Genomic DNA, 72,089 nt, shown 5'->3' with positions numbered 1-72,089 from the left:
TTTCTGCTGAAGGGGGTAATATCTTCAATTGCAGATCCTTTAGCTCACATATTCAATTTATCCCTCTTTTATGGTATTGTCCCTGAAAGTATGAAAATAGCAAAAGTCATCCCTTTGTTTAAAAAAGGTGACAAATTAGATGTTAATAATTATAGACCAATTTCTTTGTTATGTATATTGTCCAAAATTCTTGAAAAAATTGTTTATAAAAGAACTATGACTTTTTTGAAATTTAATAATATACTCTCAAATTCTCAGTTTGGTGTTAGGGAAAAACATAGCACCACACATGCATTATTGAGTTTTGTAGAAAAAGTAGCACATGCTATCGACAAATCTACACATTTCATAGGTTTGTTCCTGGACTTCTCCAAGGCCTTCGATACCATTAATCGTGATATTTTACTCAATAAATTACACCATTACGGAGTCCGTGGGAAGGCCTTGGGGTGGTTCAGGAGCTACCTCTTGAACAGGAAGCAATATGTCTCTTTAAATGGTTGTAATTCACAAATGTCAAATGTTAAGTGTGGGGTACCACAGGGAAGTTTATTAGGTACGCTTCTATTTCTTATTTATATAAATGATTTCTATAGATCATCAGATACTCTTTTTTTCATTCTCTTTGCGGATGATTCAAATTTATTTTTTTTTTCGCATAATAATCCTCTTACCCTAGTAAAAACATTAAATTTTGAACTATAAAAAGTTGCTCAATGGATAAAAGCTAATATATTATCTCTTAATCTTCAAAAAACAAAATATATGCTTTTCAGCAACTCCATTGAGGCACTACCTGCTGATATCATGGATATTATCTTTGATGGCACACCACTGGAAAATGTTTCTTATGTCAAATTTCTTGGAATAACAGTTGATAATAAGCTTTCATGGAAATTTCATATTGATAGTATATGTAAGATTATTTCACGAAATATTGGTATAATCAACAAGATTAAATTTTGTCTTCCTTTGTCGTCCCTGCTTACATTATATTCATCCCTCATATTGCCTTATTCAAATTACGGTATTCTTGTATGGGGAAATACATATCAAACTTTTTTAGATAAATTACTTCTGCTACAAAAGAAGTCACTGCGTATTATATGTCACACTGCATATTTGCCTCATAATGATCCTTTATTTTTTTTTGAAAATAAAATATTAAAAATTACAGATTTGTATTTGTTTAATATAGGACAATTTATGTATAATTACAATAAAAATAATCTTCCATATATATTTGAATCAATGTTTTCAAAAAATCAATCCGTTCATAATTATCCCACAAGGCAATCCAATGAATTTCATTTGCCATTTTTTAGGACTTTGCTAGCTCAGCAAACCTTCATCTACGAGGGGCCAAAGTATTGGAACTCACTTCCCAACGACATAGTAACAGCACAAACTTTGAATTCTTTTAAGAACAAATTAAAATTCTTTCTATTGAAATCTTATGATATACAACCAAATTAGGTTCGGTTTTATTGTCTCAATCAAGTCATCTTTTTTACAAGTATAAAGATATCACACACAAATCATCTTTTAAGAAAATAATCTGTTTAACATAAGCTTTACACAGATTTTTCTTTTACTGCACCAGACAACAGTGAGTCCATTCTCTTTCTCTTTTTTATATCCGTTGCTATGCATTGATACCGGTATATGCACCCAATCAATCGCAATATCAAGCCAGGGAGCGTTTTATCGTTTTATCATTGCATTTACATCATGAAGTACAGTATACTTGTGTCCACGATGGCGTGTGTTGTATCATAGTGTCATTTCCCCTTTTTTTCTTCTTTTTCCTTTTTTTTTCTTTCTTTTTTCCTTCCTAAGTTAATTTCATGTCAGTTGACATTGGTTCCTTTGATTTTGTGTACGTATTTCCGAGGGTTCCACACCCTACAAGCTTTGCTTTTTAGTGGGACCCTCCATTTCCATTCTAATCTTTGTATTATGTATATATACCTTAGAAAGGAATTTCTGTTGTTACTCGTGACCTCTTGTACGTTTTCTTTGAAATTGTTACAAATATGTTCTGTAAAAGTATTGTATATGAATTTTTACTGTTTATTCAATGGAAATGGAAATAAAATTGAAATTGAAAAATACAGCATCTGAAACAGTTAAATACGTCGAGATCCTGACCAAAAAAAAAATATATATATATATATATATATAATAATAATAACATAAATACTCACGGGCTTGACTGCACTTGACGTTCTTGTACATGTATTTTTTGTGCTTAAGAATAAATGCTAAAATCACCATTTCCTTTTTGTTCTATAATCCCAAATGTTAGAAAGCAGAATAAGTCTTTCAGAAAAACAGTAGAAAGTCAAGATTGACAACGTTGAGCCGAAGATGTTACATGAAAGCTCTTACTCAGCTGTCTCCCTCTGTACAAAAGTAGTTGTAAGATCCCAACTGCTGAACTACAATTTTAACAAACTTGTTAGGAATGAAATAAGGAACTAATGGGATTCGAACCTATACAAATACGCTTCCACAGAAGGAGACAGCTAATAAACAGCTTTCACTCTACAATGCAATTTTACTTTGTTTTGACTTGAGAAGTAGAATAAATGCAAGCAAACAAAACCCAATCACATCGTGATTAATATCGGGAAGAACGAATTATGTTTTTAACGTCCACAACGTGTTTTCTCCTGTGGAAGACAACAAAATGATGATTCAAGTTTATTCTCTACACAGATAAGACCTCGAGTTTAAGGCAGATCTATGGTGCCCTAACCCCGCACAGACAGTTCACCCATAATCCTGGAAAGGTAATAACTAAAACTTTCGTTCTTTTAGGGAAAAATCAGTAAGTTGTGTGAACAGAAAGAGACTAGGATGGCTGTTATTTATTTGTGTCATCTGAAAGAAATAAAAGTTGGCTACATTAAAAAAGAAATAATGGCAATATCTTTCAGCAGTATATTCACAGTTGTCGCTTAGAAAAGTTCTAACAACCATTAGACACTTTTCACGCTGATATTTCCATTTTCCATGTTTCCCATTCGTGTACGTCATGTGCAAACAACAAACAGAGAGAAAGAGGGAGACTTTATTTCATTTCCTTTGTTATTGGGCTACAAAGGGAAAAGAACCCCCGACAGAGAGATTAATGGAAAGACTCGTATCTATCCAACACCTATACACGAATAGCACGCTACCATAGCAGGTATGAAAAGAAAACTGCTCTCAAATTTGGGCTAGAAGCCTACACCCTGTGTCATCCGGTGCTACCTCCGTATATTGAAAGCCTTCCTAAATAAACTTAGAAATGACTCTTTTCGAATAGCCTCTGTCAAGGTCTCTTTGTTATCTTTATTGTTCAAGTGGATAGCGAGGGTCATCATAACATTCTAGCAGGTCTCATCATTTGCACACTTCCAGTATAACTTGTTTCATGAGAAGGGGCTTCTACACTGATAGGTCGAGTCGAGGACACAATGGTCTACAGCTCCTCCTTCACGATGATTTTACTTTTTGTTTCTATCCTTCAAAAATATCTCGTGAAGGAAACCTCACCACCGATGAGTATAAGAGACAAGCAGGTGGCTCGCCAAGAGACATTGCGGCGTGAGTGTTTGCGGAACAACATCACTTCCTCCCCGCGTCTTGCGGAGGACTGTGGCCGCTTCAGGGTCCTCCCGAATCAGCGGACACTGTTTCTGCCCATCCCCAAGTGTGGCGGCACCAACTGGGGAAGACTCCTCCTCAGCATCTACGGCTTTGTACCTGAAGACGCCAAACTGGCCGCAAGGGAATCCAACACGCTGTTAAAGAAACATTTTAAGCGCCTGAGAAATGTGAAACAGAGTACAAGGAAATTCTATGCTGCCAACTTTACGAAGGTTATCTTCGTTCGTAATCCTTTCACTCATATCTTGGCTGCATTTCGAGATCGACTAGAGACCTATCCCAATAGAAATCTTGCCAGTCGTCGTCATCATAATAAGAAAATATACATGGAATATGGAAATCACTCTAAAGCAGAAATACCTGGCAAGTCGGTAAAAAGTGAAATGTATAACGTCACCTTTAAAGAATTCATCGACTACTACTTGGCCGAGAATCGTGACATTCACTGGCAGGACGTGTACAAGCTCTGCAACCCTTGCCTTGGTTTCGACTACATTGGCAAACTGGAGACGTATACTGAAGATGTCATTGAGGCACTAAAGCTCATGGGCGTGGATTCTAAATTCCACCCATATAAGTCACTTGACGTTTCGAATAGCAGCGATGATGCCATCTTGAAAAAATATTATGACACGCTTTCTGATGAGCAGTTTGAAAAAGTCAGACAGAGGCTTTCCACCGACATGGCGTATTTTGGCTACAAAGTGCCTGTGAACATAAGGCGGGATCACGCTTGAGACCCTACTCATTGGATCACGCTTGAGACCTTACTCATTGGATCACGCTATTCACAGGTTTATTCCAACATAATTTTAATGAGCACAGCACGTCCTTATTTGTGAAAGACTTGTTGTCGGATACCTCTTTTACCTTAATTTCCAAAATCCTTGAACACCACTTATAAAAATATATTCGCTATCAAGTGCCCAAGCAAGCGTTGGAAGTGTGTCATAATTGCATAATCATCTTCAAAGACGCACATGGTATGCCGTCATACCCAGCAGACATGTGCATTTGGTAGTTTCTAATAACCATTATCATATAAATTCAATACAGTGAAAAGAATTCAATTCAACCTTCGATCATCTCAATGCAAGAACTGGTATGTGGGGTACTTTGATACTACTGCAGAGGGAATGCACAATTGCAAATTCTAGTTCGTCGCTAGAAGACATAGAATATGTCCTAATTACAGTGTTTCTTTTTTTGTTGTTTTTTTTTGGGGGGGGGAGGGCGGCGGCAATACGTTTTAAGCAATAACAATTAGGCATTTATTTTATTTTCCCCGTAATTGGGTTATCTACGTATAACTTGAATATGTATGACATGCTATATCCTATTTGTATGGAGCAAGTTCTCTCTTTAGATGACTCTATAGGCGCGGTCACACTGGCAAAACATCGAGAAGTTTAAGATCGCGATTTTTAAGATCTCGAAGTTTTACCAGTGTGAGCGCAAACTTCCCGCGAAACTTCCCCCAAAACTTCTCGCGAAACTTCCCACATCAACTAGGGATTTTCCCCCACCCCCTCCAAACTTCTCGATCTTTTGCCAGTGTTACCGCGAGAAACAGAAACTTCGCGATCTTTGTCACGTGACCAGTCCACCACCTGCTTGCGGGTAGTGTCTCCGAAGCGCGAGGCCATTGTCATGTACAGTTGTATATTGTTACGTCACGATAACTAGCCATCGGACGGCGAGCTCTTTCTTTTGTCTTGCGCGCGCGCACAGATGACCCAAACTTCTCGATCCAAAGATCGAGACGTTTGGCTGCCAGTGTGACCGCACGACAAAAGATCGGGAAGACTTCACGATCTTAAACTTCTCGATCTTTTACCAGTCTGACCGCGCCTATTGCATTGCCTCTTGACCCAAGGAATATATCCCAGGTAAGAACTTTGTATTTTAAAATACAGTGTTTCATAAGTTAGGGATCATTTCAAAAATAAAATAAATTGTAACATACAAACAAGCAGTGTTACAAACAGTTATATTTACTTGAATAATAATAATTATGTTCAATGATATATTTCTACCAATAAGTCTTTTTTTATGGGATGCTTAAATATTGTTGTTGTTTATATATTCAGAGGTATATGTAAATGAGGGTATATTTGCGTAGAAACAGATTACCTGTATGAGAGTGAAAGATCTATTCAGTGTCTGTAGTAAAATAGGATGAGTTAGTAGTTTGCATCGAATGCTGTTTATTGGCTGATGAAACATAAAATTTGCTCGCATTTCCATCCATATCCATGATATCAGTGAGTACGTATGGCAAACGGTTAAGTTCACACGTAAAATGTGGAATAGTCTTTTCTGTTCTCTGTGAGAAGATTTCTGCTCAGAGCTTTTAAAAAACTGTGATCTCTTAACTGTGTGTGTATATGTATGTGTGTATGTGTATATGTATGTGGCAAGAAATAATAGATAGATTAGATTTGAGGGAAATATTAGTGATTGGACTTTAATTTTTATGTAGATTCAAGGAAACTCTCGTAGAATTAAAATGTGTAATTCCATTATTATTTTCATTATGAAATATATCATATATGAGATTTTCCTGCATCAAAAGGAGTGCTTCCTTCAACGAATCAAATTTTAATGATGATTACAGGTTATAAAGATCAGGAAAAGGAATTAGCGACTAAAACTTATAAAATAAGGTTACATTTATAGAAATGGTAAAAGTTAAATATCTAGGGGATATAAGTGTAGTATTGTATATCTATTGAATTTATTTATCATTCTGTTCGGCAGTCTGTATGATGTGTTTGGGTTTTTGTTGTTGGTTACATGCTTTTTCTACCTTCCTATTCGCCCATAGCTAATGCTTCCCTGGCAGTATCAACACTGTATAAAACTTTGTGATTTAATTATTTGAGTGAGTGAGTGGGTTGGGTAAGGGGATGAGAAGGGTGCCTTGCTCCTTTCTGTTTGATGTGTTTGTCTTTTCTTTATCCGTTTTTTATACAAAATTCTTTCTTTTCATTCGTAATATTGACAATGTGGAATTTATGTTGTGATAATGAAATTTGTATTATTTTGCAATTAACTACTTTGTATATCATTGTCCATATGAAAAAGAGATAAAATAAAAGATTAACAAAAACCAAAAAAAAAATGTGTGTGTGTGTGTGTGTGTGTGGTGTGTGTGCATGTGTGTCGTATGTATCCCATTCAGTATTGAGGGATTTTTATTTTCTTTCGCGAGTGTATGATGTCAATCATAAGATAATGGAAAGGTTTAAGAAACTTGTAGATCTTAGTGTTGTTGGAAAATAATGTAGGTTTTATTGCAATACTCAGGAATAATTACATGTCCATGTGAACCGGAGAGATGTATACAGTGTACATTTAGATTGTATTGTAAATCAGCCGTGATTTTAAGACAGAACTCCAATCCCTTTTTCTTACAGATGTTTGATAGATTTTGTTTAGGCTATCGCAGTCATATAAAGTATTTTTTAGGTAGTACTAGGTGTTACAAAAAAACATTTCACACTTTTGATCCTTTATAGTTCAAAAACTATATATTAGATGAGACTAACATTAAGCAGATATGATCAATAGCTGAATAGTGTTCAATTTTGTTGGAGGTAATTTGACAATGAAAGCATGATTAACTTCGTTAAATTCAACATTAATTTTTTCAGTTAGGTTTCAGATTTTGCTGTATTTTCAACCCTCTGTACAAAACTTTAACTTTGCACAGGGGTTATTGGTGTGTATAGGAGTGTGTTCTTGATACCCAGACAATGGTCCTAGACAATGGCCAGTATTGGAATGCTCTATTACATATATTCACGAGGAATTCCACTATCACAGCAAGTCTTTATTAATTCTGAAATATGATGAATGTAAGCACATGGAAAGATGTGCTTACTTTTTCATGTGCATGCATTTCACCGTGTGTCATAAATTCAGACTAGCGGTGCTCAGGGCAATCCACATGAATAATTGATAACGCATCAATGTGAATTGCAGCAGAGTTCTGAACAGGTGGTAACCATGCCCATTGTTCAGGATCATTGTAAGCACACACTCACATACACATCATTGGTTCCTGTGTAAAGTTCAAGTTTTGTACACAGTCATGTAGGGTTAAAATTTGATCGAAATCTGGAATCCTAACATTGAAATAAATCATAGATTTCCTGAAATTAATACAGGATTTCATATTCAAATCACCTCCAACTAAATTGTACATTATTCAGCTATTGCTCATACCAATGACAGTTTTATCAGATTTATAGTTTTTAAACTATTAAGGATCAAAAGTGGGAAATGTTTTTTGTATTAAACACCTAGTATAAGGGTCTGAACGGAAAGGATGGTGAGTATCATGACTTCGGATAAATGTCTACAATGAATGTGCCGCTGAAACTGGGAAAAATGTTTGAAATACATTGTAGCTATATTTGAGATCAAGACAAAGAGAAGTCATTGTTTTGAAGATGAGGCTGTGACATATATCACAATTAGCCATGTTCAAAGATGAGGCGTTTTTTCCTCGAAAGAGCTCAAGTTACTTAAATCTGTGTACACACATTGGAAGTTAAACAAGGTTAAATTAAATATGATTTATAATAGGTTCCATGGATCTGTCTACATTTTTCAATGTTGGATGCTGATTTTGAATACAAATCACAAGGATTCGCAGGTATTATGTGATGTTTGATACAAATACTTCATTAATTGCCTCCTGTTGTGCAGTCGATGTGGTCTTTGTATTTTTGTTCAACCAGTAGGAATTGCCGATTGAGAAAATATTGTTTCTCTGTTGATATTTGATGCATTGCCTTTATACAGACATTTAAATCTGATGTATTGATTTTGGGTATAGAGGTGCGTCAATTTCAACCAAACACACACACACACACACACACACACACACACACACCACTTAATTCTCTACCGGCTCCAATTCGGTGACATTCCTCACATTAATAGTATAACCAAAAATTGATTTCATCACTTCCAGAATCGAAAACCCTACTCACGCGAAATCTGTCAAAAACAGGAACAGCTATGGTTATTACTACTGGTATTTCTCGATCTAGTATAATGTATGGACTTTGGCACATAAAATCTGCACAAAATATTGTGTTTTATAATTTATTATGCACGCGATTCACCAGGCCGCCTGTATCGTTTAAAGGTACTATACTTCCATTACTCTAAATAGTGGTTGCGTGTGACCGCTCATAATTTGCTATCTTCAGAGCTTTTTCGTTGAATGTGTACAGTCAAGAGAGGTAAGTCCATTTCTTACGTTACAAAAAAAAAAATAAACTTATTGCTGTGAAAAGAAGAAAAAAGAATACATCTTTTTGGGGGAGGAATAAGGGCTGTTTTATAGCTCGTGTCTGTTTTGGCGATTGAATATTCTTGTTTTTTTTTTAATTATAATCCATCACTTTTGTCACTTTACAAATGTCACAAAGGTCATATTTGGGATATGGGAAACATTTGGTTCTGCTGCATATCTACAAGTACTGTCATTGTTTCATTATCTATTTTTGACCCCTCCTCACTTATTCCACATAAACAGTACATTTTAGCATTTCTTACCCCATCTGTTGAGTTTGTTAACTCGGCCAAGACACAACAAATCCCTCAAATGTTCAAACAGCATGTGTTCTTCCATGTTTGTAACAAAATTTTGTGTCAATCTTATCTATTAATTCAATAGATTCTGAAGTTTCACGACGGTCGAAAGTTGAAAATTGCGCCCAACAATCGTAAAAAAAAAAGACATTTAAACTAGACTTGATATTTGTCATCAAGTTGACAAATTAGGTGATCCGATGTATTCGAAAATCAGTGATTTGAGTCCTGATCCCATTAGGCATGACCATACAGGTTTCATCTGTGTTTAGGGACATTGGCCGTGTGATGTTTGGATTCTCATTTAGAAAATGGAGTCAGGTCTGCCATCTTTGGTACCAAATTCCGTATACACGTAAGAAGATACAGAATGAAGTATGTTTGACCATTGACCCTACTTTGCACAGCCAAGATGGCATCTGAGCAAAAAGCTTTATAGCGAAGTTTTTCGACATGATTTGGACGTTGTATGAAAAAAACGGAGGACTTATAACGATAGCGCAAAGTCTCAGCTACAACATATTTAAATCTGGGAGAAATTCACGAAAGGGTAATTGAGCTAGTGCTCGATAAAGACAATCATGTCAATTTTCACACCTAGAAAAATTCCTTCCCATAGAGATAACACGTCATAACGAAGATACAGAAAGAAGTACATATGACTTTTGACCCCACTTTGCACACCCAAGATGGCATCTGAGCAAAAAGTGGTTACTTTGTGAAATGATTCTTGTAACATGGTCTTTGCGTGTGCAAAATATGGGAAAGATAAGACATGTATTTACCAAGATACAGGATGAAACATTTTTGACCTTTGACCTTAATTTACATACCCAAGATGGTGTCCGATCAAATAGTTGATATTTTATGAAATAATGTACGTGACATGAACTAAACATGTGCAAAATATGGGGGTGATAGGGCCTGTTTTTCTTGAGTTATTGCAAAGAAAGTTTCAGAAAGAAAGGAATATCTTAATACATCGAAGATAAGCTTTAATTTCAACCAAGTTTTTTGACGTGATCCCGACATTGTATGAAAAAACGAAGGGCACATTACGATAGCCAATAGTCTCAGCTACAAATATTAAAATCTGGGAGAAATTCACTGAAGCATAAGTGAGCTAGTGCTCGATAAAGATAGTCATGTCAATTTTCATTTCCAGAAAATTGCACTCCCATAGAGATAACACGTAAACTGGTCAAATTTGACAAGATTACATTCAATCCATTTTTACGAGGTGATGCCGTCATCTAATCAAAATACTGTTACTACATTAATGAAAGAGCATTTAATAAGCTACAACATACTGAAATCTCGGTGAAAATTGGCTAAGGATAAGAGAGATACGCTCGAATGAACTTGAAATTTGATGACGTCATTTTGAAAATTTACTTTTTTTACTTTATTAAGAAATTTAGCATATTTTAATCATTTTTTCAGCATCGGCAACCCATGAAATGACATGTACAACTCATCAGCTTTCAGAATATGTAAAGAAAATGGGGGGTCACCGTCCATCCTGACGAGTAAAATCGGATTTAAAATTGGTGGGTTTTTTGGCATAGTTGCACTGTATATTGCCAATGACGCGCGCGCGGAATTTCAACTTTGACGGGCCCGTATGACGTCATATTGAGTCCGATTGACTTGAAACTTGGTAAAAATATTCCTTGACATTTCAAGCATCCGATAAGTGTGAAAAAACGGGAAATTTCTTTTGCATATGAGCTATGCGTGCGTATATGTGCGCGCGCGTACGCGTCCGTCCATTTTTTTTCAATTTTTCAAAAAATGCTCCAAATGGTCTGAAACGTGTGCAAAAAAAAAATTCAGCTCGATTTGAGCATACAAATATTTCAACGGGCGCGTACGCGCACGTTTTAAGAGAAAATATGAATTCTGAGAATATGAGTAGAATGCGCATAACTTGAAATATATGTGACGTCAATTTCATTGAAAAAATCTATTCCATTGATGAGATATGATTGAGAATGTGTTTTCATATAATGACGTCATAGTGACGTCACGGTCGACCAATCACTATGATTTTATTACACCCGTCGTCTTTGGGACATGATACATATATGGTATAAGTTTTAAATTGATAGGAAGAACACTTTTTCAGCTAATCGATACACAACTTTTGTCCAGAAATAAAGAAAGAAGAAGAACCAAGAACAAAGAATCCGTACAGATCCAGAAGGTGATCCGAGAGGATACTCGGATCACGTAAAAATGACAGATCTGTGTGATGAGGTCCAACGATGAAATGTAACACAACAGCGCTTACATTCACAGCTGCAGCAATTCAACGTGTTGCACAGACACCAATTTTGTTGCTCTTTTAATGTTTGAAAAGGTACTATTATGTTTATATGCTTTATTATTCATTCCTAACTGAAAAGAACATCTTCGTTTTCTCACATTACTAGAAATAAGTGTAGAAATACCCATGCCGAATTATTTTCCTCACAAATCTTTCACTAAAGAGTAATGGCATTTTGATGGGTATGGTTACTTCTTGATTTGCCAATATTTAATTTATTTATTATATTCTTTCATTCATTTATGTATTTATTTATCTATTTAGGTGATCCGTGTATCCTTCGGATCACCTTCTGTATCTGTACTGATTGTTTATTTCTGGACAAAAGTTGTGCAGAGGTTAGCTCAGAAAGTCCTCAGCCTATCAATTTCAAAATCATACCATCCATATGTATCATGTCGCAAAGACGACAGATCTTATAAAATCAGAGTGATCAATCGACCGTGACGTCACTATGACGTCATTATATGAAAACACATTTTCATTCATATCTCATTAATGGAATGAAATTTTTTCAATGAAATTTACGTCACATATATTTCAAGTCAGGCGCATTCTACTCATTGATCAAATTTCAGTTTACACTTAAATCGTGCGCGTACGCGCGCGTTAAAATTTTGACATGCTCCAATCGAGCTCAAATTTTTTTTACACACGTTTTAGAGCATTTGGAGCATTTTTTGAAAAATTGAAAAAATTGGACGGACGCGTACGCGTGCGCGTATATGCGCACGCACAGCTCATATGCAATAGAAATTTCCCGTTTTTTCACACGGATCAGATGTCTGAAATGTCAAGGAATATTTCTACCAAGTTTCAAGTCAATCTGACTCAATATGACGTCATACGGGCCCGTCAAATTTGAAATTCTGCGCGCGCGTCAATCGCTATATATAGTGCAACTATGCAAAAAAAAACGCCAATTTTCAATCCGATTTTACTCGTCAGGATGGACGGTGACCCCCCATTTTCTTGACATATTTTGAAAGCTGATGAGTTGTACATGTCATTTCATGGGTTGGCAATGCTGACAAACTGATTAAAAAAATTCTTAATAAAGTAAAAAAAGTAAATTTTCAAAATGACGTCATCAAATTTCAAGTTTACTCGAGCGTATCTCACTTATCCTTGGCCAATTTTCACCCAGATTCCAGAATGCTGTAGCTTATTTAATGCTTTATCAGTTTTAATAGGCAAATATTTCGCTGGATGAAGTCTTCACCTCGTAAAAATAGATTGAAGGTAACCTCGTCAAATTTGACCCATTTGCGAGTTATCTCTATAGGAGTGCAGTTTTTCTTGAAATGAAAATTAACATGACTGTCTTTATCGAGCACTATCTCACTTATCCTACTTTGAATTTCTCCCAGATCTTAATATGTTGTAGCTGAGACTTTGTGCTATCATATAAGTGCCCTTTCTTTTGTTTTTTCACACGATGTCGGTATCACATCAAAATACTTGGTTGAAATTAAGGCTCATCAACGATGTATTGAAATATTTCTTTCTTTGCGCAACTTTCTTTGCAAAAACTCAAGAAAAACATGCTCTATCACCACCATATTTTGCACGTGTTTAGTTCATATCACCTACATTATTTCATAAAGTAACGACTTCTTGATCAGACGCCATCTTGGGTATGTAAATAAGGGTCAAAGGTCATAACTGTTTCATCTTGTATCTTGGTGAATACCTGTCCTATCCTTCCCATACTTTGCACACTTATAGACGATGTCGCAAGAATCATTTCACAAATTAACCACTTTTTCCTCAGGTGCCATCTTGGGAGTGTAAAGGTGGGTCAAAGGTCATATGTATTTGTTGCTGTATCTTCGTTATCTAGTGTATACAGAATTTAGTACCAAGGATGGCATATATGACTCCCTTTTCTAAATGAGAGTCCAAATATCACACGGCCAATGTCTCTAAACACAGATGAAACCTGTATGATCATGCGTATTGCGATCAGGACTCGAATCATTGATAAAAAATAAAAAAAATCGGATCACCTTAATTTGTCAGTAATGACAAATTACAATCTCTAGTTATTTATTAAGTCTTCTTTAAAGTAGGGTAGTCCCATTCAGTGCCACAAAGGCCTGCTTTACAAGGGAGCCCTACGTTATATAGGTAGGCAATAAATTTCTGTACAGTTAGATTTTTGTGCTATTTTCCCTATTTTGGGAGTGCTTTTGAATGCCTTTAAATAAACCTCGCTTATTTTCCAGCTAAATCTAGTATCTCAATGAGCCCAGCAGGTCGTTTCATTCACAATAGTAACGAACAATGACAATCACACCGTCCGCCCCACATTCCACACATTGTGAACGCTTCTGATTCTATGGCAAGCCGAATTCTCGCTGGTTTCGGTATCTCTGAGGCCCGAATTCACGAAGGTGGTACAAATAAAATCATGGTTTAAACCATATACAAAAACCATGGAGCGCCAAGTGTTGCATGGAATATTTCGTTACGAAATCAGTCATTTTGTCGATTAATTTATTATTTGGTAACGAAATGACAACATGTTGTAACTAAATGAACATTTCGTCCACGAAATGATAATTCCGTTCACGAAAAAGTCATTTTGTCGACGAAATTACCATCTTCGCAACGAAATATTCCGTGCGACACTTGGCGTTCCATGGTTTTTGTCCATGGTTTAACCATGGTTTCATTTGTACCACCTTCGTGAATTCGGGCCTGAGAGTCCAAAATGATCGCATTATGAAAATTGTAAGGGTTGACAAAATGGTCCTAAAATCATACCGCACTCACCACAATTAAAGAACTCGATGTCATTGTATTGGGAAAAAAATGGCTTTTCCAATAGTATGCAAAATAATGACATATTTACATCAATATTGCTGAAATTAAAGATCTTAGGTGTTCCGTTCTTAGGGTCACCCTGTATAACTTGTATTTCATTTGATGGATTTGTGTTTTACAGTTTCTGTCACTGTTTGGTGTGCAAAAGTCAGGCCTTTACAATAATGTAGCTTTTGGTCATTTGAAAGAAAATCAGTCATAGATTTTACAATGTCATGCAATTTACATCAAAACAAAGCTTGGCCTTTTCTCTAAAACATTGCGCGCTACATGTCCAGCTCAACAGAAATCTTTAGAAGTTAGATTTGAAAAATAAAAAACATGATATTTTCTCAAAGTGTGACTGCGTCGGTGTCTCAGAATAATGTGGCACACAGGGGGGTTTCCACCATGGCACGTAAGGAGTGAAAAGATGTGAATAAATTGGAAATAACTCAGTGGTTTTTTAAGTGGTAGGTTATTAGTATGGTTACTTTTTTCCACATTTGTTTTAGTACATTATGTGGTAGGACAGTGTGGTATGTGGGCTTTGGAAGGCTGGTCCAATTGATTTACAGGTCCTACTTCTTTGTAATAAACTTCGCGTTGCACCATTCTACACATTCATCAGCTGCAGCTGAGATTGAACAATGCCTCAAGTTTATTCGTAGTGCATGACGCCCTCTGTTGTTTCCTTATGAGAAAATCGGGGACTTCTATAGGGCTCACACCCGTAAATACAAGGGAATGCCCCAGGCGCCTTCACAAATTCGTACGAAAGATACCAAAATAAATGAAGAAAAAAATTGATTAAAAATCAATGATGTAGTTTGGCAAAAAACTGAATAGCTGTAGGTATTGAGTATGAATTCCTCTACAAATTACATTTTGGTTGGAAGATGAAAGCTTTTCTGGTGGAATTTGAGGGGACTATATTTCATTGGGTATGTGTACGGAAAATGGGTGATTTTTTGAGTGATAAGAACTCGTAGTCTGGCTTTGCGGACCCCTGGACAGAATTTGAACTGAAATATCCACCCTGAGAATTTGATGGATGAAAGGGTATATGTAACTTATCCAGGTTAGTGAAGCTGAAACACCTCATTTCTCCCAGCTGTTTTACAGAATTTTTTGAAATTTGATTTTTAACACAAATCCCTGTGGGGAAATATTTATGGGTGTAAGCCCTATAAGCACCAACGGACAGGACCGAAGACGGCAAACATTCAATGTCAGCACAAAAGTTAATGTGTTTAGCGTTGTTTTTGTTCTTGGGTTTTATGAAATAGGCTTTCCCGCTTATTCTCGCGTTAATAAAGTAGACACGCCTTAAAGGGATGGTACAGTATTGGTGGAGATGAAAAGTGGGCTTTAACTTTTTTGCGAGATATCAAGAAAACACTTATGAAATAGTACAGAGCATACCATTTTAAGAGGAATTCAAAGTTTATTTGATGAAAATCGGATTTGAAATAGCTGAAACATCCAAAAACAAAGTAAAACAAAACGATCATATGGGTCCCACACTTAATTAGAATCGCTCTGTTTTGGATATCTCAGCCATCTCAAAATCAACTTCCATCAAATAAACAATGAAATCTTCATTGAATTACATGCTCTTTCATATTTCATAAGAGGTTTCTTACTATCTCACCGAAAAAAAAAAATGATACAAACCTGAAAAGTCTCTACCAAAACTATACGATCCCTTTAAAACAGCAGGAAAAATGGATCAAAGCTTGTTATGAACAAACCCTAGGTAATTAGTATGTGCTGTAGTATGACTTGACTATTTCAAAGAAAATATAAAATGTGTTGCAATGCACCAATGAATTATCTTCATATCCATGATATTTTTTTTTCTATCGGCTGAATATACGCTAAAATATCAATTAAATTTAATCCTAGGCGTTGAATGAATACATTCTTTTTTTAAACTATTTTATCCGTTTGTTTACGCATGAATCAATAAAAAAAGAATAGAGAATAGATGCACATCTTTTATGATTTTCACATTGGGATATGAGTATCCCTATACTAAATCAGTTCTCTTTCAGATTTGATATTCCACCGACCTGGCAATTACTCAATTATTAGATGAAAACACTACAATTTTGAAAAAAAAAATATGATAGAATCTTTCCAAAGCATTTGAGACGATAGATCATGACAATTTGGATTACAAGTTACAACGATAATGGTGTTGATCGTGGTTTAACACTTTCTGGATTATTGATCATTTTATTTTATCTTCTAGAAAGCAATACGTCTCATTTAAATCCTCCCAAGATCGGAAATCTTGTGGTGTCCGTGAGGGCTAAATTCTGCTTTATACATTGGCCCTCTTCTGTGTCATATATATATATATATGATTTTGAAATGCTGATTTATACGTTAAATATAGACATAGATAAAGTTTCTCAATGGTTTATATGTAATAGATTATCTATTTCCCAAATACATTTTAAGCGTTTCATACGTAGGCCTACTCTTTCATAAATTGATGATATGACTGATTGTAATGTATGATGTATTGACGGATTGTCTTTGACTTGAATTTCACTTTTTTATAGGAATTTACAATTGACTCGAATTCATCTTGGAATGATCATGTTCGTAACAGTCGCACATTCATTTCCAAAACAATGGGAATCTTATACCGATTGAAAAACCTTATAAACTCAAAATTCTCGTATCATTTTACTGTGATATATCTTGCTCTGATTTTTATCATAATTATATACACAACATACTGCAACGATGCATGGGAAAAGTTCGGTTAAAGTAAAATAAGTCATGTTTATTCTTCATAAAAGTATTCTGTGACTTATCATTAATTCCCCTTATTTAACCCCTCTGATCCTTTATGTTATCAATTGAAAATGATATACAATGATATACATATTTTTCAGAATGCAAAAATTCACATGATCCCCTTCCTAAAATTTGTGATTTTTTTTTTCACTGCAAACTGCGCAGTTCATTCATGACTTGTGATACACTGACAAATTTTGTTACATATTGTACATTGCATTGAAACGGAATGCAGAATTGAACTTAACTGAAATGAACTGAATTGAACTATATACGTAGTATCACTGAAAATGGAATGCAAATATAAACTGAACTGAACCGAACTAGCATCATTGTTCTATAGTTTACAGATGAATAAATTACTGCTCACCAGTTCGTTAATTATCATTTTACTAATTTTCTCCATCTTCTTCTCCTTTATGTGTGTGTGTGTGTGTGTGTGTGTCTGCATTTTATGGCCATTCGTCAATAACTTTATTCCATTCATTTTCCACTTTACTTTTGTCATCATCACGTTCATAATAATCATTTTCCTTCATTGGCAAAGTCTATTGGCCTTCGGAAACGTGACTGATATCATATATAGACAGACAGATAGAGACACACACACACATACAGACATTTTATGTATAATACTTATACACATATACAATATAATTCATATACACTGTAATATAATATATATATATACTGTATATATATATATATATATATATATATATATATATATATATGTATATATATATATATATGTATATATATACATATATATATATATATATACTGTATATACTGTATATATACATATATATATTCGTGTGTATGAATTATAGATGCATTTATTTAGGTATAAAATCAAACAGACACCACAAAAAAAAAGAGCATAGAAAATTACAAGCACAACGTCTTTCGGTTATCAGCTTCTTTATCACTGAATGTCACCATATTTTTAATAAAATAATGCACAGCCCTAAGTACTTACAATGACACATAAATACTCATTAGCCTTTTGTTTTCTCACTCTGCGCATATAAACTCTTTTTTTTTAATCAACAATAATAGGTTTCTATCCCACAAAAACTTGTGTTATTTCTTGACACTGTCCATAATCAAGTACAGTAGCCGTCTATAAATCAATCTCGCATTTGTCTTTCTTCTCAAAATGCAACTTGCTGCATTCCATCCAAAGAACACAATCTCACATATCAAAAAAAAAGAAGAAAATATCACGTGCGCACCTGTTGACAATCACTTTAGCTGCAATGCTATTTCAAAAGAACGAACATAGGTTTAACCTAATCGCTATGCATCTGAACGATAAATATATTCGACAACACTTTTACAAACTAACATTTAGAGCTTTATTTCAAACCATCAATAAATTATTTTGTCGGCAAGACAAACAAGTCGGCTTTCCACGTTGCTCCAACTGATATGGATGGAATATAAGACTATTCCCATTCATACGCGTAGTTAGTTCGGAAAACAAAATACATGCTCAAAATGTGTATGCGCCCCGTTTGTTGTACAGAGTAGAGCACACGCACTGATCGGCGTGTATTATCTCGAGCTCTGCACGTTAAAAGCGCGCAACACATTTTCTCGTCTTTAAGTGACTAGTACTTGTCAAAGAACAGTATAACCACCAACAGTTTACTGTGTAACGGTTGTATCACCTGACAAATAAACAGCTCAAAAGATATTGGCAAATCACGTCCATGCTTGTCAAAGGTACAATTGTGCACCATCCAAAAAGAACAGAAACTAATAAGACAAAGCAATGAGTTGCAGTAGCTGTATTGCTTTGCATGCAGATAGCTCATCAGACAACGAATAAAAAAAAATAATAGACATGAATAAAGAAAAATTATAAGTGCCGATGATACATAGCTCTACATGACTTATTACGTCATCATCTAAATGATCAATGCAACTTTCTCTTTTCCATTTGTTTCGATGGTCAGCATGACCGATTACAATTGTGATAAACTCCGTAAAACCATCAAAGTGTAACTGCCAGGGCACAATGTACCAAGAAATAAATTGAATGAAAAGCTTACATGCCTTCACATCCACAACAAGCCAATATTTGAAGGGTTTGTTTGCAAAAACCGATAAGTCCATTTTTGAAGATTTTGAAGGACGATCACTGTCATAAAGTACAAAATAATACCTTTTAAATGATATATTGGTCATTACATATAAAGGCATATTTTTGAAGTTATGGTCAAAAGAAGCAAAAATTTTCTTATTATTCTCTTTATGTTTCTTGACCTTTAATCGCAAATATCTCCATTTGGCAAATATGGACTTATCGGTTTTTGCAAACAAACTCTTCATTTGTTTCTCTTTCCTTTAAAGTATAGCTTTTAAAAAAATTGATGCGGTGGAAAGTTCCCATCGGCTTGGGTACTATTGCTCTTTTGAATCGCACGCAGTCGCACAGTGCAATGTTGTACTGCATGAATCTCCATTTCATCATCAATAAAATAGCTGGCATGGACGTACTCTGGTATAGCTTATGCAATAAACTATCTAATCCCTGATTACCTCATAAACGCAGTTCATATGATTAGTTAATTTGACCCGTGCATAATGATTTGTATGGCAAAGTATGTTTCTACAGAGTCTTTCAGAGTTCAGTGCATGAACGAGTTGTGACTAGTCATTCCTTATCATAGAGGGCGCCCTCTTCTGGAAACCAAAAAACCCAAATATTTACTACTATAGCAAGGAATTCAAATTCACATGGAACACCGGATAGTATGAACAGGATAACCAGAGAGGTTTTGGTGGGGTGTTGTTGTTGCTGTTGTTGGTGGTGGTGGTGCTGTTGTTGTTATTGGTGGTGGTGATGGTGCTGTTGTTATTGATGGTGGTGCTAGTGGTGTGTGTGTTTGTGTGTTTTTTCCTTTTCTTTTTTTTTTGGGGGGGGGGGTCAGACTTACTTACAACAGTAGTAGACAAAGAAATTTCAGACATACAGAAAACCTGTAAAGATGAAATACATGTACATGACTTGTAATGGCCTGGGGGATATTTTCCCTATAGTCAATAATAATCTATGACCTCAATGTAAAATAGAACACTTTCAAACAGTCAACGACACAGTGTCAATGTTTATCACTCGTTAACACGGATTTATAAGACTTGCTACAACCAGCTGTAGGGAACGTTGGCCGAAATAACTGGTGGTACAAACTTTGCAAATTTTGTGAGCACGTAGGTCAAATGGCACTGTCAGTAGTGTAACACTCATTGTGCTTTTATAGACACTGTTTATACTGTTTTCTATGCTTTGGGAGTGTAGGACACAGGTAAGTGGCGTAACGGAGACAGGAGAGAATTATGAGCGAGAGAGGACTCCTGCATGGTTTAATATCAAGGTACAAGACCACCAAGTTGGGGGGGGGGGAGGAGCCAAGGAGTGGGAGGAGCACATGAATGGGAGTGGCTTGTAGAGTGGGAGGGGTCCAGAAACATGAGTGACACTAAAATGGGAATGTCACATAGAAATGGCAGGGATTACATATTACATGGCAGGAAAATTTTGTTACTCTTGCACTAAACCTTGTGAGATGAATATTAATTTTACAGTTGTGACAGATACTTACAACATTCCACATTTCCAGACTGCTAGAAAATAACACATTACCATACAAAGTAGCCTGAAAATATTTGCCCCATAGTGCAAAACATGGATATGATGGCAGTTACCAGAAGATGTATTCACCTGTAGAAGACTAGTCCCAGGTATTCTCAGGCTGGGGAAACTGGTAAATGTGTCTTATAGAAATCAGCCCATCTTCAATGGGTTAATAGTTGCAATTTCCCAGAAAGAAATAATGGCAATGCTTATTCACAAATCTACAGGCAGTACACCCAATGCAAACAGACGTAATTAATGCCACTGCACCATACAAACAGTGTGAAATCAGGTTTTGAAAGGGTGTACACGTAGATCCAACACATCCAGAACATGGTGTAGCTGCTAGTGTACCAAGTGTAGGATGTACCACCAATTTGTGAGTCTCATGGCAGTGAGTATTACACCTCGAAATCGCATTGAAACACCGACGAAAGGCTGACATACAGTAGTTCCACAATCATTTCAAAGCAAAGAGTGTATTTGAGCAAATTAAAAGTCACAGAAAAAACTCACTCCCCAATTACTTCCCAAATGACTCACAATCAGCACTGAACAGAAATTGAGTTGAAACACATTCCGTCAATTACGCTATTAGACTTGTAACACATATCAACTATGAGCATCTACGCCCAGAGATTTTCTTGGTTTTTCCTGGACAAGTACTGGTCTAGGGGGGTTAATACCTGGAAGTCGTTTGATATTTCTACACAAAGTATGATGTATACTGCATGAACAACAGACTATGCAGCAACCTTCACATTATACACTTTAATGTGCTGTGAACAGTCATAAAATGCAAACTGTCAAAAATAATCATATTTCTGATTCACCGTTTGTTTAAAAACAACTCTGCCTATTCATATATCACATACACATCATTTAAAACAATACTATTCTTCTGCCATCAGCTGAATTCTGACAATGCCGTGGTATTGTTAGAATTTCTTACACTTTGCTTGAACTTCACAGCACCAAATAATGTGTTTCACACATTACATGTAGGTTAAAATGAAACATTATGCCATATACCTCGAGATTTTTCACAACAAAAATGTGAGTTGACATGAATAAAATTGTTTCTTGTTTGTTCAACACTATCCATTATCATAAATTACTGAATCCTCTGTAAAACATCCTACACTCTAAATGAATGAAATTGAGTTGTCAACTTGTATTCAATTATTGTTGACTTCCAATTCAAGATATCATACTCATATATCGGAAAGAGCATGTTGAATTGTGACGGCCAAGCCACACAGTGTAATGAACAATGGCCGTGACATCATGAAGTTGCGCACATCAAAATTACTTCTACTTAGTGAAAGTACCACAACAAACTTGATTCCCAAAAGAGAATGCATACAATTACTGGAAACAATTATTACAAATCTGGCAGTATTAGTTTGAAAACATTGCCATACTGGTATATTGCAACTGGTATTTGGGAAAGGGTTTCCTCATTTGAACCTTTGTGCAGTAGTTAATGTGTTAGGTCCTACCCAGCATTATGAAAAGAGGCTTTAGGTTATCTGTTTTTGTGGTTTCAAAGAACCAACAGAATTAACAACCACACCCATGATTACATGATTAAAAGAAATATTTGAAAAACTTACACCTACAACTGAGATGGCTCAATTTCAACAAATGGCCAAGTTTGAAAGCATTTGAATGACTGACTTTGGATGCCACTACCAGCAGTAAGTTGGCTCGGTGGCTCACCGGTCACGCCAAGTAAAGTACGATCACATTCCTTTCACATCATACATCATAATGAAAGGTCTAAAAAGGTTCAAGAGTGACTGGACGGCACAAGATGGCGGGTGAGCTGTCTACACTCTTTGGCAGGCGAGCAGCGCATATTAAATTGGAATAAGTCGAGAGGTATCAAAAGTCACGCGTTCATTCATTCATTCATCCACTCCGCGCCATCGCGATCACTTGCGCCCTTCACGCATGCCCGCACACAGCCCCGGGATGACACCACTCGCAGTTCAAGCATTAGCAGCTGACACTGGTTGCTAGGCAACGGGATGTTGGGTGACTGGCTACATATTGAGGCACATACACAAGCAAGGATTCATTACCAACAGAAGTCTCACACATGAGAACAGAAAAAAAAAAAAAAAAAAAACACTCTTTCATCTGAGGTATTGCTAAGGGAGATGTCAAAAACACACACAAACAAAAAAAAAAACAAGTGGTTAGGACACAGTAACACAGAAAAATGGAACGCCAGCAGATCACAGCAAATGCACATGGAGGGAAAAGGAAGTGTCAGCTAGCAACGAATGCTTGAACTACCTCCACCATATAATGAAAAGTCGCGACGTTGCCTGTATTAGACCAAGAGATTCCAGCACCCCCTTCAGTCTAAACAAGGCCGCAGCTCTTTGTGCCATACCCTCAGACTTTCTAGTTCTACTGACAGTCATGGTGAAATAAGGGAGACATTGCACCCTTGTTCTCAGCGCTACATTTTTCAGCTCCTCTCCTGTTTGTTCTTCCCCTTTTAATATAGGGTTGTAGCTTTTCTTTACATCATCTGCATCCTATCTTAACTGAAGTTAAGCAAAGAGGGTATTTTGTATGTCAGTTGTACAGACCTAAGTTGGACATCAAAGAACCTCCAGAGTGAATGGCACGATGGGTAAAGCCATGGATTTCTGGTTGTTAACTGAAGAGAAACTGAACCACTCTCGGATGCCAGTGATTGAGGGTCATGAAGGAGAGCTACGGCCTTCGCAGACCTTGATCGTCGCCTCCATCTAGACTGAGAGCAGCCTGAATGCTACCAAATCATCCATCTTCAAATCGAATGACCTTGTGACCTCTATCATCTACCTCCAAGCAATTCCAAAAAGTCTCAGACACCTTTAGCAAAACCTCAGAATACAGATTAGTCCACAGTGATATATCATCAAATTCAAATCTGCAGACTCTGAGAACAATTCAGAGTTGACTCTTTTCGCCATGCAAAAAGTAAAAAATGAAACGAATGATGTTCAGCAAAAAATTCGATAACTAGAATCTGGGTGCACATGCACGAAGTTTCCATGGCAATACACAAAGAATTGCTTGATATGCTGTTTTGATGATAGCCGCATGACTCACTTCCAACGACTACACTCTACAAGAGAGTCTCACGTTGGTTCCCCAAAACTAACTTACTATCACAATATGACTTTTTTTTTTCCAACTACACCAAACAAAAACTGTTGGCATACATACAAATGCAACATCAAAAATCAAAAATAAAATATAATCTTGATGACACCATGCACATAAATCTAGCAATCCTCTGTTGATGATAATATTTTTTTCTCTTTGTTTAAAGACAGTCAGAACTGTTAAAAAAAAACTCTAATGCTGGCAATTAATGCATTACAGCATAAGTACAGAATTTAGCGCATTACCATCCTCTGGCCTAAATGTGAATCCTTGATATAGATAAATACTCTCATAAAAATAGAATAAAATATACTGTCTGGGTGGACCAAATGTTCTCCTCTTTGTCAAACACTGCGAAAGCAGAGGAACAATTTTTTTGGTGCTAAGTAAGTCTAGTAAAAAGAGTGAGCAACAATGCAACACTCTAACACGTTGCACTGGATTCTTCCTTGAAACTTCGAGAACTGCCACAAAGTCCACAGCTAGCCCGTTGATGAGTCTCAGCTAAGTCACATGTGCAAAGTCTAATTACGCAGATGCTAGCATTTAATGAGGTATTAACCAACAATTGTCAGAGAATATTCACATTATACTGTGACAAACTAGAAAATGTGTGTGCCAATCAATATGGTCGCCATCGTCGTAGTTTGAACGGTTTGAGCGTGATTGCCTACAAGTTTCCCTGATACACAAGGTAAATACAACACCGTCCTGCAGCAATGACTGTTACCGAGCTCGGAAGTGACCAGTGATGGTATGAGAAACCACTCCTTTAGGCAAGATATGTGAATGGAGCTACTTTGCATACCTGGACCAGAGTTTCGTCAAAATATTTCAACACACATTCAACTACAAAAAAACCAATACAAAATATGTATTTGCCTCTATACACTGCTAAACAAAAAAAAATAACAATCTACACTGGACAATGGATTTCAAGCATTGTATCTCATTGAGATGTTGTCTGTTTGCAGTTAACAAATTTCCCTGGCAAGACAGAATAATTCTCAAATCACTTGCGATCAGCACATCACTCTCATTCTCTCTCACACTCTACCGCTATCTTTTACCTTCCTAGTTGTCCCGCACACTCTGTTCTTCACTCTCTCTCGCCCACTCTCACACAATTGATATTACACAGAGACTTTGGTTTGAATCTGGATGCCACGTACAATCCTACACCAACATTCAACTGAAATCTCAAAAATACTATCTACTTCAAAAAAATAAAACTTCCTTGTAACCTTGCGGGTGGTGGCTCAAATGGCACAAAAGAGTGGTGCTAGCCAGTGACCCTTCTTCTCTTCAATAAGTTCAATCAGTGGGTAAAATATCCACTTCCTCCTTGACGGAGAACTGATACCAATCAAATATATCACATTCAAACATTTTCAGTTGAAATAAATTTTGATGCTGTACCAGCCAGCTCTTCTACCTAGATTTCACCAGAAAAAAAATACAAGACAATGGACGCCAAAAGTTGCGCCTGGTTGGTGAGTAAATGCTAGCAGGGAGTGAATGAAAAGTTCCCTGCTTCTGAGAGTGGCACGTTGATGTCAGAAGTGTCCATGCTGACGTCAAACGAGGGCTCACTAAAATTGGCAGGTGTCTGATGCAGCTGCGTATTGTACAAGACGGGGGCATTGCCGGTGGCAGGGGCAGCCTGGTTGAACTCATTGTGGCACTGGATTAGAGTCTCGTTCAATGCCGCGTCGTCGTTGAGCGCGAACTGTGGAAGAACAGGGTGCTGCTGCGCCTGCTTATAGGAGTCTGTTCGGTTTGGCGCTGGAGGGCGCCCTTCGAAACTCGGCTGCCGCTCCAGCTGCATGCGCTGGAACTGTTGACTGAGCTGCGACTGCTTTTGGAGGTGCTGGCGCTTATGCATCAACCGCTGCTGCATCAACCGCTGCTGCAGGGGCCGAGGAGAGGGCACCACCTGGGTTGGGAACTCCCTGGGCATGTCTTCGAGACTGGACTGGCCAGCCAGGGATGAGCTGTGAGTCAGGTGACCTGCGGGCTCAGTGTGGATCCCCTTCTTCATGGCATGCATGCGATTCTGGCGCCTCTCCATGGATTGGACCTGGGCAGGGAACCTCCGCCATGTGATGGTCTTTTCCCCTACCTGGCAGGGTAGATAGCTCAGGTCGGACACGTCCTTGCCGACTTCCGTTGGATTCTGCACACTGAACCCGCTGCTGTGGAGTTGGTTGCCATGCTCAGCTGCTAGACTGCATGTGTTCATATTCAGTGGCGTGTGCGGATTTCTCTCAATGTTTATGTCAGTGATGCCCTTGATGAGAGGCGTGGGCTTGGTTACTTGGCGGAAAGCACGCCCCGTCTGTGCGAGGAGTCCATCCGAGGCTCGGCGGCCTTCCCTGAAACTCACAGGAGAATGACTTCCAGACCGGTCCAAGGATGCCGAATGGTGGAACATGGCTTGCGTTGGTGCAGGCGGTGGGACCATGGGCTCTGACTGTTGCTGCGTCAGGTCCGGAGAATTGCAGTTAGAATGAAAAAGGCGGTCAGACAGAGCCTGCACGTGGGCAAAATTCTGTGCCACCTCCATCTCCTCCTGGGAGTCAAAGGACGCTGAGAGTTCCTGCGGCTCAATGCCAAAGTCACTGAGGCTCGGAGCCATACTGGATTGGATATCATAGGACTCTGCCAAGGAGTGCGTCCGCTGATTTTTGAAGTGCTCTATGGATCCAGCTTTCTCCATCTCATTCTCGCTCTCCGGCAAGTCTGCCTCCACACCCTCATCAATAGACGTGACCACCATGTGGTTGGGTGACATGGACCTGACCTTTCGAACGTTCATCCTGGGCAGCGGTTCCAGGAGGGTGCCACTGACTGCTGGCGGCACCGGCACCAGCTCGCCCTCGCTGAAGATACAAGCAGTCTGCTGCAGTGGGGGCTCCTTCCTCTTGCGCTGCAGTGCGCACTGAGCAGACTCAGAGACCACTGGTTGGGTGGTCGGGGTCAGCGGTTGGATGGGTCGGAACCCCAGCACCTGGGTGGTGGTATTCACGCACGGTTGCTGCTGCACCTGGATGGCGTTGCGAACATTGGAGTTCCTCTGGTGGGGTGTGATGTTGGCAATGGTGCCTGCCTGAGTCTTCATGATAGCGTGGTCGGCCACAGAGCTTGGTCTGCGGCTTCGCACATCTACTCGTCCCTCCACGGGAAAGCTGCATCGGTGTAGCCTTAACCTCTCCACCAGTAAATAGTAGATGGCAGTGTAGTGGTCATAGGCATCCCTTCGAAGTGACTGCAGGACCAAGAAAACATCAAAAGCCATCATAAACATAAGTAATTTACAAACAAGTTGAGACACTTTTAATCTTGGATGAATGGTCAGCATTACAATCAACCAGAATTCGATTTACATCAGAGAAGTCCTAGGAACAAAAACACCAAGATTATGATGGTATAACGTGTACCTCAAATGTACAGTAATTCTGTCTCCATGTACTGTAAGATACTTCACAAACACCATCAGAAGATGTTATGTTCACAATACATTATCAATGGCCTTTGGCTTTCAGCATTCTGAGAATTGAATTATTTTTATGAATTACTGGGATGTTGTCATTGCCTTCACACCACCATTTACTCAATTACCTACTACACAAGGCTTTTCACACCAAAATTATAAGCTGATCCACAAATTAAGGAAACACATGGGACAATCCCTCAAATGCTTACATCAATGGTCTTCTGCTGATCAATGCCCAAACTCTGCATGAGACGCAGCGCCTGCTCGTTGAACTCTCCGACGGGCTTCGGGATGTCCGTCACTGGGCTGACCGGCATGGTGTTGGCCACCACGCAGTCCGCCAGCCATTGGTGCGATTTGATCTGCTCGATGGTCAGTCTCTTGGCCGGATTGATGACCAGCATGTGTCTGATGAGATGTTCACATTCTGGGGCAGAGTCATGAGAAATGATCGACGTTCATTCCACAAACTCTTCTGCATAATTTCTTAGGTAATTGTTTGCAAGTTTGGTAATGCAATATATTTTGGTAATGGAATCAATGTATACATTTATCTTTTCTCCTTTGAATTGTGTATGATGTAATCTATATATTGATGTTTTCTAAGGTATTACAAAAAGAATTCTGATTCATCTATGAAATTACGTTGAAGAAAAATAAATCACACAAACAAACAAACAAAATTGCTCTTTCTACTATGCATGCACATGGAATGAAGTCATTGATACATTTGTGCAAATATTTGAAAAAAAATGGGAGCTATCTGAGAGAGATGCCATGAATTAGGCTCAGGGAAGTCAACTTATAAGAGGAAGGTCAGTTTGAGAGAGGATGCATATGTTGGTACTCAATCTATAAAGACCCTATGATATCAAGAAGTTGTACTAACAAGATTAACTCTCTATCATGCTTGCCAGCCCCAACTCCTTCCTTGACCAAGAAGGCCTGCTGCCTATCTATACACAATCACTTATTTTACACCATTACTCTCTACACTGGACATGTGCCCTTCAAAAACTTGCTTTCACATGTCTACCCTGATGGCAAATTTTAGGCCCTACTCGGCACAATGTTATGCTAATATTAAAGATGAGATGGTGGTAGTTCTCAGTTGTAAAACTGGCACCTACGTACCTTGAGACATGAAGTAGGGTATCCTAAACTTGCCAGCCAGAACTCTCTCCTTGAGCTGAGGTAGGGTGTTGGCATCAAAGGGCAGGGCTCCACAGACCAGGACATACAGGACCACTCCAAGACTCTGCAAGGAGAACAAGTGGGAGAGAAAAAAAAAGGAATAAATCCCCAGCTCAATTTATGGACTCGACACTTGCCAGACCATAATCATGAAATATTCTTGACAATTCATGGAGCATAAGTCCCACTGGCAGTGACAGACTTAAATCTTGAATCGTGCATGGTGGCACAGATATCTTACAAACTTTGTTTAATATTGCAGATGCTAGATTTACAGGAGAATGGCCTCATCAAATGTCCAAAGTGTATAACAATGTTCAAAAGGAGGAAACAAAAAGAACAACACTTATCCAACAATTTTAACAACATTTACAAAATAAACAAAATTTGATTTTGGTTCGAAGTGGCTCATCTTTTGAAAACTCATCCAAGACAAAATCATGGCCAACAGTCTCCATCTAGACCCTCACATAGGGGCACTCTGGTATAGTGAATATGGCTTGGGAGCCTTAGACAGGAGACTGCAAGTTCAAATCCCATCTTATGTATGTACACACCCTTGGACTAGGTGTTCGTATTTGTTGGGAAGTTCATCCTAATCCACTTGTGTAGATTGATGGGTACTTTGGAGTAATAGGGTTAATACCACTATGGAAGGACCACTTGGGAAGGGTAGTCTTAACCCCTTCCATACTAAATTCTGAATTCCCCATACACTTAACATGCAGGCCACCAGGTTCCTGGATGGAACGGGTTAACACACAAGGCCACTACTCTCAGATAAATGAGACCATAAATTATTATCATTTCCAGCAGTGTACAGATCCATGTCCTTTAATATACCAATCAAGGACCAGTTCTTGGTAAAGAGGCTTTGATCAGAATGGACAGTGTAAAGAGATCAACCTATTGCAGAGGATTAAGGTCAGGGATCGTCAGGCAGGATTCATCAAAATCAAAATCAGCCTTGACACATTCATCTGTAAATAGTGCCTATATGATATTAATCTCATCAGGTTGATACAGGAAATGTTTGGTTCCATGAAGAGAAAACGAGTAATAAGAAAATGATACTGATGCAAGCAATGATATCATTCCATTATGGCAATACAGCTACTGAACCATCTGTCTGTCATTTTTTCATCCAATCATTGATCTGTTTGTCTATCTATTCATCTCCCCATCTATCACTCCTTCCTTCTGCTCGCAATTCTCTCTTTTAACTTTTTTTTTATTCTCCTTTGCCATCCTCTTTGATTCTGAGTTGTATAATCAATGTACTCTGCCTATTCTTCATATTTCCCTCCACCATTCATCCTTGGAGTACTTGAATTTCCCTACGATCTGACATCACTTTTGTTCTATTATCACTGTTCCCTACCGGCACATTCACTTCTGGTGTTAACAACCCTGACTCACGGCCAATCGATACAGAATACATTATGGCGTGCAAAGCATGAAAGGACAAGACAGAGAGAAAGAGAGAGAAAAAGCCTTCGTGCCTGCATTCGACAATCAGCGTCTGAAGAGCTGTGGAGCTAGCCTTATTCAAACCAGTATCTCACTGACATCCTCCACTGCAAACGCCTGCTCGGAACGCTGGGTGCAAAAACCGCGCACAGGCGCAAGGCGGTAACCATGACAAAACTGAGCGAGAATGAAATGCTTCCTAGTCTGCGGTGCACGTTTCCCTCCTTTTCGCTCGCAGACGGTAAATATCAAAGGTCATTCCCTGACCCCTTCCACATTCTCTCTTCTCCCGTTCCTCCTCAGAAAGAGAGAGAGAGTGGGGGGAAGGGAGGAAGAGGAGGGGTAAAGAGAGAAATTGAGGATGGAAAGCTGGAAAAGAGAGACAGAAGTAGAAAATTTAAATGAAAATATGAGAGAGGGGAAATGGAGAAAAAGGGGAGAGGGTAAGGGGAGAAATTCAGAGCGGGTTCAGAATGGAAGTGCCTTTTCCTCATACACATACTCCTGGTGAATGTTGCTTGGTTGTGTGTGTGTGTGTGTGTGTGTGTGCGTTGTGTGTCTGTCTGTCTGTGTGTCTGTAGTCCCCTTCTAGTGCACTATTTAGACAGAACAGATGTCGGGAGGCATCATCAGCATGCTAACGATAAAGCAAACCGGGGTGATGTGGTAATCCGCCACCAAACGTGCCAACTGAATTTCTCCTTCATTACGAATGGCCCGATGACATCACACGATCCTCCCGTGATGATTTCTTCTGCAGACGACTAGTCTACCCATTCAGACCACTAACCGATCGGAAAGATCCGCCACATCGCCTGCTCATGGAAAGCCAATATCAATACCTAGTTCTAGATTTCCAAGCGACTTGTAAATGTCATGGGGTCGTGACAACCATTCCCTCATTGATTTTTTTCCCCCTTCTTCTTCACTTCTTGCGATGTGCCAATGCTCTGCGCATGTAGCCATCGGCTGGAAAACGCAGCCCGCCGATGATCCAATATTTGAAGCGCACACGTGTGAAAAGACGAAGGCCACACTCCCTCCGTCGACTGCTCTCTGCCAATTTCATTTGCAAGCAGCCTCGGAAAAACTAGGTTAATACCATACCAGCCAGGGAGTGACTAATCTTGATACCAAATAGATTTCTAGATGGCAGGCTACGTAGCACTGCTAAATTGTAAGCTTTCATTATAATGCAATGATGGCAGGGAGGGAGGAGGTACAGGTGTACATGTAGGCTGTGTTAGAATCTTTATTTAAATATTTGTAATCATATACCTGTCCCAGAGGTCTTATGTCATACACACACATAACAGAATTAAGCCTGGTATTATTTGTCAATAAATCCATGGAAGATGAAGAACACCACTGGACACCTTGACTTGTCCTTTAAAACACAATTACACCTGTCGCTTTCATGGCTCAGCAACCACATGTTAATAGGATCAACTTTTGATATTGCTGGTACAATGCTCTTGCAACATTTCTAGACAACAAATGAGCAGTAGGCTTTTTTTCAGCCATTTACAGAAAGTAATAATAATGCCAGGAAATTGAATTACATATTAATACTGTCAACAAGTATGACAAAAAAATAAGGAAAGGTTTTGCTATTGAACAATCATAACTAAAATTCATAGGAACTTGGCAGCATACCTGCATTGTACAAGAAGTACTGCATACTTAATACTTTTGAGTTTCATTTATACATTTTCAGGCAGGATATGTGTATGGTATTGAAGAGATAGTGCATTCAAGTTTCACAAATCTAGTGAGCAGATCTGAGAGGCTGATACTATCGCATGTAATGGGAATTGAGGTGGCAGACACACATGTTAAAGTATGAACTCCATGTTGCTTGCTTTCTCTGCACTCGCCTAGCTGAACAAACCCCTACAGCCCTATCCCACCCCACCCTCCCTGCCAAATTTTGACAGGCCGTTCCGATATGTGATTAGGAGCGATGATGTCATAGCTGTGGAAGTTTGCGTCATTTCATCCAGGGGCCTCAATCATGGCGCGGGCGCATATCTGCCGGTAATGGTCACGGCAGGGCTCAGGCAGAACCCTACTCGGAGGGTAAAGGGGAAGAGGAAGGCACTGTTGTATATTCCATTCCAACACGTGTGGTTCAGGACCTTTGCCTTAACACCAGGCATTCCTGTCAATGCTAAATTTCATGCACAGTAATAACAGTGCATACATGTAGGGTATTATTAACAATACACTGAGCATGAATGATGATGAGCTCTTTATACAATGTTTACCAAACACAACACTGAGTATCATAGCATTATTGTTAAGGGACAATCTCAGTACACTGAGCTTGAACTTTACACTGATTTTGACAATTGAGGCATATATCATCACATTGGATATGGATGCCACAACACGCCTGAAAACACTACAAACATATTACAGGAATATACTACACTTAGCTCACCATTGCACAGTGTGAAAACTGAGTTTCTGTACACAGCAAATGACATTGAATAAAAAGCATGACACTGTGCACTCTTGAATACGATACCAATCATACACCTCCTACCACGCCTTGAACAGTAACACTATACTACAGATCTGAGTGTTCCACAAAAGAAGCAACTTACAACTGGCATTACATCAATATAGAGTTTGTTCGCTAAAACCGATAAGTCCATATTTGCCAAATGGAGATATTTGCAATTAAAGGTCAAGAAAAAAGAGAATAATAAGAAAATTTTTGCTTCTTTTGACCATAACTTCAAAAATGTACCTTTATATGTAGTGACCAATTGTATCATTTAAAAGGTATTATTTTGTACTTTATGACAGAGACCGTACTTCAAAATCTTCAAAAATGGACTTATCGGCTTTTGCGAACAAACTCTTCATATATACTTTTAACCCATTGAAGACAGGCTAATTTTGCTACAACACACATTTCCCACAGACATCTGCCAGAGTATACTTGGAACTCGTCCTCAATGGGTTTAAGGAGACAATAAAAACCCATAATTTAGCTTTAAGTCCCTCAACCCCCCCCCCCCCCCGCATACCCACACAAAAAAAAAGGAGCACACAAGTAACAGACAAAACTAAAACCTCTCCACACTGTACTAATTCTAAAAGGTCTTATATAACATCAATTCCTGTGAGCCCCATTATGTCTCTTTACAGGGGAAAAGCAATGCAAGTTCATTCGTCCTTTCTTCTTCTTCTTTTTTGAACTGGACATCATCTCAGTAATCACTGCATGTATGAATTCATGGAAATTTGTCTATTTTGGTGAATGAGCTTACTCCCTGGGACAGTCAATAAATCAACACGGTTGAAATCACCACCCTGTGAATAGTCTAAGAGGAACTGTTTTACCAAATATTTCCATTTTGGGAAATTTGAGCTCCATGGCACGTGCAACTAGCAACTCTGGCAGTGTATGAAGAGAATATTTTAAACAAACATAAAAATGAAATAAGAAATGAATGCTAAATGCTTAAATAATATAAAATCTGTATAAAATTACTTGATCTACTATACTTAAACTTCCTCACAGACAAAGGTGTTAGAATCTTAAGACAATCAGTGAAAGGTTACATGTGTGGTTACTTTGGTCAGAGATATTTTGATAAATGTGGGTTTTCATTCTTTTTTTATCACTTGCAAGCATCTTCATCAAATGCTTCACCATTAATGAAAATATGTTCTACCACAATTTTAAACAGTGTCTTTCCTTTACCACATCAAACTTAGTAATGTTTTCCCTTCCATATTGTGATCATTCATAACAACAACAACAACAAATCTATGAGACTGCAAAATCAAGACTGCACATGCCAGGCTGCCTGAGAAATATCTTGGGTTTTCAAAGATCAGCAAAGACAAAATCAGATCTAAAAATTAGTAAGGGTTGCATTTTGTTCCCAGGGTATATTTCGCGGTGAAGACTGCAGTTATCCTTTCTGCAAAGATTCAACAACTTGATGTGCGATGTGACAAGGCATAGCATCATTAGATGTACTGTGAGCAAAATGTGGTCAATGCTACTGTATGATGACTTTACTGGGATTATTATTTATCAGGCATGTAGGACTAATACTATCATTGACAAGAAAACAAAGACACACAGCATACACCTCGTACATGTTTGCATTAGAACAAGTTAAAACAATGCCAGTGCATAACCAAAAACAAACAAATAAACAAAATATATGCAATGTATCACAAAGCAAATGTATAGGTACATATTTCTCCTACTTTCCAAATAAGGTATATAGACAAAAGCTCTAAAAAGCACAAGTTTATTCATTTCATTATTAACCCGTTGAGGACGGACTGATTTTGCTACAACACGCGTTTCCCATGAACACTTGCCCGAGTATATTCGGGACTCATCCTCAACGGGTTAAATACCCTACGGTGAGATTTACATAGATGCCAAGGGCAAGCATATCACTGTGACCTCAAGAGTGCAGACCACCATATGATTGATGGTCACCTGGCCAATACAGCGAATAACGACAGAATAAGAGTCCTATAATGACGTAATAGGTAAGATTTAAAAGAAAACGCATGAAGGGAGATACCACTCACCCAGATGTCCAGCTGTGGACCGTCATATTCCTGGCCCTCGAACACCTCGGGGGCGGCGTAAGGGGGGCTGCCGCACCACGTCGCAAGCTGCCTACCCGGGGTAAAGAAGTTGCTGAAGCCAAAATCGGCAATCTTGATGTTCATACTGCTGTCTAGGAGGAGGTTCTCTGCCTGAAAAATAAAAGGAGATGCAAAAAAAGGAATAATATGCATTGCTGTAAAGTCTTCTACTGTTATATGCCATTATATTTAGCCAGGTTTTTTCTTTCACAAGTACTGGGCGTCAAGTGCTATTCATAAAACTAACTACAATCACAAAAATAGTCACTCTGATCCCGACATGATTTCAATGTGCATGCATACACTTCTCCAGTCATTACTGCACCGCATGTACATGATCTTGAATTCAATCGCCACTCGTGAAATTGTAGGGAAGCCCACATTTGCAAATAATTTGACTTGCTAAATGTACAATGTATGGCATATACAGTATAGAAAACTGTATACGACATGTATCTATGAATATGCATGGAGAGATAGATAGATCTTGTATATTTGTGGGATATATAAGTATATTTTGATGTCAAGCAAGATACCATTTAATAAAATATGACAGGTCACAAGTGTGTTGTTTCTTCCCTGAATCCCTGCATAATCCAGGCAACAGACTAGGAATTTCTAAATATCTGATCCATGCAAGTTTTGCACACACTACTGTCATGACAAGCGTTTTAATATATACAATGTATGTCTGTATATTTACAGCACCGCCTGCATAGGTACTATGTCATGTAGTGATATTGTCCAAACCGATACTAATCATAAAAGCTATCTTGTTTATCTCTCCTCACTTGAGATTAAACAATACAAGACATAACAAAGCAAAATTAACAACAGGTCTTCTATGCAGAGACTGAGACCTGTAATGATGTAATAATCATGGGGGCAGTGGGGAAATCGAAAATATGCCGCTAAAAGATGTTATCTAGTTGATATCATTATTCCAGACAATTCTGTCCTTTTGTTAGGAGAAATATTTCTGTTTTTAAAGCCATTGTGTTTCAGGGAAACTTTGGTGGCAAACACAATTCAAGCATCCATCCATGATTACACACAGAATTCTGTAGGCAATGCAAGATCTTTTTGAACCTGTCAAGGATGGGCTGATTTTGCTATAACACACATTTCCCATAGACACCTGCCCGAGCACACTCGGGACTAGTCTTCAACGGGTTAAACTCACTTGTTCCCTCAAATCTGTATCTCTCTCCCTCCCTCTCTCTCTTTCATTCTGCTCGTGTTCTGTGTAGTTTGCAGTGTACAGAAATAAATCCATCATGCCCATGCATTATACACCAAATTACATTGTACAGTCATCACTACACACCTGAGTTTTGTAACACCCACAATTATCAATCATTTCCCTCTGCCATGTAACACCCACCTTATGTCCTGATTTTTGTTGGTATATATGCTTGAATTCCCACACACTAATATGTTTCCTCTCCTTCTCCCCCCCCCCCCCAAAAAAAAAGAGAGAAATATAATATATACATGTATGGTTTCTGCATATACACACATATACATATATTTATTTACAACGCTAGTGTTCTCTGGTGCACTTCAACACCACACACTAATCATAGACAGGAATTGGAGATGCTCGCTAGCTTGATCAAAGCTGCCATATGCCAGCCAGTGGCAGAGGTTCTCTTCTTTTTTTTTCTTTTTTTTTTTGCCAGTATTAGTCTTGCATCTCCAGACATTCACAAACAAAAATTCTGCAGATGGCCGTACATCGCGGATGAGATGCTTGTACTGCAGTCACACTTTCGAAGAATACCGCCATCACACTTGGAAAAAACATGCCACGCACCTTCGTGGCTTGGTCGAGTTATGTTCAGAGAGGCTAATTAAGCAACAGTTTTGTAAAAAGCATGCGAACAAAACAAATATCCATGATATGAAAGACTGAAATGAAAACAAAAAAACAAATGAAAAAAAGAAAACAGACATCTTGACATAATCTAGTCTGTTCATATCAAACTGAATTCACATTATTTCACTATCAAGGCAGATACGTACACTTGTATATATATTAATACAGTATAAGAGAGGGAGGAGAGAAAACTGTGTGCGGTCTCAGTAATTCATGTTTGAGGTGTAATCAATGCTGTTGTTGTTCTCCTCTTCGGAGAAAGAAACTTAATGCACGTGCCACAGATTACTGCATAACCAGAAATTTTCGAGTGCATGAAACTTTCGAGAACTTCGTGAGGAGCACATATCCGTGAAAGTAAAATGCATGCAGCGGGGTTTTGTCTACCCAAGACATTAAAATGCTAGTGGCAATTCGAGAAAATTTCAAGCCAAGAAAAAGACCATCTGCTCAAAGTTTCATGGTGTGAAAGCTTGTGGTTTTACCTCAGCTTTTGAGGATGGAATTAATCTCAATCTCTCGATATTCCATCCCATGAGATGAAACTGCGCTGTTCAGGCAAACCACCAGTGACCATGCTTCTCTCAGGCTATCTGGCCGAATTGTAATATCTCAACTTCCTAATGAATTCAGATTTAAGCATATTTCTTCGGGAACACCTAGTTACAATCTGTCCAATTCACCTCTTCCTACGTATTCAATAACATCCTGCAGGTGAAATCCAGTTTGCATGCATTAGTTCTTGCTATGTAGGGCAAGCCCCAAGCCAGCTGTTGATAAAAAAAAAAAATGATATGCGTAAGATTATTATACGTCTTGAAAACTGGTACTATAAAGATGCCTGATCTTGTGCCTGTGGTAAATCTTCCTTTAACTCGTTGAGGATGGTTTGATTTTGCTACAATGCCCATTTCCCATAGACGCTTGCCCGAGTATACTCGGGACTCGTCCTCAACAGGTTAAAGGGACTGTACAGTACTGGTTGAGGTGGGGATTCATGTTTTGAACATTCCTAAGTGAGATAATGAAAAGCCTCTTATGAAATATGAAAGAGCATGTAATTTTAAGAAAGATTCAATGTTTATTTGATGAAAATTGGTTTTCAAATGTCTGAGATATCCAAAAAAGTGCTAATAATAAAAGGCGACACGCCACAACTTTATTAGGATTTCTTTGTATCACGTTGTTTTTGGATATCTCAGCCATTTCAAAACCGATTTTCATCGAATAAACTTTTGATACCCTTTAGAACTGCATGCTCTTTGACATCTCATAGAGTGGTTTCTGAATATCTCGCAAAACGTTAAAAGCTAAATCCTCACCTCGACCAGAACTGTACACACCCTTTAAATGTAAGCCTGATCCAATGGGAATCCAAACGACACTACCAGGCAGGAATAGGTAGGACGTGTTTGTTTCAATGCAGCATATCTTCCATGAACACTGGGACCTTTAAGAACAATGTGCAGCTTTCAAACTGAGAATGTCACTGCACGTCAAAGCAACATCATGACGTGATACGTAGATACTGCATCATAATATGTCCATCACATATACGGCTTCACCTTAATGAAGTTCCATAACTCTCAAGGTGAGTGAAAGCTGTCTTTAACGAAAGCACAAGGGGAGGGGGAAGAGAAGCAAATTATTGAAATCCTATAGGAAAATTTGTTACAAAAAAAAAAAGTTAAAAAAAACAGTAAGAGTCAATTGCAATCATGTATCATGACTTTTTGGTTGCCTTCAACAAATGAGCATGACATTGCTTTTGTAGAGTTTATAATCACTGTTTTACAGCAGTTCTACAGTTTCTGTCTAAGGCCATACAAATATTTTGTATGGCTCTCCTTATCAAAAAAAACAAAATGTGTCAGATTCTATTACACATTCAACAACTTGAGAAAGATACGATAAGTATGATTGTAAAATGAGTTAACTCCATTCTGTTAAGTTGAGATTTTTTGGATTAAAGCTGCTAAAACATGAGAAAATAATATGAAAACATGGTATGTTCTTAATCGTAACTTCAAGAATATGCCTTGCTATGCTACAAGTAAGGTATCATTTGAAGAGTTTTACTTTGCCCTATCTGATGATAAAGTTTCTGTAAAATATTTTAAAAAATGGCATTTAGCCCATTTTGCATCCAAACTCTTCAAATACTCATTTAACTTGACAGATTGTAGTCTCTCTCTTGATGCACACATAGTCCCATTTGTTGCACGATGTATTGACTGTAAACTGTCCTAAAATTTCCTGCCCTTTTGGCAGATTACTGCGAATCGGAAAGTTTTGACTTGTCTCCGGTGCTCAGTGCGATGCCGCTGTCAGTCAGTAGTTGCACCAATTTCCTTTCTGGGGTGCAGCTTTTTAAAAATGTTCACACAATTTGACACAAACAATTTGTTCTGGTACACACTAGCAGGTCAAGAAATGTTTTAATGTTGTTTCAATGTTTGTGGTTAATGAAGAATTGCAGGGGGGAGGATTTGGATGGGACTACTGTTTCTTCAAAGCTGCAGTGTCATCGTGATCACAGAAATCAATTTCTTGAAAAACAGGCATTCTATTCACTTTGCTTTAATAGATGCCCTCTTGCCACAACATATTTCATCATGTTAACTGCCGGAGTTCAAACACTCCACCAATAATGCCTGCAGATACCCCTTGGGGCAGGGCATATCAATTCGCCAATAATCATGCACAATACAAGATGCCAACACTGAAAATATGGAACCAGTCACGTTGTTTTGCAATCTGAAGAAAATGAATGAATTAACTAATGCAAATTAAGGATTAACATGAAAAAGTTTCAAAAGGCTTGTCTGAAATAGCTTTTTCCCTCTTAATCTGGTATGTGTATTTTGTAGAAGGGGTGTGTTAATCTGGTATGTGTATTTTGTAGAAGGGGTGTGCTATCAATTCAGAATACCTTGGTTTTTTTTTTACTTTCCTGATGTAGATTTAATCCCATAACTCTTTTTTTTTCTTCACTCAATCATCCCTGGGGTACTCCTCTGACAAGCTGGCAAACTATTAGATGGGCCTAGCTTGGGAATTCCCCTCTCAGCATACCACATTTTGTTTTTTGGTGTGTTTTTTTTTTTTTGCATGATTAAACGGAGTATACACAAAATTTGACAATGCCTTCGAACTTCCTACTGTACCACAGGTAAAGCCATCAAGACTAGTATGTTGTATCAGTAAATGATGTCCCTATTCAAAAGACATGACAATAAATGAAAGAAAACACATTCCAGTGCATTTTCCTCGCGACTTCTGAACGAGGTAATCAGCCATCCATGGTTTGGTTTGACTCTGAGGATGTAGCTCTACGAAAGACAACGGGTGATAAGGGGGCACGCAACTCTTGCAGCTTGGTAGTTCCTACATCTGACATTTTTCTCAGAAACAATTCACCTTGCCAGCTCTGAGCGCATCGTCCACAAATGTCAAAAATTACACAACTACTCACAATAACACGACTGAAAACTTGCCACACCAACTTACTCTAAAGTTGTCAACATGTTATGAACATCATCTGTATGAATAGATCATTCATCCTTGCTTCTTGTTGTGCACAGAACATAAGAAGGCATCGCCTACAGAGCACTGAACTCGTTTGTGACTGCGTATGGAGTGCTGTGCATGCCTACCTCTGTCTACAATCCCCAGGTCTCATTAGCTGTCCATTTTATAAATGTTTTGCTGTGTTTAGCTTTTGTTCTGATTCTGTGTTTTTGTTTTTTTCTAAGTGCCACAAGGGCTCTTGCCGCACAATCAGCTAAGAAGGCTCCCTCTGCACCTGATATGGCGGTGGTTTGCCCTTCGGACAACTGCGGCTGCTGCAAGCCCATTCTTTATGGATATGATGCTTAAAACCAAATATTATGTGCCTTTTTTCCCCATTTTCTCACTGGGTTCAACCCTTTCAACAATGCTGCATATGAAATTCATATGCAAACAGGTCACCTATGACAACAGCACAGCTAATGATAACCACTGGGTCTGCGGGTCTGCAATATCCGCATGAAGTATTCCTAAACTGCTGGTTGAGGATTAACATTTAACATCCTTCTGATTATATGGACTGCTTTACAGACACCCAAATCATACCATCACCCTAACAAAAGAGAAAATAAAAACATTACCTGTACATACATTGTATCTCATGTGCATTTTGCAATTGGGAAAACTGCCTTCCTTCCTTTGCATTCAGAACATGTTTTTTCATGCAGCTCGCTGGGAAATGTGAGGTTGATGTATCGGCGGGGGGGGGGGGGGGGGGGGGGGGAATTACAAGCACAAAAGGAGGTTCTTCTATTGAGACTGATCGCTACAAGCATGCAGAGTATTCAACGGATACCGCAACAATTTGTATGTCATTCTGCAAGACATGAAACAGTGTTCCCAACACTATTCTTCTTTCCTTATTTCCCCCCTCCCCTATGAACTGCCCCCCCCCCCTTCGAAACCACTCCCCACCCCTAGGTCTCCCATGCCTTATTTCTGTTCCAGTGCAACACCAGGGAGGTAGAGAGAGAGGAAGAGAGGGGGGAGAGAGTGTCTGCCCAATAATTAGGCCACCATTTTCACGCCAGGACAAAAGGCAGAGGCTGGTTGCTAGCGTACCTGCCGTCCTGACGTCAATGCTCGGTAGCGAGCGCCAATTGGCACGTGCAAGGAGTGGTCCCCGCGTTGCTAGCCACAATCTACAGCACTCTATACCTCTTCCTCAATAACCAAATCCTTGTCTCTCTCCCACCCCCCCCCCACCCCTCTCTCTCTCCTCTTATATCTTTCTTCATATATATTTTTGCTCCTTCTCTCTCTCTCTCTTTCGTTTTATAACCATTTCCTATCTGTATCTCTCAATGAATATATGCGCATCTCCCTCTTTTTTCCTCTACTTCAACCTTCACCTCAAAGATGCTATGTTCCTCATCAAAGCTTTACAAAAAACAAAAACACAATCTACTTCTAATCTCCATCACACTTTGTTTCAAGGAAAAGGAAGAAAAAAACAACAATGACATTTCGTCAAACAAAATTTGCTTCAGCACACACACAAAAAACACACACATCACTAAAATCCTCAGAAATCTTGCGTAAATCTCACACACCACACCATTTGCATTATATCCAGCGAGCATCATCACACGCTATTAAAAGTCACTGCTCTCTGTAAGAGGCAACAGTACAGTGTAGGCCCTATTTCATAACAATTTTCTTTCATCATTAATATTTCCTGTATACTTTCTCGTTGAACATCACAGTGATGATAAATGGTCCCAAGTTCTCACAAAACAAAATATCACACTTACTGAAAAAAGATATACATAACATTAGTCATGTCTGATCATTAAAACACAGAAATTAAACAAAGTTGAGGAGGGAGGGACGTCGCATCTACTTCTTTGTATATGCGCGGTCAGACTGGCAAAAGATTAAGAAGTTTAAGATTGTGAAGTTTTTGGTTGCAGTCCGGTCACACTGGCACCCAAACTTCTCTGTCTTTCATCAAGAAGTTTTGGTCATTAGTACACATGCTCAAAGAAGAGGAAAGAGCGTGCTGTTTGATGGCCAGTGCTTGTGATGCAACAATGAGCACCTGTACAACACAATAGCCATGCACTTTGGAGGCACCTTCCACAAACAGGTGGTGGACTGGTCATGTGACAAAAATTGCGAAGTTTCAGTTTCTTGTGGTCACAATGGCAAAAGATCGAGGGTGGGGGAAATATCCCTGGTTTGAGTGGGAAGTGGCGACAAGAAGTTTCGCAGGAAGTTTCACAGGAAGTTTGTGGTCACACTGGCAAAACTTCCGATATCTTTTGCCAGTCTGACCGTAACTTTTCTGACTGATTGGAGGATTTTCTTCCGGGAAGGAATATGTACCTTGAGATCTCTATGGACGACGTGCCGTTTATGACAGTACTCCACCGCCGAGAGGATCTGCCGAAATTTCTTCTTCGCCTCCTTTTCTGTCATCCGCCCATGAGTATCCAAGTAGTCTACATGTGAATGAGAAAAACAAGCAAAGAAGAAACAAAAAATTAATATCAATGTGCACGTACCTACTTGTAATATACATAATATATACTGTATATACATATATACATACTGACATATGCATACAGACATAATACACACATACATCCATATGTGTATATGCCTCATAATGGTGTCATTACAATAGCGATGCATTCATGTTTCGTTCTACATTAAATGACATTCTCGCAGCCTACCCTCCCGTCTGAATTCTCCTTTACGAGAACGGCGACAACTCATGACAACAGGAAGTGATGACATCCACGTTACGAAAGAAAAACAATGAAAGGGGATCGCACCGCCGAAAGGAAGAAAATCCTCATTATTCTTCTGCATTGACACACGTATGACCTTGATTCATTTTCTTGATTAAAACTTGACTGCAATGTATACCAAGTCTTAGAAACCCGAGGCAAATATTGTTGGCTTTTCCTGAACCGTATAAACACCTATTTTTTGCATTCTACAGGATATCATTGCTGTAGCCACTGTCATGGTTACGATGGGATGCAGTATTGGGAAATACATTTTGAATGATGAACTGAGGCAGGTTTTTCTGTTTTCCACAGACTTTACAGATTGATAAAACCACCACTCATAAACACAATGGGATAGTAACTAAAAGTGTCATAGAGAAATGCACTCAAATTTAAAATATGCAATTCTGAAGTGCATTCACATAAGTTTTAATTGAAGGACAGAAACTTTGGAGAACAAAATGGCAGAAACTTGAACTCAGGAATGTGATTGAATAATGGGATAAAAGGGAGAGTATAAAGGAAAGAAAGGGCGAAAGAGAAACAAAAGGAGGGAAAGAGAGATGGATAGATGACTTGACAAACTACTGGATGGAGAAACAAACGTGTTTAAGACAGAAAACATATCTGGATGGTAATGAAACCCTCGGGAGAGATGGGAATTTGAGTAAGGAGTATACACATAACTTGAATGGGCAGAGCAATAGGAAGAGCTATAAAAAGAGAACAAACATCCGTTCTATCGCAGATTAAGGAGATGGGGGAGGAAGGAGGAGGGGCCATGGTGAGAAAGAAGGCGGGGTCAGGGTGAGAAGGGAGGCGGGGCCAGGGAAGCGGGGTTTATGATAAGAAGAAGCCTGCGTCAGAGGGTGAACCACGAAGACGGAATTGGGTCATAGAAACACAGTTCGGCTCAAATCTCTCCAATGGTGAGATGGGTATGAGCTGGGGGGGGGGGGGTAGCTGGGGGGTGAGGGGTAGGGAGGGGAAGGAGGGAGGAATGAGAATAGGGCATCGGTCTCAGCTGATGTTTCCGGTCGAATTCCAAGCATAGCCTGGATGGCAGAATGCTGTACACAGCCAGCGATGTGTGGACGCGACGTTGAATCTCTTGTTTTTGTTTTTGTTTTTCCAAAGGCTTCGGTGTGCCTGGCTGGCGGCTTCAGAATGACAAGCTTGTCTGTATGACGTTTGCCCAGACAAAAATATTTCAATCCAACATTTGCCCGCACTTGTGTAGAACCTTAGAGGCAGGTTGGTTTCAATCAGTGTGCGTATACAGCAAGTACTCAATAACACGCATTGTAGCACACGATAACGACTTTATGGTCTGTGTGTGAAAGGGCTTTTCCTTTTCGTAACAACATTTGCATTTGTGAAACAATTTCATATCTCAAGATATGAAAGATTTTCATACTGTAAAGGTCTAACTAAATTGATAGAAGTTTTTCAACTTACAATCAATCCAATAACAAAACCACAGACTCATTACAAAACAGAATTCAATGTAATCAAAAGTTTTGCAAATTTACCTTCCTACTTGATCTCACAAATGGACAATGAAATTTTGTAACACTGCAAAATCTCAATACGACCAGATACGTGTAACACATCAACATTTTAGTCTAGTGCATATCAAGACTGTTTATTTGTTCAGAACCCTGTAAACTAATAACTAAAAAGACATTTTTGATAGAGTGCAGGGACTCTATGTGTTGGCATTTTATCCCTCCTCCCTACGAAATCCATTTCCTCAATATTTACAACCCCACCACCACCTTTAATTTCTTTTTCAACCCCCTCTCTGACCAATTCGATGCCTTAACCTCCAGGTCTCCCCTCTTAGCAACATTTCAGGGCAACATTTCAGGGTCTCAGCATCGAAATCCAGGGCACCAGAATAACATGATCTGGTGCCGAGATATCGCAACCATCCCCATGTCGGCCACCGAGGGGGACAATGACACAAATATCATCTTACCAAACATCTCCCCGTTGTTGGCGTACTCCGTGACGAGGTACAGCATGCTCTTTGTCTCCATGACCTATGGTGGGAAAAGAAAACACGAAGAGCATGACCTCTGGTGTCAACACTAATCCGTATCAATACTCAAATCTCAGAAACACCTACATGTAGGAACTCACATGAAAGTTTAATGCAAGACTTCTGACGATAACAACAACGAAAAATTACATTTCACAAAATCTGAAAGTGGTACGGAGAAACCACACTTATTGTTGTTGTTTTTTTTTTCTTTTTCTTCTTGGAGTATTTGATAAGCGTCAAGCTGAATTCATTACTGAATAAAAACAGACACATGAGAACCTTACTAAGAAAGCCATGCAGCTTTCTTCTTTCAAACTCACTTTGAGTTCATAATCATATAAATGCAGACTCCTAGGAAATATGTGGAAGAAACGATTTTCGACGAGAGAAAATATACAACTCATGACCAAGAGGCTGAAAGGATTGACAGTCAATATAGCACTTTTTGTGTGCGAGCATTTATAGTGTCACCCTACATTTGGGGTAATCTCTTTTGTTGACAATCAATATGCATGTAATAGCAATCTTGTGTATATCTCTTCACTTATAATATGTGGGAATTCAAATATATTTGCAGGGGGGAGATATATTCAGGAACATTTTAGAACAAAAATATTTTTCACCTTGAAAAAGAAAAGACATATTAAGGACTTGATAGAGCTGAGATAGTGTTCCTGTTGTCAAAATCTGTTATGAAATCAGCTTAACAAAGAGGAACAGAAATTTAGTAACAGACATATTAAATGAGAAGAAACAAGATGAAATGAAATGAGGAAAATTGATTGTCACAAACAGATTTGTTTTTGGAAATGAAATTAGATGCAGTACTTAAAAAGGGGGGGGGGGGGATACTATCAAATCTCTGTGGAACAATAACAATGAAATGCAGTAAATGGAGACCAGCCATGACAACTGGCTGACGACAGTTTCGAGATTTGTGGTTCCATGGAAGAACTATTATAATAGAGTGAGTTCGTGGAACCAAAGGGAAATCAACACTGTGCCAAGGTTTGTGGACATCAATGTCCTTTGATAATGTGTTAATTGCCGCCGCAGCATGTACTTCTATCTAGACACACAGGAAGTATGCGTCTCCTATTGGACTTTACACAGTTCATTAGTGACTACACTGTGTGTGTGTTGCGGTGTGTGTGCGTGTGCAGTGTACAATCATATGACTGTATGAATGAGTTATCACATGTGTAGTCTTGTCATCTTGACTCTGCAGTTATTGCACACAAGCCATGATTCTTTTTTTATTTCCTTTCTCCTTTTTCTTTTCTTTTGGGTATCGGTGTGTGTGTGTGCCAAATTCTCTCCCCCTTTTCTCCAAACAAAAGGAAGTGTACATATTGTTGATTCCAGACACTTTTCCATCCTCCATTCAATCATGGTAGGTCCATGATTCAATACAGTACAGGAAGAGACCTTACTCATAGCTCAACAAATATTAGCTTCTCTCCATTGTGCTCGATCTATTACAATCTACATGAAGACAAGTTGCATAATGCATGACATTTCATCACTTGCATTGTTGAATATGTAACGAAGAGAGTGACAAAAATTAGCTACTCAGTATTTTAAAGCTAACTTTCAAGTACAGAAAGAGCAAGAGAGTGATCGAGAGAGATCTTAATGTCATGACAATGGATCGCATAAAAGTTTAAAATGTTTTGAAGGTGAATCACAAACTATTAAAAGTTTGCTGACGTGAAACATCGTTTACGTAAACCTTATGAAATACTCATTTGCCAGAATTAAGTGCTCAGTCTTACTGCCTAAAAATATTTCAGTAAAGCAGTACTAAAGCAGGGCTGAAAGACAGACAGTTAAAGTCATACAATAATATGTAGATACATTTGAATTTGCAGACATTTCTGTGACACCATAACAAATAGGTCTGAGGACTAAGACTAGGGCCCAGCTGGCTGACAACGGGCTGCAGCCAATGACGTCAATAACCAGGAAGGCCGATAAAGGACCAGGGTAGAAAGAATGCAATTTATCCCAAAGATAAACACTGCTTTCCGAGGTCTCTGACAAATATTAAAAGGATGTATGTGGAATGACTGAGAGGAGGAAAAAGAGAAAAAATTGAGGAAGAAGAAGAAGGAGAAAGAGGGTTGAATGTTTTATGGAGAGGTTTATAGCAAAGAGAAAACCACAAGGTTTTACTCTGGTGCAAATGCATGTCTCCTACAGCTAGTAGATTATTCATCAGTGTGCAGACACAATATCACAGCATATTGCATGATCACACTATAATATTGTGCTTGCATCAAGAATTGCCATAGCACCATGTTATTCGATCAGTGTTAGTATCATCTCACACTGTGTTTTGCATGGAACATACAAGTATACATACAGTACGTGTAGGCATACTGCATGATATTGTATGATGCATTTACAAGAATGTCATTGGGAATGTACAAACAAGCGCGTATATGTACATAATTATAATAGTCCTTGAGGGCACATATTTCACAACAAACATCACTAGTTACCACAATCTTATTACATGTACAGCCTAAGCGTACAATAGCATCCAAAAATGAGACCTAACTAGTGTCTGCAAGACAGATGGAATGCACCCTTACAGACACTGGCATAGCGAGGATATTATTTGAACTTCACACTGACTTCTATAGAATTCCTGGTGTGCCAATACGATACACAAAACTGATTCCACTCTGAAGGAATAGACAGATACAGCCAGACTGTGCTACACAGTATCCTGGGATTACTAACCTACGCAACTATAATCTGTGAATCATCATGGAATGACATCATTAAGTATCTTCCTCAAAAGATGACCTGTATATCTCTTGACTCATCTGGGAGTTGGGATGTACAGGGATATGCAGATCAAAGAGTTGCCACGGTGATAACCCGTTGGTACGGAGCAAGTTCAGGCTGAGCACCTTTCATTCACTTTACAGAGAGTGTAACTTTGAGATGCATTGGCCAAAAATTGCATGTGGATGATGCATTCATGCCAAAAGAACATATTTTGACTAATTATTAATAGTTAAAGACAAAAGGAGTTTCGAACAAAACCTACACATGAAGAATTGTATTTTAAAATGAGCTAAATAAAAGCCATTTTTAAACATTTCAAATTACAAGTTTGTAAGTCCACCATCAGATAGAGCAAAATTAAACAATTCCAGTAATAACTCACTAGTGACATAACAAGGAATATTTTAGAAGTCATGATTGAAATATTTTGTATTTTCTGATTGTTTTCTTCACTTTCTAGCAGCTTTAAATCACAAATATAGCCACTCAACAAGAATGGAGTTAGCTGGTTTTGCGACAAAACTCTTCATATCTCCCTACCCTGAACAATATTCCTTACACCCTTTAACAGCCATGGGGTCACAATGCCCACGTAGGAATCAAGCCTCAACTTCGCTGACAGTACCCTACCCACCCCCCTTTTTCTTATAAGTTAAACTACATGAGCTCCTTACAACACAGTTAACATATGGATACATGTCTCCTTTAAAAAACAATAACAAACAAACAAACAAACATATAAGAACCAACACACTATCCTTACCCCTTTCTGAGCCAATGAGTCAATGTGTTCAAATTTCACACACTTACTCTATGGATAGAAAATACAGCTGTAGATGTGATAGTGTTAATCAAAAGTCATTGAGTGCATTTGACACTCCAAGCAGGATTTTGCAGAAGCTCAAAGATTTCCTGGTTCCAATAACAAAAGTGACACTTGCTTTGCTGCAGGCCGGTACAGTAGGCAATCAAAACAGCCACATATTCCCGCTCATCCCAGGCACCTAATAACATGTGAAGTACAGTAAAGTGTATGCTGGTCTGGAGAAGATGTTCTGTTGAAGCATACATCACGCTTCTTCCACTGCAATCACAACTTGGCACAGAACCAGCCTCAATTGTACAATCTTTTAGTAGAGCGTAACCTAACCCGCCCTCCTTCACTTCTGGTACTGCGTGGGCACAAAACTCTATAACCCTATCAATTTGTTCGACTTGCATTCTTTTTTGTGTGTGTGAAATAGGGCACATAACTGTAACCCTAACAAATTGTTCAATGTGCAATCTTTCTCATGTGTTTGAAATCTAGCTAATTCTAGTGCTGAACACCTGATAGAATGCAAACTGTGGACTTTAAAACCAAAAGCTTTACACCCAATCAATGCTTCTGACACTTTGGCCAGTACCTTGGAAGGAGAGAGAGTATATCTGTAGGTTATCAAGTATGTTCTGTTTTTTCCAGAGGTCATGCAAAACATGGACATAAAACATCAGTATAGATATACCAGTGGTGGGCAAAAGCCCAGAGATCTAAAGAGCGATTATGTTGTATATCTTTATTCGATACATTTGAATGAAACTTGATATCAAAGTTCTGAAAAGGAATAAGAAATTAAAAATCACTCATGAGGCTTCTACCAGCATTCTCTGATGAGGATGAGTCAGTTTGAAACCACAGAACACCTTAATTGGTTTCTGTTGGCCTCAAAGACTCACCTCCAATGTCTTTTATAATTGCACGGTGCTCATTTGATTCAATGTCAACCTTAAGAACCCTGAAGATTTGGATTCAGCTGGCATCATTTTCTAGTGAAATAATAAAGTCTGTGAATCACTGAAAAGCTGATGAAAGGGCAGCTTTCTCTTTCTCTTTATTTTATTATACTTTACTATTTTTTTTTACCTGGTAGAGTTTGATGACGTTTGGATGTGATAGCATCTTCATGATCTGCACTTCCCGGTAGACTTTCTTCAAGTTGGAGTCATCCAGGCGTGACTTGTCAATGATCTTGATGGCAACCTAAAACGTTCCAAGAGAAAAACGTACAACAGTTATCATAGGCAGGGGTATGAGGGGGCTGTAAGATCCTAAAACGTTCCAAGAGAAAAATGTACAACAGTTATCAAAAGCAGGGGTATGAGGGGGCTGTAAGATCCCCTTCATGGTTAGAAATACTACAGGATTATCACTAATTTTGAAAGTATTAAAAAATAGGACCCATCAAGAACAATAAAACATCGAGGGATAAGATGTAATGTACCTTTATTAACTCAGTGTCTACCACAACCATGTGCCATGTATTGTAGCAAACATACATGTATAGAAAATATCCACATTGCAGAAGTACCATAATGGGTTCAAGGAAGTACACTTGTACTTTCAGCAGACCCTACGTATGTATGTTCACACAGCATTCTCATCAAAATCTAAAGATTTGCTATAGGAGCTTCAATCTTCAAGATATAGTTTGTGGTTTAGCCCCATGTACAACTCTGTCGATGCACTCGAAAGTTAGCAATTTCAAAGATTAGTCCATGATTAGAAGCACAAGATGTCTTTAAGGTATATGCTCTATCCGACGAGCCATTGGGGGTCCCCGATAGTAGTGGACATGACAAGCAATGAACTTGAAAATTAGCATGACCTCTCCGTGAACCCCATTTCCCTCAGTTTTTGGGTCAAGCTAAAGTGTGTGTTGTACACTACTGTATTGTTGCACAAATTATTGCTAGCAGTGTGTGTAGAGATGCTTGTGTTCTTCGGCTTCTGTGGTTTAACCATCGAGTGTGACTCTTGCTCCGAGAGAGTTTTAAGTTTTAGCTGTTGTGCGGATGCACACTGTAAACTAGTTTAAAACTGCAAACTAATCATCAAAAATTAAAACTTTGAAGGTTACAAACATCATAACAATGTCAATACTGGAAGCAGTGGAGGTGTGTGTGGTCCTGAAGCTTTAAGGAAAAGGGAATAATGAAAAATAATGTAATGTATCATCTCACATTATTCACTACCAAGGCATGGTCTTACAGTATGTCACTTCATTCCACCAAGTGATCAGTACGTGACATTCAAGTTACAGAATTTGTAAGTCTTCTGCAATCAAGTACTGCAGACAATTAAGAATACTCCTTGACCATTCCAATTATCTCACAGTCCAAAAGAAAAAAAAAGAGAGTCACTGTTTGTCCTTGCAATGTTTTTGTTTTTGTTTTTTATTTCCTTTTTATATCGAGATGTTGTAAAATATTGATAAATGTGTCACTCCCTCACATCTCATTCATAAGCAGTATGTATACACTATGTTACATTGCAACGTACTGTATGGCAAAATAACTACATACATAAATTACTCAATTGGTATTTAGGAATAACAAGAATAAAAACAACAACAATAACTGCGAAAAAAAAATTCACACACTCAAAAAAATCATAAATCCTTCATAAAAAGCACAGATATGCAAATCAAAGAAATATTGGTCAGATCTGATTATCACACAAGTGCTGATATGTCCATCATTTTGCCACTGGGTCAAGGTCTTGGATGTACATACTTTGAGTGTCAAACATGCACAGTGTAGTTTAGGGAGATGTATCAAAATTAGAGTAGTTAGAAATATAACCACATCATCCTCAATCCATACATGGTACATGGGTCACATTGAATTTAAATGGAGAATCTGCATTAATAAAAAACAGAAGTTGACGACTTGTGTCCATATTCTTCAGAATCAAATTACTTTACAAAGAACATTTCTGGCAATGTCCAGTACAATGCAACCTGACGTTTCATCTGGGATGTGAATGGGATAAGTTGAAACTACAGCATCTATCGTATACCATGAAGATACGCATACATTGTATATGATAAAACATACGTCAACCGAGTGGATTAGAATACAGTGCTTTGGCACTACAGGGGGTGAACGCAGTGTGAGATCAGGCGAGGGAAAGGGGAAATTGCACAAGAATGTTCCTTTCATGGAAGGTGAAAACGAGCTGTTGAAGCAAAGATGGACAGAGATGGAGAGATAGATAGACGGAGAAAGAGAAAGAAGGAAGAGAGGGGAAAAGGGAAACTGATGTGCACCGCTGTGCACACATTGGCCAACCCTCGTGTTTGACTAGCGCCCAGCTTTTACGTCATTCCCCGGACCTGGAACTAAGGGCCATCATAACACGCATGCCTGATTCTCTTGTTTCGAACGTGGAATTTCAAGGTTTGGCAATTACTGCTATATGTCTCTATCTCTCTCTCTCTTTCTCTCTCTCTCTTTATCTATATCTTCCTGTCTTTCTCTGAACAGTTCAGAAGAGAGAGGAAAAAGAGAGAGAGAGAGAGAGATGAAAATATACAAGTTCTGAACTTTATGACGTCAAATGTTGACAAGAGCGATTGAGTTTCGCCATTGATTAAATATGATATTTACACAGGGGCATTTAAAAATATGTAATGTTATCATTACACACCTTCAGCATCTGGACACTTGGCAAGGAGAGAGAGAGAGAGAGAGAGGGAGAGAGAGCAACGGTGAGGCTCCATTGATGCAAATGGAAAAAATAAATCACGGAAAGGCATATCTGTCGCTTTGCTAGTGACGCAAGAAGGAGAATTGATCGGTCATCCACTTGGATAAGTATAATAGCTCGCGTGAAGTACGATAGTAACACAATCCCATAATCTCCTCTTGATCTACCGTGAGAATAATTTACCCCATCCAAAAATATACCTCATATGTACCTTTTTTTTTTTTTTACTTCCAATGCTACAATTTTGTAAATGAGACTTTATGCCGCACAAAATTTTACTTTAATTCACACTGTTCAAAATCAAGAAAGTTTTAACCCGTTGAGGACAAGTCCCGAGTATACTCGGGCAGGTGTCTATGGAAAATGCGTGTTGAAGCAAAATCAGTCCGTCCTCAACGGGTTAACAATTTCAATGCCAGTACATTGCAGGTATATTTTTAACAGTCGGTCATTTCTCGCTATTCATGATCCCCCCCCCCCCCCAAAAAAAAAAAACAGTCAATACTTTTAGTCTTTTCTTATTTTCCTCACTCTTATCTATAAACTTTCACATATTATATTTTCCCTTTCATTTTCATCTCCAATTTATGTATATATGTGAATATCATCTGTTGTTCAATCATTTGACAATGATTTTGTCAGTTTGCTGAGTACTATGTCTTTTTTTTTATGCCAGTGGAGAGCAAATTTCTGTATTTACTTTATCAGACAATAGATAATCTCAAAGCTTAAATCTTGAACATGTCATCAACAAAATTCAGTAACCACTCCTGAAATTGTGGTCTTTGTCAACGAGGCTGTGATCTTGCTTTTTAAAACCTCTTTGAAATGATAATAATGTTAAAAAGATGGAAAGCATAGTGAGGAGCATTAAGGGTATTGATGCTGACTGTGGGAGAGGAGGAGGAGGAGGAGGAGGCTGTGTGTGTCAGGGGAATGATGGAGAGCTAGTGGATAGAGATTCATAAGTGTCCAAAACTGGATCATTTTCTGCGAAACCTCGTCTTTTCTCCTGCAGAAAGTGATTACATTCACTGGCATTCCTCTTCTGAGAAATGGACAAACATTGCCCGCTAGAGGCCTTAGAGTGACCTTATCTCTCGGCTCTCGCGATACTCACGATTCAGTCGGTTCCACTGGTGAGCTGATTTAATTTTTAAAAACGGTGGTGACATTCTAAAATAGTGTAGTCTTTGCCTAGGGAGTGTTTAAGGATTAACGCTCCAAACTCAAGCTGATCCATGGGAAACCTCACAACAACGAATCCTACAATTGTAGTTGAACCCACTCACTTCTGATAGTAATGCATGTACAGTGTAGTACTCTATATATGGAAGATACAGTAATAATCAAAACTTTTTTTAAAAGAACTAGGTAATGCTGTGTAATTCCTTCTACTTTCTTCTAGCATGTGTAGCAGAGCCTTCATGGATACTGAAGTAATGACATCAATTTGTTGTATGAATCCAACAAAAGTGTGTCCAGAGTTCACTCTGAATGACATGATTGCATGGGATTATCTAAGGTGCAATGTGCAGTGTACTTCAGGGAGAGAATGACGTACACCGTTAGTTAGAGACAAAACAAAACATGGCAAAGAAACCTTGGGTGATTGACACCAGACAGCAGGTGAGTACATAGTGTGCGTGGAAGATTGTCTTGTGGTTTTACCTTGACTTGGTTTATTCCTGCATTCTACTGTTGAAGCATTTTAAGTGAATGGATGGATGGGTACTTTGGATCTTAAGCTCTCTTTTTGGGGCTTGCCTCGTAGTCATGGAAACCACATATAGTTTACCATTATGCCGGCAACATGTACAAAAATTGCACTTTCTGTTGGAGTGGTTTTTTTTTCAAAGTGTTCTTGAAAAGTTTTTAATTTCTTCAGAAACTTTCTAGGATCCTCAATTCTCAATGAATGCCATTAATCTATCTCTTTACTCACAAACAAGGCTTTCTTTACATTTTGGTTGTCACAGAGAAATAAAAATACTTGCAAATGCAGTATTATAGTCACTAAAAGTCAATGACATATCAGCAGATTATAAACATGTCCATGAATGAATGGATCACTGAAAAGTAATCACATACTGATACAAACATAGAGGTAGGACCTATATATAGAAAGAAAATAAAAATACATAAATACAAAAATTGTAATATACATTAATTTATCAATTAACCATCCAAATATGGATCCAAACAAAAAGTAAACACCGATTCGTGATTACAGCAAGCATTTTAAAGGAAAAAACAACAAAAAACAAACAAACAAACAGACAAATAAATCCATGTGAAGTAGGTACATTTGAGTAACTTTTCTTTATCCAGTGTGGCACTGGCTTGCGTCAACGGCAGACAAAATTAGTTTCAAAGCATCTCTGAATACAATGCTAAGCCGAGTGCAAGCGCCTCGCTACATAGCAACTACAGCAACCAGATGTCTCCACGCATTACCCTCTCGTCAGCGCAAGTGTTGTGCGTACATGGTCACTAAAAATAAGCCCGAGTCAGCCAAGAGACAAGACTTTTTATTCCTGCCTGTCTATTCGTGGCCTGCCTGCCTGCTAAAAATACCTCCCGATATTTGCTGCGATCTATACCTGATTTGGAATCTCAGCCATTTTATATATACAATATGTTTCTATCTATGCACGCATCACAAGTCTCTTCCGTTACCGTGATGTCACAAGGGAGAATCTCCTATACCAGCAAAACATTGGTCAGATGTTTTGACACATGGTATGACATGTCCAAGCCATATTTGGGAACGACAGACCCTGGCTGGTTTCATGAACTTTGTTGGTATAATACAACTCCCCTGTATAGTACCAAGTGGTGGACACCAGGCAATAAAGTGGCAGTAACCATGGCAATGTATGCAAAATCATGACACTTTATGCTAAGGGGCCCAAGGGTTCAATATAAATACATCCTCAATGGCTACTAATCATTCCCAATCTACTATTTAATATGTATACCGTACATTTTTGCATCTTGGTTTATGGATACTTTACAATGTAAATTGAATATGAGACTGAATCCCTATGGACACATGATAAATCACAACGAACTTAAACTTCTTCTTTTTATCTATTTCCAACACTCAGACACCCACATAAGAACAATGTCTAGGTCGTACAATGATGCACTTTTATGATGTGACATTCTGAATGTACACAAATGAGTCTTTTCTTTCTTTCTTTCTTTTTTTATGAGGCAATTAACCATGAATCATTCAAATACATAGGAATATAACACTGTTAACACAGAAATATAAAGGTGATTGGTATGAATTGAACAAAGGTATGATATTGAAGGCCAAGGTCTTCTAGGAAATGAAACATAGAATTACAACCATAGACCTTCGATACTGCAAATAAAAACACAATGCATTCAATACAAAGTATGATGAATGATAACACAAGAAAGAATGTATGTACAGTGTAGGTACCTCATATTGTTACTAGCGTTTATGTGCCTACAGGAGTGAATGTATGTGTGGCAACAAACGGCAGTCAGCACCCTGCTTAAAGGGATGGTACAGTATTGGTGGAGATGAGAATTGGGCTTTTAACTTTTTGCAAGACACCAAGAAAACACTTAAGTTATGATATAGTACAAAGCATACCATTCCAAGAGGAATTCAAGGTTTATTTGATGAAAATCAGGTTTGGAACGACTGAAACATCCAAAAACCAAAGTAAAACAAAGCGATCGTAATAAAGTGTGGGTCCCACACTTTATTAGAATCACTCTTTTTTGGATATCTCAGCCATTTCAAAACTAATTTTCATCAAATAAATGTTGAATTCCTCACAGAATTACATACTCTTTCATATTTCATAAGAGGTTTCTCATTATTTCACAAAAAAATGTTAGAAACCTGAAATTAGGTCTCAACCATAACTGTACGATCCCTTTAAAGCGAGGAGAGCTATTTGGCGAGCCCACGTGAATGCCTTGGATTGAGACGATGCAGAGTGATGGGGGGGGGGGGTTGGAGGGATGAGAAGGAGAGGATGGGGGGGGGGGGGGGGGCTTGCATATCTCCAGCCAGGTTGGCGAGGCGCCACACTGACGTCATAGGAAGTCTGCCTTGTATGCAGCGGGAGGCTGGGGGCTTTCGGTCCTGACGGTGAAACCATCAATTAGTATGCCCCCGTGACGTGAGGACGGCAACCAATCACGCCGATCATTGCGACGCTTCCCTGAATCGCAAGCCCTCTACTGCCGAGATTTGCACCATAATCTCAGAAGCTTGCCACGCTGTTTTAGTCTCTTCTCCTCTACTTCTACTACATCTTCTTCCTCCTCCTGGATTCTAACCCCTCCCCCCTCCCCTTCCCTTTCTTGAATTCTAAAGCAGGCATGCACAAAAACAAACCACTGCTTCTGGTTCAATGTTTCACAATCGCCACAGCTTTCATCAGATTTGAAGGGAGAAAAAAATCTATTTTGGAGTATTTACTTTCGCACAGGAAAGTACGTCAAACACTTCCTATACTCTACAGCATGTATTGATTTCTGGACTTTCCTTTCACCATCCCCCCCCCAAAAAAAAAAAGAAGAAAAAAACCTCTCCCATACTCCCTGTCCATAACCCTCTCTGTGCTCCTTACTTTTTTCTGTCTTCACATTTGATACCTTTTCTGTCCAATCAACATGTATTTTGTTTTTCTAAATTCTCTCTCACAAGTCAATCATTACATTGTCAGTTTAGAAATCTTTCTTCACACGCACACACACACACACACACATATTGCCATCTTCCATAATTCCCTTTAAACAACTTTTGATATCACATGATGAAAGTTTTCAATTTCAAGATCAATCTGAATATTATTCAGAAAGCATTCCTACATCATATACATGTATCTCTACATGTACACTGAAGTCATATTAATCCATTAAAAAATTGTGAAAAGCTTTTACTCTTCTATGAAAAGTAAATCATCAGTACTCATTCTCAACATCCTGGATGGAACATATTGTAAATGTTCTTGGCAAGAGAGAGACAAAGCAGTATAAAACCATTTATTACTAAAATTGCAACTGCTTCCAATGGCAATGTATTGCAATTCAAGGTATATTTTCAATCATACAGACACACGCATACACTCACCATAGTCAATACATTATTGCCGTCATCTGCCAAGAATGAGGCAGGGTTGCGGACTCAGGAAGTTGTGCGAGCGGAGGACAAAGCAAGTTGACCTCACGGAGGGTCATGCCTGTGGCAGGCCTGACGTCATTGCTCATCATACAATACGGCCTGGAACAATGTCTTGAAAACCTTGGATAGGTTCATACATGGACAAGCATAATCATCGCAGCTGTAGCCTCAGTCTCAGGCTTGGACTATTTTGTGTGTGTGTGTTTTTGCTTCTTCTCATCACTATAAATTCTACTAATACTGCTTCATTTCTTCATCTCTCTCATTTCTTCCTTTTTTTTTCACCTTCTCCTTCTTTTCTATTTCATATTCCTTCCTTGCTTCCTTCATATTTTCTTTCATACCTTTTTTTTTTCTTCCTATGCATAATTGGTTAATCTTTCATGAAAGTGTAGCTTATCAACATCTGGGGTATGAATGCACCATTAACCCATTCAGGATGAGTCCTGAGTATAATCAGCCCAGTGTCTATGGGAAATGCGTGTTGTAGCAATTCAGTCCGTCCCTAAGATCTATGAATCAATATCACAGTCTGAGTTCAAGTTTCTTCATCTGAAGGGTACAGTATTTAAATCTTTTCCCAAAAGGTGATAGCCTGGAATGAAGACTAAGGTTTACACAGAAGAAATCCTTCTGGCAAGACATCACGCGACTAAGGACATCTCTCTGTCTGTAGGTGAAGAAAGAAAAAGATTTAGTGAAGCTAAATAAATGACAGTCCATGTTGTGATCACGTTTCAAAACAATCAATTTCACATCAAAACATCCACTTTCTTGGTGCAGACATAGCATCTACCTATCTACCTGAAAAAAAAAAAAATCTGTCTTTTTATAGGTGCGTAGAAGAAGCCATAGGCATCCAAAGAGAATAAAGGAAACCAATGCCTGATACTGACTGCCACACAGGGAGGAAGCTTGAGCTAAAATTTGACACGCTCTGACGCAAATTGCCTCCTTTTTAAATAACTTTCTAGCAGAGGGCTCAAGACAGGGAGCTTCTATATTTTCACTCAGCTCTCTCTCCCTCTCTCCCTCTCTATCTCTTGCTATCTGATGTCCAGTACATGTGGGGATTTTTATGGGGGGGGGGAGTATTGGCAACAACAAAAAAAAAAATCTGTAATAGTCTGGAAAGAAGACTATCATGCACAGGCTGTTCAGAATGCATTAGCTCACAGGGACATTCGTTCCTTAGAAATATGAATGACGCTCACTCCTCCGTCCTCTCAGTCTGCTTGTAAACATGTTTGTCAGATCTGACCACAGTTCAGCATAAGGGTCCATCAACCTTTCAGTTTGTTTATTTGGGGTTGTTGTTTTTTTTTGGGGGGGGGGGAGGAAGAGGAGGAGGAGGAGGAGGAGGGTATGAGTTGAAAAAAAAGGGGAGGAATCAATGTCCGCGCACGCAACCTGCATAATCATTACTGGTCATTGTGTAAAACACTCAAACAGGATCCTAATCTCACTGAAGATAACACACAAAAAAAAAATACCAAAGACTGGCACATGTGATTATGTCAAAGCATTACGTGTATGTGTAATGACAATACAATGTTGAAACTGTATGAAAAATAACCATACATTATATAACGAGTCATGATACAGAAAATAAGGAATTGAACAGCGATGCCACAGAGAGAATATTCAAATGAATCAAATGAATTAAATCAAATCAAATCAAGTGATTTAAACTAAAGACTGGATCTCTCCCCCATAGAGGGCCATTCTCCCTCCTCCAGACTCATCACTACCCCAAGGGAATGCTCAAGATTTCATCTAACAAAATTATCCTCCTTGGAATGGAAGGGATTATCTGTCAGAAGGGCCTCTGTGCCCTCAGTCGACCTTTTGCATGCACTGAAGTGCTTTGACCAGCAAAAGTAGACCATAGGCCTATTAGCATTTTTAGTCTAATCTACCACATCACCATGACAACAATAGACAAGACTTGATTAAAAGTGTAAATAATTGGGTGCAAAGTTCAGAGTCTCCCATATTTCACATTCTGATCAGCAAGAACAAATAGCTGCACAGACGTTCATTACATCCAATGAGCACGACCAATGACCAGTGGACAGATATTCAGCACTTTTAACCCGTTGAGGATGAGCCCCGAGCATACTGATGCAGGTGTACATTGTATATATGGAAAATGTGCGTTGTAGCAAAATCAGCCCGTCCTTAACGAGTTAAACTGGTCAAGAAAACTAGACATTGTTGACATATAGGCCTATGTCCTAATGTCAGTCTGTAACTACAATGTAACACAGGACGACACGAAACTATCTCTACGGAGACAAACGAACTGAAGCACGCACCGGGAAGAATTCTACCGGACCATCATCACAGACCCCAACAGATTTCATTGCGCAGAGGTTAGAGGTCGCAGGCACTGGCCTGGTGTGGGTGCCACAAGAATGGGCTGGGCCTAAATTGGCCATCTGCCTGACGTCACACATTCCCCTCTTCAACCTGATGATAGCAAAACCATGTTACTCCCTGTCCCTTTCTTTTTCCTTTCTCTTTTCTTGCCTACACGTATCTATCTATCCATCCTTCTATTTGTCATACCATCATATAGGCCTACACACTATGTGCATTCTTTTCCCCTCCTACTACATATTGTACCTCCTACTACCTCCCAATTATCTTTCTGTCAGTCTTCTCTCTTCTCTCTCTCAAACTATATAATTATCACACACACACACACACACACACACACACACACACATTCCTCCTTCTGCCTCCCTCTACCCCCTCCCCCCCCCCCCCCCCCGGCCTTTATTTCTCTCTTTCTCATTATATATCTGTATCTACGGCGTATTTAAAAGTCTATATACAAACATATATTACTATACAATATGCTGTATACTCTTTCTGAACTTCTTCCTCCATTTAAATGTTTTCCTTTCTTCACCCATTTATTCACCTATATCTTACTATCTTTCTATCTGTCCATCTATCTCTCAGCACATTAGAATACACACACACACTTACACACATAAACCCACAATTCCCATCCCACCATTCTTCCCCTCTCCCTCTACACTTTATTTCTCTCTCTCTCTCAATCTACCACTCTGTATTTCTCTTATCCAGGATAAATTCCCTCAATATACAATTATATAAGCTGTTATTTTAGCATGCAGATATTTTGACAAATGAGGAGATCACACACATTTTCAAGAGGTGTTGTTTTCATGAATCGACACCAAGGTCACAATATATTGTAGCGCATGACAATATTTTTGCATTTTGTTAAATTGGCATCAGTGATTCATGAAATTCGCGAAAATTAAACCCTTGCAAAAATAACAGCTTATAATTACTGTATGTGTATGTGTCATGGACAATATGGCGTACATGTACTGCATGCCCTCCAATCTAAAGCATGGTTTTCTTGTAAGGTTGGGAAGAAAAGACAGCCTTTTAGCAGGTGGCACTTACTGTACATTTGTACTTTTAAAGGTAAGATCAAATACCACAAAACTTCCTTTAATCAAATGTTTCTAGAGAGAGAAAATACAATTGTAGGGAAACATAATTAGTAATCATGAAATCCGATACTGCGCAGAATTCATTAAGGGCCTAGATAAATTGCAAATGCATGGACTCTGGCACCTTAAAACCTTCCTGTAAAATCCTGGGCAAACTACAACAGCTTTCAGTTTAGGAGACTGTCAGTTGTCCACTGTAAATCGACAAAAGAAGCCCTTTTCCACAAGACATCGAGAGTGTGCTTTCGTTGGGTAATTGCTAAAAGTGATAGTGAGGTGTTACTAGTCAAACCCTGAGCACACACAACCACTATCAGACTCAGACAGGATGTTATGTGTTTCTGTCCAAACCTTTCAACACACAGCCGCTATACCAACTGAGAATGGAATAATTACAGTATTTTGCCCCCTTAATACATGTACACACACTGTTGTGCAGTCAACCTTTTTCACAGCAGAGCCCTGTCTTAGAAACTTCATTCTTCTTGCTCAGTTGTACCCGTACGCCCTCAAGATCTATAGGCCTACAATATATGTTTATTCCTCGCTGTCAATAAACCTTCAAAGATTCCAGGAAATATTGACAATAAGATTGTAGGAGTATGTTATCAAACGAAGGGTTTTAGCAAATTCCTGCACTTTGTCAAGATTTATCCTCACTAAGATGACAACCCACTCACCCAAATACCATAAAGGTTTTCTCAAATCATCCTTTACTGCCCACACATCAACACATTTGTGTAGAATGTCAAAATGTAACTAGGGCCCAATCCATGTACAGTGCACGTCAAAAACCAAGAGCTACATGTACAATGTAGATATATTGCTCTTTACATACAGCATGTACATTGAACATCTCTGAATGTGAGCTTCATAATTAATCAAGAATCTGTCTGGTCTGTTCTACAGCATTTTCTCAAGTGCTATTATTAGTAAAACTTTGAGATTGGCAAGTGGAGCTTCACGCATTTGACAGTTTATGTACTGTATACTCTGGTACGTGTACCAACCACTGCAATGTTCTCTTGATCCAGGGTTAGCAGTTGGTGAACACTGGGATAGTTGAAAGCATAAATGGATACTTTGATTTAGCTTCTATGATGAGTTTGGTCTTTTACTTTATCTTCCTTTTGGTTGAGTGAACAAGAAATTGACTATTGCAGGGGTAAATCCGCCTCCCCCACTGACATCCCTGTGAGCTTTAGCTCCACCTTTGTGACCGTCCTGCTTCGATAAACTTCTTAATCACCGTTTAAGTATGGACCTCCTGGGGTGGGACCTCCAGGCGGATCCTTTCTTTATTGGAGATTCCAGGGATACAACAAAAGGTGCCTAAGGGGCTGTGACTCATCACATGACCGACGGGCAGTTTATATTCGCCACGGTCCTCTTTAGCGGCGAGACAAACATTACTTTTTCCTCACAGGATGCATCTTCTTAGCTGCGAACACCAGTAATGTACAATCTACTCAGAAGAATAGGCCTACAATTGTATGTTGTATAACATAAAGACATATAGTTTACATAATTCACGGGAAATGACATAGAAGAATATTGCATTGAGTGATCAATGCAATAAGGCCTGTGTATTGGCTTGATAAGATCTCCAAGTTTAGCTCGAAGACCAAGCCATTCCATTTTCAGCTGCTGTATCTAGTTGTAAGAAAGGACCTTTTTTCACTGTAGAAAGCAGTCAGAGGGTGAACATTCCTCAACAATTTCATAAGTCATAGTGCAATACTGTATACGGCGAATATTTTGCAAGGTTTTTATTTTCACAAATTTCACGAGTCAGGTGCTACTGCGAAATTAAAGACACGCAAAAATATTGACTCTGATTCCGCTGTGAATGCGACGTATGTGTATACACTCCTCCGTTCATTACAGGATTCCACGGTCGCGAATTTAACCACTCGCGAAATCGTTGGGAATTCCCGATTCGCGAAAATTTAGACTCACAAAATATATGGCGTATACAATATATTGTCTGTGTTTACGAGATGGTGTACACAGGCCTACATGTAGCCATACAAACTGCGTACTTGTATATCATACCCGCCAGTACTGTGACCATGCAGGGAGGTGGAACACTGCCCACCTCCCTGATCTGATCTACCACTGAGTACTACATGGTAAGAATTTTGAGGATGCACCCTCTGAGGAGATTTGGTATTATGTGGGTTCATCAAGTGAACCCAAATCAAGTGAGCGTTGATAACATACAAAAAGTACAAACTGGTTTCATACACAGGTGGTTGCAACTAAAAACAGATTTGGCTTCAACCATTGTATTTAAATAGCAGAGATTTCTTGAAAAGTATGCTACAAGTTGTATTATCGGCCACAACAACAACAACAACAACCCTGATCACTGAAGTCACTTATTATTACAACTGTAGTTCAATCATTTTACTACCAGTGCGTCCTTCCCTGTACACCTACAATGTACCGTAATTGGTGTCCATTCCATAGAAGACAAGAAAATTTGTTTTAAAAAAGAAAAATATAAATATATGTACATATATCCCAGTATGATGACTTGTTTTTCACAATGTATAAGATATCTCTACAGTGTACATGTATTGTATATGGTACAAAATGCCCTGAGCTACAATGCAGATACAAATACACATATTCTGCAATGTAGGGCCTACATAATGTGCCAAAACCAGGACTTCAAGATCCAGCAATCACTGACTGAGTGACACTTTGATCTTTAGGCCAGGATGGGCGGCTGTCAGCCAGCGTACCATTGCAGCTCCACAACATCAGTGGTGGCAGTGAACATGGTGTATACACACACAACACACACAAACACAGAGTCATGCACTACCCTTATTGGGAGGACGCAAGCTGCATGAATGCCCAAATGCAATCCTGAAGGTGCTCGCATTCATTCGTTTGACGTCATGCGCTAACCAGCCCTGCCCCTCCCTCCTCCCCCCCCCCCCCCCTTTCCCTCCTACCAGGAGGACCTTGGATCCTTCAGAAGGCAAAGGTCACAGATCCAGGCCCCTAAAAGAGTCCTGGTGGCACTGGTGGTGATGAGGGGGTGGTGGTGGTGGTGGTGGTGGTGGTGGTTACAGAAGAGGAGGAACTTAAAGGTATCATTATCATTATTTTGCAGTTTTAAACAAACATCCAACTTCAGTGCTTAAAAATAGTTCTAAAATGTGAGTTAGGGATAGAAACAACCAATATAAAAAAATCAGTATAAAAATTAGTATAATCAATGTTAGGTATTCTGTATTGTATACAAAATGTGAAGAATAGTTACATGTAAAATTGTTTCTTGAATAAACCATCTACAATTATGGTTTATTGAGAAAAACAGTGATATCTTCTGTATATTTTAGGCTTTATTGCAAAATTTTTATATTGTTGGTACAATGTAGGATGTTTTGTGATCAATACAACTGGCCTATAGGCCTACATATGCATCAAATGTGGTATCTTGAACATTTTTAAATCACTGCTCCCAATGGTAAACAGTACCTTCAACTGTTTCTCTGTCAGGAACTACAGAGAGAATGTACAATGTCATTGGGTTTTCTGTGCTATAGGCGTAATTGACACTTAAAGCGCACAAAGGGTTCTCATTCTAATGTTTGCTTGGTCCAGGGAGATAAAACGCACCTCCATGCTTGGACTCTACTCTTGGGGATGCTGGAATTCATCCTCATAATACATTCAAGCTTAGCTTTGCTGCCCTGACAAGCCCCAAGCACAGTTCAGGAAATGCACCAGGTCTTCTACTTCGCACAACTTCAGATATTGCTCAAAGATGATGTCAACACAAAGCATTTTAAAGGGACAGTAAATACAGGAAAAAACCTTGCACTCTAACAAAATTTCAAACATTGGACATCATTCTCTACTGTAAATACAATAATGCAAGGCCCTACTTGTGTAATATGGTTTCCTATAGACTTGTATTCTTTTTTTTTTCTTTTTTCTTTTTTGCCAGAACAATCTTTAGTACATTGTACATGTACATTTCTGACAAGTTTTCTTTCAATTTTGCATATACTGGCATCAACAATTCAGCATACAGTGAGTGGAAACTGTGTAGTACATTGTAATTTGCTATTTTTTACCACATCAATATATACATGTACATGAACATGTACACTGTAGGTTCCTACAATACATTTCAGGCCTACATGTACACTGGTACACAATTGAGCAAGTCTCATCTCACTGCAATAGAAATGCATGACAAATATACTGTCTGTTGGCATCTGTATCTGTCATAAGAAATGAAGCATGCAACATCTTCCATCTAAATATAGAAACAAACAAATATTCTGGGCATGTAGCCATTAAAAGCCAGGACCTGGTAATGCCATCGCTCTTATGATAAAGATGTACATTAAAAAAAAAAAAAAAAAAAAAAAAAGCTTTGTGGAAAACATATGACCCTGACAATATTGTGGTACTGTCACACACAAAATGGTGATTACTGTCCATTAATGGCTATTAGTAGATCGTATTAAAACTTGTTGTGACTTCATGTGAGACCAAACAGCACTCATCATTCTTCTCATTGGAGTAAAAAAAAAAAAAATGCAATGCAGAACAAGTGCAATTTTATAGAGAAAAACTACAACACTTCCCTATCACGTGACCCAGTAGTTGAATATATAAACCAAACCTGCCATCAAGAAATGTATCCATGGAAAAAACAACAAAACCTCACAAATTACCAAAGTTAGAAAATTCATCTGTGCAGAAACCCAGCACAATCTTGATCTGCGCTATAGAATCATTGGAAAATGTTTGCTTTGGACAATAAATGCCATGGAGCATACACACAAAATCCATAACATGAAGTCCATAGCATATAAACTTATCTCTTGGAAGAGATGTCATATCACTAACTCTGAACATTTGGAAGACACATGATTTCTCTTTCTCTTTAGACACAATGCCTGTGAGAAGAATGCTTTTTCTTTGTTTTCTACAGTTTATATCAAGATCATTGGATTCTTTAGGAAGGGGTGGGGTCTGAAGTTGTATGTTTCCATACATTTGTACATGGTATTATAATTTAAAAGGTCTAGAAAGAAAACACTTTGTCATTGTTTGCTGGATTCATAGTGGAGAGCAGTGTTCAAAACCAATTACTGATAGCTTTTATGTACAACTCCTTCCCTTCCAGAGGCAGTTGGAGGGGTAAAACATTACACAAAGAAGTTACAACAATCTTTACTCTGTGAGTAGCAATTAATCTGAAAAAACCCTATACAGAGCCGATTATTAGACATTGCTCTACTCCTGCCACAGAAACTGTGTTCACATGGTTCATTCTATATATATTCCAAATATAGTCATCAGGATCAGGGCAGAAAAAGCCCGGATTGAATATACTCCAGAGTAAAAGCTATAATCTTTTATAGCACTGTCACATCTTGTGTTTACTATTCATCCATTCAGCAAACAGAAGATATTAAACAGACATGTTACACATGGTGTACCTACAATGTGTACTTGTATGCACTATCTGATATCTGAGAATTACAATTTATAGTTTCCTGCAGTGAAACACATCAAAGGTTAATTACCTCTCTGAGTTTGCTCAGCATTTCAAAACCTTCCTGTCATCATCACGCAAATTCGCATCTTGAACTTTGCGACGACATTTAGCACACGAGTACTAAAGTACAATTGTACATGTGCATTTTATTGCCCGTGTTAAATGAAATGATATCATACTGGGGTAGATTGTAGTGGACTTTGCCATGTCAATATACATATTTGGCATTCATTCACAAAGCCAAAACCAAGCAGGTTTATCAACCTACTGTTATGAAAATAAAGAACAAACAAAACAAGTATAGCTCTCTAAAAGTGATTTGAAGCAATGCCAATGGACATGCTTTGGTTGTTTGGGATGTTTTGGGATTTTGTTGTTGTTGTTTTTTTTTTGGGGGGGGGGGGGTATTTAATTTGGTAGGAAATTTACATGTAGGGCCTACAGAGGAAGAGACATGATGTGGAGATATATATGATTCATGGCAATAAAAGTTGCAGGTTGATATGATCACTATTTCTTAAGCCCTTATCCAGACCAGCTGCCTGTGTCAACAAGGTATAATCATCATGATTAGATGAAAATTGAATGTTATTGATGATCGAAACCTTTAAAAAAGAAGAAGAACAGATCAGAAATGCATGAACAGGTTATACACACTCTTCCACGAAAGGATAACCACTTCCGTGACCCTATTGCTGGCACCCAAATGTATACAGATGGTGAAGTAATACCATCAATAACCTCTAGCTAGCTCGCACGTCAATTTCGGTGAACTGAGGGTGCGTGTGTGTCGGTTACTCAATAGGGGAAGACCGGACTGTATTTAGGCGCATTCATACTGCCGATCAATACTGATGTTCTTTGGTTATTATGTAATCACGGATATACGAACCTGCGATTTAGTAATTCGGTGCTGAGCCAGCTTCACGACGGCAAAGTTTCCCTTGCCGATGGTGCGATCGATGTCGTAGAACCCGACACGGCGGATATGGCCTCGACGAGGCTTCGGCGAATGCTGTGTCGGGGATTCCACCGTTTCCATTACGACCATCTTCACGCAAGGCTACCCGCAATGGGAGGGACGAGTGGTGGGCAATAGCTGCTCCAAGCTGATGTCGAGTTATATTCCCTGGCACATGCAATGGGCAGATGTTCATCATTCACGCCAAGCGGTCGTGTGGGTTTCTGAGATTGAAACAAAACAAAAATAGCGTAAAAAAAGAGGACGCAGCGGTGCTGGCTGCTTGGCTGAAATGGTGGGTCGTATGTCTCCTCTTTCAAATACTGGTGCTCACTCACCCACTGTTCTGCTACGTTGGCTGCTGGCTTCAGCTTGCTGCGGCTGACGTGGTGCGGCTGCTCTCCTTAACATTTCCCCGTATGCAAATAACGAAAAAGCCCTCCTGTTACCTCGATTTTTCGCACATTCTACCGCGATGTTGATACGTCCCATGCAAGCTTTCCGTAAAAGACGCACCTCCAGTTCAGTCAGTAAATTCACTTACTTCACCGATAAACCCATAATAGGCGTTACAACCACACAGTACAATGATCACATGTGTACACATACGTGAGTCCACAACTACAAACAGCTGAACTCGCTGTGACGAGAACAAAACAATGCAGTGTCCAAACGAACTAACTACCGTAGCATGTGAAGTGTGGAGCGAGCATCCAATGACCTTGGTGTTCAACTCTCGAGCTACAAAGCTCCTAAAAAGTCCAAATCATGCCAAAATTACGAGAAAAACGTAGTTAACACTCTTCGCTAGGGCCAGCCCAGCGAAATACATCCATATATTCCGGAGTGAGTATATTTCATATCGTGCCATACTTCTTCTCCCCCGAGATAGATGTACGCGCGCGTGCTACAGCACCAATTTCGTGTGACTAACTAATGCTTCGCTATATTGTGCGTACGTCAAAATTTTGTGACGTCATTCTTCGTAGCTCCTCACTTTTTCCTGGCAGAGGCGGAGCTTCGCGTGGCGCGCCCTATTAGTATCCATGGCAACGGTGCGAAGTGTGACGCAAGTCGGTGCCCGGACAACGTAATAATGATGAGTAAAATAACGGAGGAATATAGCACGAGAGCGAAGCTGCGCGTTATTTCTGCAAGGCTGAAAAGCTCTTCTGCATCGCGACAGCTTCCCATTACGCAATGAACATCTGTAGACATGGCCAAACGGCTGCTATATTATTGATGAAGCCACGAGCGGCTGCAAATGAAATGCCTACACACGAACACTACAAATCCCAATCTCGAATTCATCCTGCTTGCGACAGCTCTTGAGGCTACACTATTTCCGTTACATCATGATAGACCACTTTATCTGGAAATGATGCATGTTTAGATCCCGCTTCGAATCGAGGGAGGGGGGGGGGCTTTTCCCCCCATTGTACAGTCGATTGGCTATTAAATGATGACGGCTATTGTATAAGGCTATGTATGGCTAACAGCATCATGTACATACGCAATATCATACTTCAGTTCTCTGAGCTAGGAATTGCATGGACTCAAATGCATTTAAGACGTAATCGAATGCGACATACCATACATATTCCCAAGAAGAAAAATGGGAAAACAGCGTGGGGGAGAGAGAGAGAGAAATTGTTAAGGCTATAAAGCAGCATGTTACTATAAAGCTATGGTGATATGTTTGAATGCAGCATATGTGTAACGGCGACAGAAACAATCGGTTGATATAAGTCTGGTAACGCTATAACAACAACTGGAATAATCATGAATTTGATTACTACAAGTACCACAAACACGTACAATTCTTTTTCATGCTTATTATTTGCCTAATACTAACTACATTATTATAATCACCATTATGTCATCATGATGTTATATCATTCATATCATTTTTCTCACCACAATTGATATAATCTAATTATAATGATAGTAATCATAAGATAATGATTGTCTAGAAATTCAACTGTGTTGTGATAAAATTTAATACTGATAATACTATTTGTCAGTGTCATTGTTGTTAATATAGATATTGTTGTGAGGATATCGTTATTGTATAGTTCTCTCCTATGGAAATGTGGGTCCTATAACTACCTGACGATCTTCATTAATGCAATAAATTATTATCTATCCTTCTGTCTATGTGAGTCTGTGATCGCTGTTGCCGATGTAACCTCGATTAAAAATGTATGTTCGCCGAAGTGCTGAAGACTGCCATATACCGCTTCAATATTGTATATCCAATCACTATCAGTTATATAGAAACGATCATACTGCCAGCAACACTAGTGCTATAAACTGCTGCTGCTACTGTTGCTATACTGCTGCTACTACTACTACTATACATCCTCCTCCTCCTCCTCCTCCTACTACTACTACTACTATTACTACTACTACTACTACTACTACTACTACTACTACTACTACTACTACTACTACTACTACTACTACTATACTACTACTACTTCCACTACATAGTAATAGTAGTACGTTGTAGTAGTGATTGATAATAAGATATTATCCATCTGCGTTCTGTGCATGTAAGTGTGTGATCGCCATTGCCGATGTGACCTTGATTAAATATGTTGGTTGAAATCAACATTGCCATTATTATCAAAGGGTCATGATAATCAAGCTATGTCATAATGATAATGACTACAATCATGATTAGAGTAATAACAATAATGATACTAATTAAGATAACAACAATTGCAATTATAAACTCCCAATTGTCCTTGAGTGTTTTTCTTGTAGGCCTACATTAAAGGGATGGTACAGTATTGGTGGAGATGAGAATTGGGCTTTTAACTTTTTGCGAGATACCAAGAAAACACTCATGATATAGTACAAAGCATACCATTTTAGGAGGAATTCAAAGTTTATTTGATGAAAATCGGGTTTGGAAGTATTGAAACATCCAAAAACAAAGTAAAACAAAGCGATCGTAATAAAGTGTGGGTCCCACACTTTATTAGAATCACACTTTTTTGGATATCTCAGCCATTTCAAAACCAATTTTTATCAAATAAATGTTGAATTTCTCATAGAAGTACATGCTCTTTCATATTTTATAAGAGGTTTCTCATTATCTCACCAAAAAAAAAAAAAATGTGAGAAACCTGAAGTTAGGTCTCAACCAAACCTATACGATCCCTTTAAATTTTATTTCAGTATGGTAATCACCAGAGTTGGGTGTATCTTAACCCTTTCTGAGCCAATGAGACTAATATGCTCAAATTATACACACAAACCTATGAACAGGTACTATGGATACAGTAATTGATTTGGCACGCAGAGGTTTAACGCCGATAAGAGGATTTTACTAGCTTTAGAATTTCCTTCCATCGCTCCTTTATTTTAAGCAGAATGAAATGGTCTAAAAGAAAGGTTTGTGGATTCACGAGACTGAAACATTAATATGACAAAGAGTAACGATAATGATAATGATGATGATGATAATGATGATGATGATGATGATGATAATAATAATAATAATAATAATAATAATAATAATAATAATAATAATAATAGGTTAATACCTATATTCATATTCTTATAATAATGATGATAATAATCATAACAAGAAGAAGAAGAAGTATGAACAGTCCTTTGTACAGTAACTGTTCATATTATTTCCAATCAAACTGATCTCAGCGCTTTTACATGGTCAAAATCGTCTCAATGACGCGAGGTCAAAAAGAATATAAGGATTTTCTTTTTAGATTCTTTTTGAAAATTTACACTAAGGATAGTGGGCGTAGTTCCTTTGGCAAAGTATTCCATGCTGATGGCCCATAAAATGAGAAACTAGATACGCTGAACAACTATCATTTTTACATGCGGTGACTGGAGTACCGTATATAGGTATCCGTGGCAGAGCGCGTTTTCCAAGTTAAACTTGGAAGATAGAGATTGTAGAATTTCTGCTAGATATTCTAGAGAAGAATAAATTGTGTAGGGCAATGAAAACCGATATTTGTTTTTCTATCTGAATAGAACCTGACGTCTTTGTCTTCCGCCAGCTAGATTTATCACCTGTCGCCAAGACTCGCTCAAAAGTTGACCGGATGGATATATGCCAGTCGAGAAAGATATACATTTCTATGTGTTTCTCTCCTCGCAGAGTGAATATATTTCATATATTATAATCGACCTTATGGAATGCAAGCAAAAGAGAGACGAATTTCTAATGTGTTTCTTTGTTGGCAGAATGAATATATTTTATGTAATCGACCTTATGGAGTGCAAGAAAAGAGAGAGACGAATTTCTAATGTGTTTCTCTGTTGGCAGAATGAAATATATTTTGATATAATAGACCGGATGGAATGCAAGTAAAGAAAGAGACGAATTTTTAATGTGTTTCTCTCTTGGCAGAATGAAATATTTTCCATGTTATAGAAGAGGAGCACAGAGTGTCAGGGTAAACAAAAACAAACCAAAAAAAATACAAAAACAAAATCAGACAACGTATTGACTCCGCGGAATGCAACAGCTGAAAATGATGGGAGGCTCCGC

At 38.6% G+C, this 72,089-nt stretch overlaps 2 protein-coding genes across 2 annotated transcripts; one reads left to right on the top strand and one right to left on the bottom strand.

The window, feature by feature from the left end:
• Positions 1 to 3,464: 3,464 nt before the first annotated feature.
• Positions 3,465 to 4,394, top strand: LOC140229703 (carbohydrate sulfotransferase 9-like). Its single transcript, XM_072309944.1, has one exon. The coding sequence runs from the start codon at positions 3,465 to 3,467 to the stop codon at positions 4,392 to 4,394; it is 930 nt and encodes a 309-aa protein (XP_072166045.1).
• A 21,041-nt stretch (positions 4,395 to 25,435) lies between these two features.
• On the bottom strand, positions 25,436 to 67,955 carry LOC140230085 (serine/threonine-protein kinase SIK1-like). The gene is made up of 9 exons (XM_072310293.1): positions 67,897 to 67,955; positions 67,490 to 67,782; positions 49,764 to 49,880; positions 44,996 to 45,059; positions 42,605 to 42,720; positions 34,768 to 34,938; positions 28,666 to 28,789; positions 27,741 to 27,958; positions 25,436 to 27,303 (listed from the first exon to the last, which is right to left on the bottom strand). Exons 2-9 carry the CDS (start codon positions 67,646 to 67,648, stop codon positions 25,540 to 25,542), a joined length of 2,733 nt encoding a protein of 910 aa, XP_072166394.1. The 5' UTR covers positions 67,649 to 67,782; positions 67,897 to 67,955; the 3' UTR covers positions 25,436 to 25,539.
• Between the last annotated feature and the right edge of the window lie 4,134 nt (positions 67,956 to 72,089).

Source organism: Diadema setosum, chromosome 6, assembly GCF_964275005.1.
Source record: "Diadema setosum chromosome 6, eeDiaSeto1, whole genome shotgun sequence".
NCBI classification, from domain to species: domain Eukaryota; kingdom Metazoa; phylum Echinodermata; class Echinoidea; order Diadematoida; family Diadematidae; genus Diadema; species Diadema setosum.
Note: the sequence above shows the minus strand (reverse complement) of the source record. Positions and strands in the feature narration are given on the sequence as shown.

Excerpts from the sequence above, each read along its gene's own strand:
- LOC140229703 (XM_072309944.1), top strand. The coding sequence starts at position 3,465 with ATGGTCTACAGCTCCTCCTTCACGATGATTTTACTTTTTGTTTCTATC.
- LOC140230085 (XM_072310293.1), bottom strand. The coding sequence starts at position 67,648 with ATGGTCGTAATGGAAACGGTGGAATCCCCGACACAGCATTCGCCGAAG. Across the intron at positions 28,790-34,767 it reads GTCCACAGCTGGACATCTGG|AGTCTTGGAGTGGTCCTGTA; the intron begins GTGAGTGGTATC and ends TTCTCCTTGCAG. Across the intron at positions 27,304-27,740 it reads ATCAGCAGAAGACCATTGAT|TCACTTCGAAGGGATGCCTA; the intron begins GTAAGCATTTGA and ends TTGGTCCTGCAG.